At 36.0% G+C, this 72,089-nt stretch overlaps 4 protein-coding genes across 5 annotated transcripts; 2 read left to right on the top strand and 2 right to left on the bottom strand.

Moving 5' to 3' along the window:
* Nucleotides 1-895: 895 nt before the first annotated feature.
* On the bottom strand, nucleotides 896-8,073 carry LOC126798069 (MLO-like protein 12). 2 transcript variants are annotated; one of them, XM_050524901.1, is made up of 15 exons: nucleotides 7,957-8,073; nucleotides 7,800-7,857; nucleotides 4,908-5,116; nucleotides 4,587-4,703; nucleotides 3,801-3,861; nucleotides 3,631-3,719; nucleotides 3,056-3,130; nucleotides 2,720-2,808; nucleotides 2,563-2,612; nucleotides 2,427-2,467; nucleotides 2,147-2,320; nucleotides 1,987-2,022; nucleotides 1,754-1,882; nucleotides 1,480-1,658; nucleotides 896-1,377 (listed from the first exon to the last, which is right to left on the bottom strand). In XM_050524901.1, the coding sequence occupies exons 1-15, from the start codon at nucleotides 8,071-8,073 to the stop codon at nucleotides 1,098-1,100; spliced, it is 1,704 nt and encodes a 567-aa protein (XP_050380858.1). In that variant the 3' UTR covers nucleotides 896-1,097. The 2 variants fall into 2 exon arrangements, with proteins under 2 accessions (XP_050380858.1, XP_050380857.1); XM_050524900.1 differs by having other exon boundaries at nucleotides 896-1,658.
* A 22,459-nt stretch (nucleotides 8,074-30,532) lies between these two features.
* On the top strand, nucleotides 30,533-48,214 carry LOC126798061 (DNA-directed RNA polymerase I subunit 1). Its single transcript, XM_050524886.1, has 21 exons — nucleotides 30,533-30,623; nucleotides 30,738-30,913; nucleotides 31,275-31,434; nucleotides 31,572-31,856; nucleotides 32,756-32,995; nucleotides 33,137-33,307; nucleotides 35,632-35,791; nucleotides 39,131-39,318; nucleotides 39,842-40,096; nucleotides 41,185-41,273; nucleotides 41,386-41,533; nucleotides 41,643-41,861; nucleotides 42,333-42,701; nucleotides 42,789-42,933; nucleotides 43,111-43,322; nucleotides 43,625-43,827; nucleotides 44,745-44,943; nucleotides 45,039-45,241; nucleotides 46,080-46,217; nucleotides 46,404-47,190; nucleotides 47,440-48,214. Exons 1-21 carry the CDS (start codon nucleotides 30,600-30,602, stop codon nucleotides 48,028-48,030), a joined length of 4,962 nt encoding a protein of 1,653 aa, XP_050380843.1. The 5' UTR covers nucleotides 30,533-30,599; the 3' UTR covers nucleotides 48,031-48,214.
* Nucleotides 48,215-48,697: 483 nt separating this feature from the next.
* Nucleotides 48,698-52,334, bottom strand: LOC126798077 (target of rapamycin complex subunit LST8). Its single transcript, XM_050524910.1, has 11 exons — nucleotides 52,255-52,334; nucleotides 52,038-52,162; nucleotides 51,669-51,770; nucleotides 51,480-51,592; nucleotides 51,323-51,392; nucleotides 50,506-50,583; nucleotides 49,627-49,743; nucleotides 49,456-49,550; nucleotides 49,308-49,387; nucleotides 49,137-49,196; nucleotides 48,698-49,046 (listed from the first exon to the last, which is right to left on the bottom strand). Exons 2-11 carry the CDS (start codon nucleotides 52,146-52,148, stop codon nucleotides 48,919-48,921), a joined length of 954 nt encoding a protein of 317 aa, XP_050380867.1. The 5' UTR covers nucleotides 52,149-52,162; nucleotides 52,255-52,334; the 3' UTR covers nucleotides 48,698-48,918.
* Nucleotides 52,335-66,646: 14,312 nt separating this feature from the next.
* LOC126798074 (zinc finger protein WIP2) lies at nucleotides 66,647-69,057 on the top strand. Its single transcript, XM_050524907.1, has 2 exons — nucleotides 66,647-67,410; nucleotides 68,465-69,057. Exons 1-2 carry the CDS (start codon nucleotides 66,709-66,711, stop codon nucleotides 68,891-68,893), a joined length of 1,131 nt encoding a protein of 376 aa, XP_050380864.1. The 5' UTR covers nucleotides 66,647-66,708; the 3' UTR covers nucleotides 68,894-69,057.
* Nucleotides 69,058-72,089: the final 3,032 nt, after the last annotated feature.

Below are 72,089 nucleotides of genomic sequence, written 5' to 3'. Positions count from 1 at the left end.
AGTTCATAAGCCCTTATTTTTTTATGTAGAATGAAAATGAGATTTCCTAGCTACTTGTCATAATATAAATATAAATGAAAACTTCATAAAGATTGTGAATAACTCTCATTTAACATGACCTTCATGTCTTCATCACTGATGGCTATTGTACACGTCAGATTTTTTTAAATATAACTAGGTTAATAAGATTTATAAGACATATACAGATCTTATGCTTATCATCACACTGAATCATTTTGTGGAAGTCAACTTTACAAAGTGAATATATACTAAACCAATTTTTAATTTAATCGAACGTACATTTTTGAATCTATCTCTTGACATTGATCTCATGCATGACACATTTACTTGTTTAGAATGTTTGGACAAAATTAGCTCATATTAGTTGCAGATTATATTATCAGATTACTTCAGGAAAGTACATAAACGGTTATATGCGTGAGTAGGCCGGCCGGGTAATCAACATTTCACAACGTCGTTGGAATACCTTGTAGAAAGAATCGTTCCTCAAATTAAAGCGCCATAAAATCTTTAGTGGCGAAATTAAGATAAAAATTTCGTCTAGGCTAATTAAGCCACGGATCGGTGATTCGGTGATTCATTCTTTTTATCAGAATTGTTTCCAAGTATCTATTCTTTTTTTTTTACCTAGGAATTTTACAGTATACTGTTCATGTTTTTGTGTTCTTAAGGGAAATGATGAAAAAAAAAATGTTTGGGAAAGAATATAAGAACAAAAGTAAGAAATACTAATGCTCAGCCAACCCTACTGCTAAAGTCATATAGATGGATGAGTACGGACGACCTTTCTCTAGCCTTAAGTAAAGCCTTCAATAGAGACACAACATATGCACAGCCTAAAGGCTAAAGCCTCAGTCGACGAACTTCCCCTATACTTGCTTGTCCTCAAACCGTGATCCTCCACCGCATTTACTGATATGCAATTGCTAAATTCTTCTGTCTGTTGATTTATGTTGAATATGCAGAATCAATAGGGACTGGGAATTAATATAAACAGCTAACTATATATATATATTCTGTTCGATCTCTTTGTGTATTTTACATAATTTACAAGAAGTGAACTTCTTGTCCATGTATCACTGATCAAGGGTAACTTCTTCTTCAATTATTGACGTGATTTCTCCACTTCTCCTGCTCATGCTCTCTAGCTTTAATTTCCAACTACTCCCAAAAGAGATCTCACCGTCATAGAGTACTTTGTCCATGATATTGGGACTATTTTCCTCTCTGGTGATTTCTTGAGCTGGTAAACTTGTAGTATCCGGGTTCGGATTTAAACCGGATGGAGCTTGCTCTTCAACTATTTCAGAGGTAGAAGAAAAACTTCTAGCTATGGTAGGATGAGGAGTTTTGTAGCTACATTCATTGTAGGAAGTTGAACCAGATGGAATTTGATCTTCAATTATTTCGGAAGTAGAAGAAGAGCTTCTCACTATTGTAGGATTAGAAGTTTCGTACCTACATTCATTGTCTGTGATTGAGGCATCATCAGTTGAATAAAAATGTGCCGAGTTTGATGACTTCCTTGAAGTAGTGGATCCATTCTTCGATAGTTTACGTCTTGCATTCTTGTGCCAGTTTTTGAGGCCATCAACTACAAGCTCCGTAAACACTGCTTTCTTCATGCCAGACCCCATCTATACAAATATGAGAAATTAAGTAACAAAACACAACCAAAATGTATATTGCTGATATATATTGTCATTATGTAGGAAGAGGCAGAAGTCGCAACCTGGGTAACCAATGCGTAAAGAGGAAGGGTTGCATAACCACAAATGAACTGCACAACAATTCCCATGGTACTCTTTATGATAACATCTTTCGTTCTTCGATGAAAGCATGAATTTTGACCATATTCGATCTGTTCATAATTTCCAATTCATGAGTTTGATCAACACATTAACTTAGGGTAAATTAGAAGAAAAAAAAATGACTTTGCGAATAAACTAATTAGTTGATACCTACCCAACTCCAGGTCAAGAATGCCAGCTGAAATGAGTTCTGCAAACCATTTTAACTAAATTAGATTTCTGATAAATCGAAGAAAACATTATTTTTTCTAAAACATCCATATGGTACTAATGGTAGCATCTCACCGTTTCTATGTATATAATAATATATCTACCTGAATTAAGACAAATTGTAGCAGATGAAGAAGCCAATTAGGTTTACCGAACCAAAATAAATCATCATTCAGTTTTACCACAACGCTTCCTCGAATCACAGGATTCTCCTTACAACTCTCCGCGCACATTTTAGTTATCACAACTTGCAGCTTTGCCCCCACGAGTAAAACAATCTGTATATTAAAGAGATGACATGCATGCATTAGACGTAATTAATCAAAATTAAGGCCTACTAATTCAAAAAGAATGGAAAACATCGTGTTGGAAATGAGAATGTACCAGTAAGGGAATGAACGGTAGCCAATAATGGTTGTAGAATACTGCACACACAAAAAAAAAACAGTGGCACGTTACGCTCTCAAAATTACTGGAAATCATAGCAGTATAATATCAATAGAGCACGCAAGCGACATACCATACGCGTTGAAAAAAATGAAAAGAATTGAAAAAATCCAAATCCAAAACCTACAAAAAGTGGTATATAACATCATTAATTCTACTGTTAAAATTGTTAGCATCAATATATAAACATCGGCATGCAAAAATCATTTAAACATCAATATATTGCTTACTTAATTCCAACCACTTGCTCAAAATCATCATCAAAAGCTCTGGCAAGGAAGTTCAAGAAATTGAAACTGCTACCTTCTTTGATGTTGGCCTGGAGAACCATGCCAATTAACCGAATAAAAAAGAAAGATCACAACTTCGATCATATATATCACTCAACTCAAAGACCCACGTGCATGTAGTTTCCAATACGTACATTGTGATACATTAAGTAAATAATAGATTCTTGGAGCTAGCTTGTGCTTCTAATTAATTTGAAATATTTCAAATGATAAGTATAGGGGATGACGGACGGAACTTTGAACTAATGTATTGACACATTGATTTGTATTTCTTACCACAATGAACCCATTTCGCAGAGTCATGTAATCTACCTTCGAGATTGAGCCACTAAACTGCCGAGCAAAACAAACCTAACATAAATCATGAAGAGGGAAGAATTAGTAAAATCAAGGACAAAATATTGGTAACTCTTCACACTATTACAAACTCGAAAGTTTACTCCATTAAGTTTCAATTTTAACTGATCACTCCTTATGTTTTTCAAATTCGAGCAATATGATCATTTCGTCATCTCTCCATCCAATTTGGGTGTTAAGTTGTTGACTGAAAAACATAAATTGGATGGAACTTAACATCCAAATTTGATGAAGAGATGACGGAATGACCAGATTGCTAGAATTTGGAAAGTATAAGGAGTGATCAATTAAAATTGAAACTTGAAGAAGTAAACTGTCAAGTTTATGATAGTGTGAGGAGTGACCAATATTTTGTTCTAAAATCAATTAAACAATGTCATGTATGCATGTATATATAACAATTTCTAATATATCTTCAATATAGCAAATTAATTCTCCGAATCTCACTCATGGAGTAATGCTTGTGAGTTAGATATGTGCAAATTTTGACTCACAGGCCATAGCAGGAGAGGGTGTCTACTCCAGATCTTTAAATGCCGTTTTCCAAAAGGAGTTTGTTGGGCGTGCTGAAACCTCCTTGGATCTGTACACAATGTCGAAAAGAAAGGTTACTGGATTGATGCTCGATCGTGATCGTACTATAGGTGTACAAAGTGCAACCTACCATTAAGAATTTGATAATTCAATGTCCGAGTTTCTTCCTCCCATTCATTCCATTTTCTCATCTGCATGTATGTATCACGTACATGAAAAGTTGATCATGAGAAATATCATGAAATAGTAGTAATTTCTATTGTGCAAGCATGAAGCATAATACTTGAATGTGAATTTCTACAAAGTTGTTCACCCATTACGTAGGTGAAAGTGAAACTATTGTTCACTACCTAATGACTGCGAACGGTACTATAATTCTCGTCACAGGGGTGAATTTAATTAGATATACTGGGGCTACTATATATGACTCTCACCGTAATGGTATATGGCTAGTAAATTTAAGAATTAATTTCAGTTTATCCTCCTAAATTTTACATTCAAAATCAGTTCACTCCTTAAAATTTTATTTTAATCAGTTTATCCCCTACACTTTTAAATATATAACATAAAAGAATGATAAAATTCAGTTTTTCTTGGTTAAAATCTGATTAAAAACTATCAAAAAAAGGCTTTAAATTATATATGCAAAACCAAAACAAAATTCCTAATAATTTTACAACAACACTGAAGTTTTAAAATTAGGTCTCGTAGCATAATTATCGATATAATCCATATAAAAATCTGAATTTTGTCTTTCTTTGATGTCATTTGAAAGTATAGGAAGTGAACTAATTAAAATAAAAGTTTAAGAGTTGAACTGATTTTCGGTGTACAGTTTATGAGAATAAACTGAAATTAATTCTAAATGTAAACCAACTGTTGCATTCAGCATAAGGATTTTAAGTCGATCTGATACCTTTGCCATCCCAAGAAACATAGTTAAGATGCAATAGAGAACATGAAACACTGCCAAGATGGATATAAAGATGTTTAGCTGCAGTATTCCTTCCCTCGACACTAGAGAGACTAACCCCTGGATGCCATAGTGAAACGAATGGAAGAAAGAAAAGACAATGAATAAAATTTACATATTATTTAAGATAAATATGAATTATAAACATAGAACTAAAATATGTATTATTAATATTAGGTAGCATGCCATCGATCATATATCTTGCATCTCTACTAATGATTAATGCTAGCTAGCTGTTTTAGGCTTTGTATATAGTGTATTTACCTTTGCCTCACAGTAATCATTTGTGGTGGCTTCCTTAGAATAGTTGGTGTTTGAAGCTGGAAGTTGTGTAGCTGATGAGACATTCGGTGAGTCCAGGGAATATTTGCAGGGAAGAAAAGAGTTCGCCAAATCATGAGAGACACAGATATTCGATATTGGTACTTCCGACAGAGTCAGCAGCAGTGATATGAAACCCAGTTGCATCATTTCTGTTTGGATAAACATATCAAAGAAGAAACAAATTACCAATCGTATTCATGAGTCATGATACAAAAATTTGTCAATTGAACATATGAAAATCTATTCTCTGATTTTATTTAATTATAAGGGCCACACAAATGTCCCTGTCTGTACATATCGTTGTTCCAAACAACGGGGACAATGTCTTTTGAAAGCAATGGGGACAATATTTAGATAACTATATATATATACTAGTTATGAAGCAAGTCATAGACTTTTGCTCGGAGATTTTCTAACGACGATTATTTTGTTAAAGACTAGTTAAAAACTTTCAAATTTTTTATTAATTATATTTATTTTTTAATTATATTTTTTCATCTCAACCGTATAGATTTTAGGTTTATATAACTAGATTACTTATTCAAATTTTCAACAAATTTAGTGACCGTTAATGTATCAAACTAGATCAAATAAATAAACAAACTAAATCTATCAAAACCGTTGAATTTCATAATGAGTAAATCACATTTATATATGTCTTAACGAATATCAATTTGGATGAAAATTTACATGGATGATCTACTCATATATATCTAAATATTAAAAGGTCGAGATATGAATATGAAATCAAAAAGTGAGTGAATAAAAGAGATTCTCTACTAGTCCTCAACAATATGGTCATCATTAGAAAACCCCAGACTTTTGATATTATTAGCAGGAACTTTTGACATGTTAAGCAATAGCTTTATTAGTTGAAGTTATGTATACTCTGTAAGTCTTCCTGTTTTCATGTCTTTTTTACAACGGGACTATGAACACACATATGTATCTTTGAGGGATGAAGATTTTTAGTGTTTTGCCTTGTCATTGTAATCGGTGTTCGGTGGCTTCAATTGTATTTTTTCATTTTTAGGAGAAAAATGAAAAAAAATATACAAGGACTTGTGCATGTAGGACAGCCGTCTAAAACTGAATCTAAGAGCAGGGTGTTAAGATTGATCGAGGAAGAATTCAATGAAGCCAAATCTTCAGGCAAGAAAAGGTAATACACCAACATCAGGCAGAGCATCCACCAAGAAGTTGGCCTCTCGATAGATATGGAGAAGGAAATATCATTAAAATGTAACAAGGTGGAGAATGCCTCATTTTGGAAAATCCTTGGACAATATGGATGTATGCATCCAAACTCCACTTATTTCTATATATTTGATAGTGTAAATATAAAATTTTAACCGTTCAATAATTTTGTTAATCAATAAAGGTCACTTTTGTAAAAAAAATCAATGTAAACAAATATCGTTTGTTTAACCGATTTCATCAAACAAACATACAGCTGATTATGAAACTACTAACTTTCACAAGTACAGTTTATAGGCCTGTAAAATGGGCAGGGCAGGGCCGGCCCGGCCCGGCCCTAAGATATAAAAACCCACATACAACCTAACTCATGTCTTTTTCACCCTTAGGTGTAAAATGGGTAGGGCAGAGTTGGCTCTATCAAAATATGGCGCATAAAGTTTGGGCTTAAAAAGCATGCTCATGACCTGACCTACATTTTGGCCCGTGGTTTTTAGATAATAAAATATTTTTAACATTCATTTGAAAATTTTAATTGAGATATGAGTTGAACTCATGAACCTCTTCTTATAAGAATAACACATTTGCCAATTGGACATACATAATTTGCTGATTATATCAATCACTCATAAATTAATAATAAAATTTGACATTGAGAATCGGTCGGGCTACGGGCCGGCCCTATAATATGCCATATGGACAGAGCTTTGGGTCGGCTCAGGGCTTGAAAAGTATTGTCCATACCCTACCCAATCTAAAACGGGCCGAGTAAAGCCTGCCAATTAATTTGGGCCGAGCCGGCCCGCAGCCCAATTTTTTTAGCTAAGTTTGGGTATGTCCGTCAGCCCTAGGCTTAATTTACAGGCCTAACCGTTTATTTGTTTATTGTAATCGACGTAGCAAACGATTTTTGTTTTAATTCATATTTTACAAAATTGATATTTATTGATCGATTAAACTTTTGAACGGTTAACATTATGTAATCACACTCTTAAAAATATAAAAATAAGAAAGAGTATGAACATGTGCGTCCATATTGATATGGATAGAAGTATTTCCCCTCATTTTTATGGAAAATACTTGTGTCCATATCAGTATGAACACACACTTTCATACTCTTTCTTATTTTTATACTTTTAAGAGTGTGATTTCATAATGTTAACCGTTCAAAAATTTAATCGATCAATAAAGATCATCTCTGTAAAATATGAAATGAAAAAAAATTGTTTGCTAAGTTAATTACATAAAACAAATGAATGGTATTTGTAGTCTCATAATCAGTCGTCTGTTTATTTGATACAATCAGCTAAGAATACGATATTTAATTATATTGATTTTTTTATAAAAGTGATCTTTGTTGATTAACAACATTTTTAAAATGGTTAAAATTTTATTTTCACACTATCAAATGTAAAAAAAAAAAATTTTGGACGCACACGTCCATACTGGTATAGATACAAGTATTTTCTTATTTTTATTGTTCACAACACAATATGACCTAATCAAATTTATTCTATTTTTGTTAAGGATAAACGATTTGTAATTCTGTATCTCCCCACTTCCCAGCTAGTTTAGTACGTACTTAAAGTAATAAGTCATTGCCGGAATAAAGCATGGCGAAAGACTTGTTATTACCTGTTTTGAACTTCTTCAAACCCCTATTCAGGGATTTTCTTCTCTTTCCTTTAAGAAACTGTTGATGAAAAAACCAATGGCAGAGCATGTAAACAACCACCTTCATATACTAAATTTCAGATACATACACACAGAAATGCATGTATAACATACAAACCTTCGTTAGACGATGAATACCATCGTCGATTATGAAAGATAGCACGAAGATGAACAAAGCAAATACCGATACAGCCCATGTTGGTGTATCTTCAAGTCCTACCCTCCTGTCTGCCATCTCTCTCTCTCTCTCTCTCTCTCTCTCTCTCTCTGCAGTTTAGTATATGTGTATATCGATAAATATTTGCTTGTCGATGCATGTATTTATATTCAAGTTTGATTTTGGTACGTGGTACGGTACGGATGGGATCTGGCAACTTCATCTGATAACCAAGTTCCAACTAAGGATCAACAAGTACGCCAAGTACGGATGGGTCGTCCCATGTTTTATTGATTTGGTTGAACTTCTAAATATGTTCATGCATCACGATAGTTAACAACTAGGGTTTTCTTTCCTTGAGGTCAATGCTTGAAAATTACAATAATCCCTTACGCATGTGCATGGATTAATCTGCATCGTTAGTTCTATTTTAAAATTAAAGACGAAATTACAGTGTTGACAGTAATTATATAAATATAAACTGGAAATGGATGCATAGTGAATAAATCATCGAATATGACCTCACTGACGGTTTTTATATAAGCCAATGGATACGAATGCAGAAGTCAAACTTTCTGGGTACATAAGATGACAATTTGCTGTGTCCTTGTCTTCTAGGTTAGGTTAGATAAGACAGTACGGTATTCTTATGCTTATCAAACTCATTGATGATCATTTTGTGTTACAGAATCAACTTATAGCTGTCTAGCTGCATTCATTTTCAATTATGAAATTTCCCAAGACAAATAATATAAGAGAAATATTGTACGGTTCATAAGGTCGACATCACTATTGCGATGGAAACTTAACGTCGTTGCACGATCATTAGAGATTGAGATGTTATGAGAGATATCGAGATGATGATTTCGATCAAAAGAACATCAGAAAACTTCTTTTCAGATCCACAAAAGAGCAATTTTTGAACCCATTAATCGATCATTTGGAAGAACGCTTTGATTATCATTGAGATTAAGTTGAGCAATGACTTTGGCAACCTGTGATATGATTTAGGCACCCATCGAGCTACGCTGATGAATTTTGGGATTGACCTGCATGGATTCACCAACTTGAATTAAATGTGTCATGGGCCGCTTGTTGATGCTTTTCTTGAATGGAGCATACAGTTTGTCATTAATTTCCAGTATATCCTATTTCATTTGACATTCTTCAAAGGCTTGAATCAACCATGCACTTGCGTCTTTTATGTATGAGCAGCTAGCTTGGTGAAGTTATGACCCCCTCAAGGCCTGCCGGCCTGGGTAACGTACTGCTTGCATGTATAGCCACACCAATTAATGCCTAAATCTTGTGATAAATACACTCATTGTTAAAAGTACACAAAGTCCAATGTGTATATTGTTCTTTAGTTAGTTGTGCTTTTCTATATTTAATTCTGATTTTGTTGAATTGAAATTATATATCTTTTACAACTAAGGTGGTGTACTTAAAAGAAGTTATAATTTGATTAGGACTTATATGTGCCTAAGGAAAGAAGTCCTAATGTGGTTATAACATTGTTTTCCTTGGTTATCAGATTTTGATAATAATATTTATATTTATCTTATGATAAGTTATTTCATTAAAAAAGGAGAATCGATCTGATAAAGAATTTGTCAAAGATTGAAATTGATTGAAGTTGAAAATTCAAGTCGTGATGATTGATCTTAGTCATTAATCTCATGAGTTGTATTTTAAGGTAAATTGCATTCATGCATATCATACCTAATATTGCTAGGAGTTTTTAAAAGGATATTTTGTTTTGGAAAAGAATTTGTGTTATCTTAGGAATGTAACTAAAGATATTCTAGTTTGAATGAGTTTTCCAAAATATAACTGATTGATTGATATATATTTTTTCTTTATCACTGTGTTGTGCAATAAGTGAGGGGGAGAAGTTTCTTCTACTATAAATAGACATTTGAGAAATGATAAAATACTATTAACTCCTTACACTTTTACTGGTTCCACAGTTTAGTCCATCGACTTTCAATTTGAATCAATCACTCTTACTACTTTTAATTTTTGACCAATTAGTCCACTCCATTACATTTTGTCCAAAATTGTTGTTAACTTGGTGACGCGGAAATTTTTTTTCATATTTCTTTTCAGTTTTTTTTAACTTCCTCAAATGCCCATAAAGTACTAAAATATCATTATTTTTTTACCCTTAAAAAGAATAGTTGTTTAGATTTTAGAATTTTTATTTAAATTAAAAGTATTTTACATTACATGATATTGTATCTTCTTCATCTCTTTCATATCGTGTTCTTTCCCAGTCTCTGCATTTTTTTCTACTTGATCTGTAATAACCCTAGATTTTTAAAACAATATGTGAATTGATTTGAATTCTATTAAGTTTTGGAATTTCAAATAAAATGAAACTTATTGTTTACGATGCTTTGAAACGAAAAACGGAAACGTTTTCGGAACGTTTATTAAGAAAAACGTTACGTTTCCGAACGAAATTATCGACTTTTATTCCGTCACTCGGTTGCGAAAACTTTCTTCACGAAAGTTGTAGAGCTCGTCGATACGAGTTCGTGGATATGTGACGCGTTCGAATCGGACGACGTACGTAAAAGTTATTAACGACGGAAGTTAGTTTCCGATTTTGGGAGGGGGTATATTAAATCGTACGTTTACGTACAGAAATACGTATTAATATTTATACGTACAGAAATACGTATTAATATTTATACGTACAAAAATATGTATTACTATTTATACGTACAGAAATACGTATTAATATTTATACGTACCGAAATACGTATTAATATTTATACGTACAAAAATATGTATTATTATTTATACGTACAGAAATACGTATATAATATTTATACGTACAGAAATACGTATATAATATTTATACGTACAGAAATACGTATATAATATTTATACGTACAAAAATACGTATTAATTGAGTATTGTACAGTAACCGTGAATAGTGAACAGTAACTTCGTAAAAACCAAAATTGCTGAACAGTAACCGTTTATTACTGTTTTGGCATTTAAAGGTTTACGAAACGATTCTAAATTCTTTTCTTATTATTTTAAGGTGATCGTTAAATCGAGGAAATGAATTAGCATCGGGAATTGTGGAATTACGCTCAAGTCAATAAGGTGAGTAAAATCTCACTGAATTACGAATCTACCCTCGTGGTGATTCAACATTTTTGCAAGTGTGTTTATCAAATGAATTACAACATGTATATAATTTAGTGGACTACATATATACAGTATAATGGTAATAAGTACATATTATATATATAGTCCATTAAATTACGTACTGTTATTAATTCATTAAAAATAGTCATTTCGATGACGGAAGTGAGAAATGAGCATGTGTAGTGAAATATGACATGTATAAGATATAGTGGATTATATATATATTGTATAAATGGTAAATAAGTACGAATATATATAGTTTGCTATATAATATACTGTTATGATTTTATTGTGATTATATTGAGCATGTGATTTGAATTGTACAATATGATGTGGGATTATTGTACGTGATTTTTAACATTGAGATTGTTAAAATGTGAATTGTCTTCGGACCTGATTTTTGGTACAATATGATGTGAGATTATTGTACGTGTTTGGCAAGTCGAAACCTAGCCTTTGGCCGGGCGAAAGTTACGATACAGTTAGAGCTCTAGTCTGTCTGCCTTAGTACTGCATGCGAGGTAACGGGTGGTTATCTGCTCATGGGTACTCGGTGTATTTTGGATGTTGGGTAGCGGGTGGCTATCCAATATCAACGGTGTATTACGAGAGGGGTAACAGATGTGTACCAGCGTTCTTGGTACCCGTATTATAAATGCATTGGGTAACCAGAAGGGTTACTTAATTTCCTCATGAGCTTTTTATTTCATATTTCTTTGGGTCAACCAGATGGGCTGACCATTGGCTCATGGGGGCATTTATATTTGTTGTTTTGTGATCTTTCGTATATTTTGATATGCGAATTATATTTTGATTTTACTCATACGAGCTATAAGCTTACCGGGTTTGTGTTTACAATCCCGGTGCACCAATTCGATGGTGTAGGGGATAATTCTGCAGGTGCTGATTAGTGGGGGTTGAGTGACGACTACAGAGGCTTGAAGTCGTTCTTATCCTACTTGTGGTGAGGTTTTAGCGTGGGTTTGTGTGTGAGAAGTTGTGTAATTTCATTTGTGAGATTTGTGAGTGATTTGTGAGGATTATTACATTTCCATTTTATGTATGGATTATAAATTTGGGTTGTAATAATTGGTTGACTGAGTTGTATTGAGAACTCAGAATTGATCCGCTGTTACACTTTAATGATTTCGATTTATTTGAGATTATTTGGTGTTTAACGACTTTAGAATTTTGAGTTTTTAAGCTCGAAATTTTGGGGTCGTTACAGTTGGTATCAGAGCCTAAGTGCGTATTTGGCGATTACCAATACCATTCGGGAGCGATGATCCGACTGCAGGCGGGCTCCCATCACATGCTCCTCGGTATTGATATGTCGTCGGGTACGCGAGAGTGTTTTAGGAGCCATACCTCACGGTTTGGTCCTCTAAGGAGTATCGTGATGATACTTCGATGATTCACCAGATTTTGGAATGTCATGTTGATACCTATTGAATCTGTTTTAGTTGAATTCGAGATTTCACAAGTATTGACTAAGTGTTTCGTTGTTTGAAGGTGATGAACGCTGATAAGGGCCGAGGACGGGCGAGAGGCCGAGGTCGAGGTAGGACCACAGGCCGAGTCCGCAACGTGGAGAACCTTTATGAGGAGGCTGCTCCACAGGTAGAGCAGGTAGGCCGAGGTCGAGGTAGGGCCACAGGTCGAGTCCGCAACGTGGAGAACCTCTATGAGGAGGCTGCTCCGCAGGAGGAGCAGGATGAGCCAGCTCCTGCGGTTAGAAATGACGGTCGAGTGTTGAAGCTGATCAAGGATATTAGTGCACTGTCAGCTCCGACCTTTCATGGGGGACTAGATCATATGGTAGCTGACCATTGGATCGAGGGTATGGAGACTTATTTTGAGATGATAGAGTGCACAGAGATTGAGAAGAGAAAGATAGCTACATTCTTTCTCAAGGGTGATGCTCTAGATTGGTGGAAGAGCATGAGACAGACTGTGGATGTGTCTACATTCACATGGGGAGGTTTCACCACCATATTCCGAGAGAAGTATTTTCCAGCCTCAGTACAGGAGGACTTAGAGTTGGAGTTTCTGGCATTGGTACAGGGAGACATGACCATTAGAGAGTATGATGCTCGATTCTCACAACTGTATCGGTATGTCAGGCCTATGGGTACGATTGCTTTTGCTCAGAAGTATCTACGTGGGCTGAAACAAGAGTACAAGACCATGATATCAGTCCTTTGCCTGACTTCACGGGAGCAGATATTTGAGAGAGCTATGAGTTTGGAGCAAGCAGAGAAGACTCAAGCAGGTGATGTGGGGAACAGAGATGCAAAGGGGAAAGGCAAGGCAGTCTATACAGGCAGCGAGCACTCAGGGCCGAAGGATAGGTCATGGAAGAGGCCAAGACCCCACTATCAGGCCCCGACAAGGGCGCCACCCCTAGCTATCAGAACAGCACCAGTCAGACCATTAGCAGCAGTGAGGTGTTATAGCTGCAATGAGATGGGACATTACGCCTCAGCATGTCCGAAACCGAAGAGAACAGGCTGCCACCGGTGCGGGCAAGTGGGACACATAGCTCGAGATTGTACCCGACCACTTCCGGGTAGACAGGAACGGCCGCAGAGACAGCTACCAGCGGGCCAAGCTAGAGTGTTCGCAGTGGGTCAACGAGACACAGGGGTGGAAGGTACATTATCACTTTTTGACTACCTTGCTAGAGTGTTGTTTGATACGGGAGCATCGCATTCATTCATTGCTAGTTCAGTAGTGGAGATGCTAGGATTGATTCCTACACCTCTCGGGGACGCCTTATGTGTCACTTCACCCCTTGGAGTGTCACTTGAGTTAGAGACAATCTGCAAAGCTTGTCCTATATTGATTGGAAGTAGAGAGTTCTCTGCTTCGTTGATTGTGATTCCGGACCACACTTATGATGTGATCTTGGGGATTGATTGGTTGAGACCACAGCATGCTGTGATTGATTGTTTTGACATGGTAGTGTCCTTTCATAGACCCGGAGAGCCAGTGTTTCGTTATCGTTGCCTCAAGTCTGATAACGCCATGAGATCAGGAGTTTTGACACATGTGGAGTCAGTGGATCAGAAAGTATCTATCGCAGACATTGTGGTAGTATCTGAGTTTGGTGAAGTATTCCAAGAGATACCGGGGCTACCACCTCGAAGAGTGGTAGATTTCTGCATTGATGTAGTACCCGGTACAGCACCTGTGTCAAAGGCGCCATATAGAATGGGGCAGAATGAACTTAAGGAGCCGAAGGTGCAGATCGATTAGCTATTAGACCAAGGGTTCATTAGACCTAGTGTTTCACCTTGGGGAGCACCTGTTTTGTTCGTAAAGAAGAAATATGGTTCTCTGCGGTTATGTGTGGACTACAGAGAGCTGAACAAGGTGACCATCAAGAATAGGTATCCCTTACCTAGGATTGATGACTTGTTCGATCAACTCAAAGGTGCTACGGTGTTCTCTAAGATTGATTTGAGATCCGGTTATCATCAACTCAGAGTGAAGGAAGAAGATATATCGAAGACAGCCTTCAGGACCCGGTATGGACATTATGAGTTTGTCGTCATGCCATTTGGTCTAACGAATGCACCAGCTATCTTCATGAGTTTGATGAACCAAGTATTTAGTCCATACTTGGATGAGTTCGTAGTGGTGTTTGTGGATGACATTCTGATATACTCCAAGACACAAGAAGAACATGTGGTGCACCTGAGAACAGTGTTGCAGACCTTGAAGGAGGCGAGACTGTATGCCAAGCTAGAGAAGTGTGAGTTCTGGAAAGAAGAGGTCAAATTCCTTGGTCATGTTGTCTCAAAAGATGGAGTACTAGTGGACACGGCAAAGGTAGAGGCAGTGAAGAATTGGAGTCGTCCAAAGAACCCTACAGAGATACGTAGTTTCCTCGGGTTGGCAGGTTACTACAGGAGGTTTATCGAGGGGTTTTCTAGGATCGCATCTCCATTGACCAAGTTGACCAAGAAATATACTCCGTTCGTGTGGACGGATGCATGTGAGGAAGCATTCAGCAAACTAAAGACTAAACTGACCACAACTCCAGTGTTGACAATTCCTTCTAGTGGTGGTGGTTATGTCATTTACAGTGATGCTTCGCTCCAAGGGTTGGGTTGTGTGTTGATGCAGCATGGAGGAGTTATTGCTTATGGCTCGAGACAATTGAAGATTCATGAGAGGAATTATCCGACACACGACTTAGAGCTTGCGGCAGTTGTATTTGCCCTGAAGATTTGGAGACATTACTTGTATGGTGAGAAATTTCAACTCTTTTCAGATCATAAGAGTTTGAAGTACTTGTTCTCACAGAAGGAGCTGAATATGAGGCAGAGGAGATGGATGGAACTCCTCAAGGACTATGACTTCACATTAGAGTACCATCCGGGGAAGGCAAATGTGGTGGCTGATGCCTTGAGCAGAAAACCGAGAGGCGTGGTAGCTTCACTTATGGTCCAGGAATGGTTCATGCTAGAAGCTGCATCAGAGTTTGATTTGGTACCATCGGGAGGAGAACCGAGGGTCTTTCTTGGTAGTGTCACAGTGCAACCCACATTGATCACGAGGATCATACAGGGTCAGGCGCAGGATAGACTCTCGCGAGCTAAGTTGGCGGATCTTGTAGTTGATACGCTTGATGGGTGTCCTTCTGTGTGGCGAGTTGGACCCGATGGAGGGTTGAGGTTTGGGGCAAGATTGTGTGTCCCAGATTGTGGTGATCTCCGGGAAGAGGTTCTTCGTACGGCACATCGTTCACGCTACACCGTCCATCCAGGGAACACCAAGATGTACAAGGACCTATGCAGACAATTCTGGTGGAACGGTATGAAGAAAGATGTAGCAGAGTTTGTATCGAAGTGCCTTACATGTCAGCAAGTGAAAGCAGAACATCAACGACCAGCTGGCATGTTGAAACCACTGACTATTCCTCTTTGGAAGTGGGAGCAGATATCCATGGATTTTGTGACCGGATTGCCTAGATCGAAGAAGGGTCACGATGCCATATGGGTGATTGTCGATCGGTTGACGAAGTCGGCTCATTTTCTCCCAGTGTCGATGAAGTACTCAGTGGACGTGCTTGGGAAGCTATATGTGGATGAGGTAGTGAGACTTCATGGTGCTCCAATTTCTATTGTTTCTGATAGAGATGCGCATTTCACTTCGAAGTTCTGGGGTGGTTTGCAGAAGGCGATGGGCACCACCTTGGATATGAGTACAGCTTTTCACCCTCAGACGGATGGACAGACGGAGAGGGTGAATCAGGTGATGGAAGACATGTTGAGAGCATGTGTGTTGGATTTCAAGGGTAGCTGGGAAGATCATTTGAGATTGATTGAGTTTGCCTACAACAACAGCTACCACTCTAGCATCGGTATGGCACCTTATGAGGCACTTTATGGTAGACCCTGTTGATCTCCGATCTGTTGGGCCGAAGTTGGTGATGAGGCACTGATGGGTCCAGAGGTGGTTCAGGAAACCACGGAGAAGATCTCGATCATTCGAGATAGAATCCGGACCACTCAGAGTAGACAGAAGAGCTATGCAGACTTGAAGAGGAGACATGTGGAATTTGAGGTCGGTGATCATGTGTTCTTGAAAGTTTCACCTATGAGAGGTGTAGTGAGATTCGGCAAGAAAGGAAAGTTGGCACCGAGGTACGTTGGGCCCTTTGAGATACTTGAGAAGGTGGGCGAACTAGCTTATCGACTAGCCTTGCCTACTAGTATGTCGGGTGTTCACAATGTCTTCCACATTTCCATGTTGAGGAAGTATGTACCAGATGAGTCACATGTGATTGATCATAGCACCATTGAGGTGAAGGAAAATGCTACATTTGTGGTCGAACCGGTTCGTATTTTGGATAGGTCCACAAAGAAGCTTCGGAGGAGAGATGTTGAGCTAGTCAAGGTGCTGTGGAGTCACCATGATGAGGGTGACGCATCTTGGGAGCTAGAGTCAGACATGATGACCAGATATCCACAGTTATTTGTTGAGTGAGCTTGAATTTCGGGGCGAAATTCCTTTAAGGGGGATAGATTGTAATAACCCTAGATTTTTAAAACAATATGTGAATTGATTTGAATTCTATTAAGTTTTGGAATTTCAAATAAAATGAAACTTATTGTTTACGATGCTTTGAAACGAAAAACGGAAACGTTTTCGGAACGTTTATTAAGAAAAACGTTACGTTTCCGAACGAAATTATCGACTTTTATTCCGTCACTCGGTTGCGAAAACTTTCTTCACGAAAGTTGTAGAGCTCGTCGATACGAGTTCGTGGATATGTGACGCGTTCGAATCGGACGATGTACGTAAAAGTTATTAACGACGGAAGTTAGTTTCCGATTTTGGGAGGGGGTATATAAGGAATGATTTAGAGCTAGGGTTCCCATAATTGGAAACCCCCCTCTTCAGCCCGCCTCCCTCTTCCCTTTCTCTCTCTCTCTCTCTCTCTCTCTCTCTCTCTCTCTCTCTCTCTCTCTCTCTCTCTCTCTCTCTCTCTCTCTCTCCCCGACCTTCACTCTCTCTCCCCGATCTCCGGCCTCCAGCTCCCCGTGGCCTGCACCGCCCCGCCTATCGACGTCGCAAGGACCTAGGCAGTCACCCTCCAGCCTGCCAGCACTTGCTTCGCCCCCGTGAGGACCCCCGACGTCGCCACAGTCGCTGCAAGCCGCAGCGCCGATCCACCTCGCCACCACCGAGCTCGAGACGAGCTTCCCACCATCGATTGAGGTGAGATAGATGCTAGGAATGATTATGTGATTGTTGTGGTGATTTGTTGGTGTGTTTGGAGTGGGATCGGAGGAGGAAGAAGGGGAGGATCACCGCCGCCTAGAGTTTAGTGTGTGGAGTAGCCTAGGGGCGGCGTGAGCCCGTGAGAAGGGCGGAGGTAGAAGGAGGATGATTTTGGGCCGGCGGTGGTGTCACACGCGCCGTGGGTGGCTTCGGCGAGTGAGCCCCACGCCCCGCCTGCCGGCGGGTGGCGCGTGTGCCCCACGCGCCGCCACGTGCGGTGGTGTGACATTGTTATCCGATAGGGGTATTTTGGTAATTTACTGTGTATGGTAAATGTAAATGTAAATTTTATTTACGTATGGTAAATGTAATTAAGTTTTACCTACGGTAAATGTAATTATAAATTACTTTCAGTAAATGTAAAAAGTAATTTGTAAAAGGGTAATTTAGTAAATTTTATTTACTGAGTTTGTATTTACATTTAAATCGTACGTTTACGTACAAAAATACGTATTAATATTTATACGTACAGAAATACGTATTAATATTTATACGTACAAAAATATGTATTACTATTTATACATACAGAAATACGTATTAATATTTATATGTACCGAAATACGTATTAATATTTATACGTACAAAAATATGTATTACTATTTATACGTACAGAAATACGTATATAATATTTATACGTACAGAAATACGTATATAATATTTATACGTACAGAAATACGTATATAATATTTAGACGTACAGAAATACGTATTAATTGAGTATTGTACAGTAACCGTGAATAGTGAACAGTAACTTCGTAAAAACCAAAATTGCTGAACAGTAACCGTTTATTACTGTTTTGGCATTTAAAGGTTTACGAAACGATTCTAAATTCTTTTCTTATTCTTTTAAGGTGATCGTTAAATCGAGGAAATGAATTAGCATCGGGAATTGTGGAATTACGCTCAAGTCAATAAGGTGAGTAAAATCTCACTGAATTACGAATCTACCCTCGTGGTGATTCAACATTTTTGCAAGTGTGTTTATCAAATGAATTACAACATGTATATAATTTAGTGGACTACATATATACAGTATAATGGTAATAAGTACATATTATATATATAGTCCATTAAATTACGTACTGTTATTAATTCATTAAAAATAGTCATTTCGATGACGGAAGTGAGAAATGAGCATGTGTAGTGAAATATGACATGTATAAGATATAGTGGATTATATATATATTGTATAAATGGTAAATAAGTACGAATATATATAGTTTGCTATATAATATACTGTTATGATTTTATTGTGATTATATTGAGCATGTGATTTGAATTGTACAATATGATGTGGGATTATTGTACGTGATTTTTAACATTGAGATTGTTAAAATGTGAATTGTCTTCGGACCTGATTTTTGGTACAATATGATGTGAGATTATTGTACGTGTTTGGCAAGTCGAAACCTAGCCTTTGGCCGGGCGAAAGTTACGATACAGTTAGAGCTCTAGTCTGTCTGCCTTAGTACTGCATGCGAGGTAACGGGTGGTTATCTGCTCATGGGTACTCGGTGTATTTTGGATGTTGGGTAGCGGGTGGCTATCCAATATCAACGGTGTATTACGAGAGGGGTAACAGATGTGTACCAGCGTTCTTGGTACCCGTATTATAAATGCATTGGGTAACTAGAAGGGTTACTTAATTTCCTCATGAGCTTTTTATTTCATATTTCTTTGGGTCAACCAGATGGGCTGACCATTGGCTCATGGGGGCATTTATATTTGTTGTTTTGTGATCTTTCGTATATTTTGATATGCGAATTATATTTTGATTTTACTCATACGAGCTATAAGCTTACCGGGTTTGTGTTTACAATCCCGGTGCACCAATTCGATGGTGTAGGGGATAATTCTGCAAGTGCTGATTAGTGGGGGTTGAGTGACGACTACAGAGGCTTGAAGTCGTTCTTATCCTACTTGTGGTGAGGTTTTAGCGTGGGTTTGTGTGTGAGAAGTTGTGTAATTTCATTTGTGAGATTTGTGAGTGATTTGTGAGGATTATTACATTTCCATTTTATGTATGGATTATAAATTTGGGTTGTAATAATTGGTTGACTGAGTTGTATTGAGAACTCAGAATTGATCCGCTGTTACACTTTAATGATTTCGATTTATTTGAGATTATTTGGTGTTTAACGACTTTAGAATTTTGAGTTTTTAAGCTCGAAATTTTGGGGTCGTTACATGATCATCCTTCTTCCTCTCAGTCTCTTCCATATTCTTATATCAAGAATTGAACTTCAATAATCCTCCTCAATCTCTCTTGGTATTGCTATCTTCTTCTCGATCAACTTCTTCTCTCTCGTTGATTTTTTTTACAAGACCAAAAACAAATCAATTCGTTATTTTTGATAATTGAAACATTTAAAAGATAAAATATTTACATGCTTCTACCGAGTTTTTGATCATAAATATCCTAAACAAAACTAGATTCATCAGATCAGAAGTTCTTTGTCCTCATCAAGACAATCCTACAATACACCATAGCACTCTTCTTCAATGTTTTAAAAAGTGAAGGCGTACCCTGAAGCATTTTCTTGAGAGCCTTAAACCTTAAAACTTGAGGCGCATAAAGCGTAAGCCTTATGTTATAAACAATTAGTAGTTAAATGTGTAAATGTATAATTATAGACATACAAAAATAACAAATATACATAAGAACTTACTAATTTATTACATTTAGATATAATGAAATTCATAATTCAAACGTTTTAGATAATTTTCATCAAATTAAACACATTATATAAATAAATATAAAAAGATACCTAAAAAAGATTATTTTCTAAGGCGTAGTAAAATGCGTAAAAGGCGTGAAAACATAGCATAAGGCATAAAAGACGTAAGTTTTTAAAGCCTCGGTGCCCAGACTGAAAAACAAAGGTGTTATGTAAGTAGTTTTAAGCTTTGTAAGCCTCAGATGAGTCTTGAGACGAGTTTTTTTTTAAAGGAAAGAGGCGAGTTTTTTAAAACATTGCTCTTCTTACACTTACGCCTATTCCGAGTCCGACTCAACCATGGTACCCATCGCCTTCAATCCTCTCAGTCTCTTCTGGGAGATCTTCTTTCCTCTGACCTCGTACCATTCTAGAGTCAAATCACACAACCATGCACCTGGGCATACGAGATTGAGGGTGCGTTGGATGAACTTTGCTCTCTTTTTGGGTCTCTGAGGGAGCTTGGATCCCTTAATGGCATGGCCATGAAATCCTCTTCCTTCTCTTTGTTGGTCAAGGCAATCATGACGAGCCACCCTTTTTACTATCATGCACCGTCTCGGAAGACGCGGTGGACTTGTGGCTGCCGTGATGATTATCATTATGATTATGGTTGTGGTGGTTGTTAGTTGTAGCTTTCTTATCCCCAATTTACCCCCCATGTCAGGCAAAACAATTCCCCTAACAGCTCCTTCGTTGCTCTGATGGGCTCTCATAGCTGCACTTAAAGTCTCTAAGTTTCTGAAAACACGTTGAAATGGCGGTTGTTGCGGCAATTGAAAACTAAAGCGGTATTAATCAAGCTGTGAAAACACAATATAATCAACTGGAACTTAAACAAGAATAAAAAATATTACTACAACATTGACATAGATAGCCATAAGTTGAACTTTGATCTTCTGCTCTCTAATACGTTCACAAACCTCAATGGGATAGATAGTTGTATTGTTGTTGTAACGAGACGCATGAACCTAAGCTCATGCATATATAGTGATTCTATCAGTGTCTTGCCCATCAAAGAGTTCTGATTAAATCCTAGTTTATTTCCTTAATGAACATGAGTATCATATTAGAAATCTAATTGGATTCTTGGTGAAAATCTAGTTTATATGATTACAAGATATTGCTGAATATACATTCATAATTCCACTCCATTTGCTTAGATATTATTTGATCAATTACTTAATCTTCAAGTCATGTAATTTGTGTATAAGCTAAATATGTCTTTCAGCAATGACAGTCATTGACGGAGATTCAAATACCCTTGGTGGTGGAGGGCTAATTGGACGAGCCCTTGTTGGATCGGATAACCTGGTGGTCGCCCGAACAAGTAAAATTGAACGAAAAAAATTGAGTCATTATTCCAAGGGCATTTGAGGAAGCAAAATTTTAGCTTGAAAAAAAAAATTCTAAGTCAATAAGTTAACAACTGTTTTGGATAGAATGTGACAGAGTGGACTAATTGGTCGAAAATTGAAAGTATAAGGAGTGATTGGTTCAAATTTAAAGTCGAATGACTAAACTGTCAAACCCATCAAAATGTAAGGAGTGACCAATATTTTGTTCTTTGAGAAATTGTGAAGGTCAAAGATTTGGAACATATAGAATAGGCTGTGATACCTTTGAGTTTACGTTGTTCGCTTTGAGCATATCTCTCATGGTTTTGTTTCTGGGAGCTCACGATCGAGCAACTTCCTAGTAGGTCACATATCCTGGGATTGCTCTAGGCTCAACTTGCTTAACTTCAGAGTTTTCATCCCCCCCCCCCCCCCCGAAATCAATGAGCCCCCAAAATTCCTCTTGTTAGATGGAGATGGGCATGTAGATATAAGACACATCACCCCCTCTCCATTGGCCAATATGAGATATTACATGTAGTGTATATGATAATATAGCTTATCATAAGTTAATTAACTTGGTATGCTAGGAAATAGGTTGTGTTGTAGAACCTCTACTTGTGAAAACTATAATCTTTGTTGCATATCTCATAATTGATTATGTGCTTAGTTGAAAGAATTATTTCTCATTTGTATTGTTGCACTTGATATTCAATTATGTTTATGATCATGTGTGTTGATTTAAAACATTCATTCATCTCATGTGCATTTGTGTGACTCATTGAGATCAGTGACAAACCTTTGTGTTGAATAAAGGAACTTGAGTTTTCTCAAGCAGTGTTAAAGTGCTTGAGGATCAACTAAGTGAGAGTTGATGGCTAACAGTGTGAGTGTTAGTCAAATTGTAATAGCTATGTGAGAGCTATCGAGTTGTGTGAGAGCTCAATTTACAAAAGCTGTGTGAGAGCTTGAAGTAAAAGAGTTGTGTGAGAGCTTTAGAGAATTTTGAGCGTCTCCAGTCTCAAGATTAAGAAGAAGACGTGTTCAATACTTCATATATTAGATATAGATTAATTTCATATGTCAGATTCAGTACTAACCAAGTTGGCTTGCAATGCTTGTAAAGAGATTGTGCTAAAGAATCTCTATTTGTGTATTATGTATCTCTATTGATCATTAGTAGATTTGATGTCATGTGGACTACGTCAAAAGTCTCATAGTAGATTTTACCTTAAAGAAGGTTTCCACTGTAATTAACAAAATGTGTGGTGTGATTGTTTAGCACTATCCTAACCATATTGTTCCATTCCATACTTTTAATCGTCAATGAGCACAATATTATAGCAGGTGTGAAATCTACCTAAATTTTCCCCAAACCGGATATGCTAGCAAGATCCATGCGTTGATGCGCAAGTCCGTGCAACACAAATTAGCTAGGTTTCCCGAAAGAAATGCCAAAGAGAAAGCTAATTAAACCTTGCACTTGCAAGTAAGACTTGCCAACATTTACGACCGCATACCGCTTCAACATTAGACAGATCAATCTTCTTGCTCTTGACTAGCTAGCCAGAGCTTGCAGCATGCAGTATAGGACTATCACTCTCAATTTCAATCTCTCATTCTGTTGCTGTTGTCTGGCCATAAGCAGCCTTCCACGCATTAACTCAGCCTCTACATGTAAATCTGAGCGTGCATGCATAAGGAATATATCTGGCCAACGCTGCCTCACATCAGCCTTCCTCATCTCTACAGGCTATAACACACCCACTTAGGGGTGTTAATTGAAAACCGAAAACCGAAAAAAAACCGAACCATAACCGAACCATAACCGAAAAAAACCGAAGAAAAAAAAAACCGCACCAAACCGCAAAAAAACCGCACCAAACCGAAAGATTTGGTGTGGTTTTGGTTTGGGACGTTTGAAAACCGAAACCGAACCGAAAAACCGAATATATATATATTATAAAGAAATTATATTATTTATAGATATTTTTAATATACATAATTAAATATGTTATCGATCGAGACCCAAACTTTATCAAAATTCGGTGAATTTTTTACCATATCTGTATTTATATATGCTGATCACATCCGACGGTCGAAATTTCATAATTTGAATTTTAGATATTGGAACCACAACATGTCTACTAATGTGGTATAACTTGTTTAGTGGTCTTTTTGCAAATGTATGCAGTTGTGAAGCAACTATGTCTTATAAATAGAATTTTGCAAATTTGTCCGCATGATGTGTTACGTATAGTGAAATATGGTTATAGTAAAAAAATCACATATTTTCGATAACGTTTGTGTCTCGATCAAGGCGGTCAACCCTTTTTACGCTTATTATCCCCTATGGGTAGCCTTATCCCTGGAACGTAAAATTTTTGAAAATTTTATACGAGCTGCTACATCACATATATGTGAGAGTGTGTGCATGAAAAAATCCACCAAAACTAGTCAAGAAGGAGGGGGTAAGAACAAATTCACTTAATTAGATGAAATTAAGTTAATGTTGACCACATCGATCGAGACCCAAACTTTATCAAAATTCGGTGAACGTTTTACCATATATGTATTTATATATGCTGATCACATCCGACGGTCGAAATTTCATAATTTGAATTTTAGATATTGGAACCACAACATGTCTACTAATGTGGTATAACTTGTTTAGTGGTCTTATTGCAAATGTATGCAGTTGTGAAGCAACTATATCTTATAAATAGAATTTTGCAAATTTGTCCGCATGATGCGTTACGTATAGTGAAATATGGTTATGGTAAAAAAATCACATATTTTCGATAACGTTTGTGTCCCGATCGAGGGGGTCAACCTTTTTTACGCTTATTATCACCTATGGGTAGCCTTATCCATGGAACGTACAATTTTTGAAAATTTTACACGAGCTGCTACATCACATATATGTGAGAGTGTGTGCTTGAAAAAATCCACCAAAACTAGTCAAGAAGGAGGGGGTAAGAACAAATTCACTTAATTAGATGAAATTAAGTTAATGTTGACCACATCGATCGAGACCCAAACTTTATTAAAATTCGGTGAATTTTTTACCATATATGTATTTATATATGCTGATCACATCCGACGGTCGAAATTTCATAATTTGAATTTTAGATATTGGAACCACAACATGTCTACTAATGTGGTATAACTTGTTTAGTGGTCTTATTACAAATGTATGCAGTTGTGAAGCAACTATATTTTATAAATAGAATTTTGCAAATTTGTCCGCATGATGCGTTACGTATAGTGAAATATGGTTATGGTAAAAAAATCACATATTTTCGATAACGTTTGTGTCCCGATCGAGGCGGTCAACCCTTTTTACGCTTATTATCACCTATGGGTAGCCTTATCCCTGGAACGTAAAATTTTTGAAAATTTTACACAAGCTGCTACATCACATATATGTGAGAGTGTGTGCATGAAAAAATCCACCAAAACTAGTTAAGAAAGAGGGGGTAAGAACAAATTCACTTAATTAGATGAAATTAAGTTAATGTTGACCACATCGATCGAGACCCAAATATTATCAACATTAGATGAATTTTTTACCATATCCTTATTTAAATATGCTGATCACATCTGACGGTCAAAATTTAATATTTTGAATTTTAGATATTGGAACGACAACATGCCTACTAATGTGGTATAACTTGTTTAGTAGCTTTTTGCAATTGTATGCATTTGTGAAGCAACTATATCTTGTAAATAGAATTTTGTAAATCTGTCCGCATGTTCTTTTTATTTCGTTAAGAATCAAGTAGATAGACAAGTAAAGAAACTCCGATTTTCTTTACAAAATAACCGAAAGAAAAACCGATATAAACCAGAGAAAAACCAAACCGAACCAAACCGAACACAATTGGTTTTTGAAAAAAAAAGTGAAAAACCAAACCGAACCAAACCGAATAAATAGAACGGTTTGGTGTTCGGTATCACCTATAAACCGAACCATTCAAACCGATTAACACCCCTACACCCACTCCCCCACAACCTTTCTCCAAACAAAACGCCTCCATTATTGATGTTTCAATTCGCTCATTATTGATGGTCATGTTGTGTATTTGACTCCAACCATAATAGCCAAATAACCACTTCATCATCATATACACTAAACATGGTACTTGCATGTTTTATGTTTATTGATTAGCTCTCTGTTAGACTAATATTGGACTTATCATTACTTGAGCTATAAGAATTAAACTAGGATTCATCAATAGGAGATATTTGTTCTGTACTAAACCTTGTATCCAATTTGGTTAAGTACCAAGCCATTTTAGTTAAGAAAATCATCAATACATTAATATGTATTAGTATTGCATAAGGAAACTTAAACCTAAGAAGACTAAGAATACTAAGTAGATTCTTTATAGGAGATCTCTTGGTGTCTTGTGTTTTCTATATATAAGGTGTGTTGGTCCCTTCTTCTACTACGCAATATGCATATTTTTGGACATGCCCCATAGATGGTGTCAACGCGTAGTAACAAGGAGAAGATCAACGCTGCTACTATCAACGATTTGGAACAACAACTTGAAGTCATATCTCTCAACCACGACGAAGGTATTGACACTAAACCTTTAAGCTAGTTCATTAAGATGATAACATGTGGTCATGTTTATATTTGTGTAAATTATGATCTTGGAATTTCTTTTAGGACTACACTATGGTATCAAGAGCTACTTTTTCACACACATAAATCGTTTTGGGTTAATCATAAACTAGGGTTTTAATTGCAAAAACGTTTTCATAAAATAAACCTTGAAGAAAACAGGCCGGCTGGGCCATTTAGCTCTTTTAGCCCAAAACCTGCAGCCATACCCGACCCGCTTCAGACCCTTAAGTTAATTGATCATTGCAAAATGATCAGTTTAAAAAAAATTGGGGATTAGAGTTCTTCAGCTCGTCAAAAACCCAGAAGACATTTTCGTCTTCCTCTAGAATTAAAGCCTTGACTGCTGCAAATTAAATGGGCGACCTGTTTTTCTTGCCATTTTTGTTTTCGTGTTTTGGTTTTGTAGAAGATTAAGATTGTCAAGGTTAGCTTTTCCTAAAATTTAATTTTGTATGATGATGCATGTTTATAATTCTTGTTGTGCGATTGAATGAACCATAACAACACTCCCGACATGCGTTTAATTTAAGTTTAGATCTTGGACCGGATGAAACTTCAATTCAGCAAGTTTGATGCATGTTCTTGTTTGTGGGAAAAGTATGTTTAGAAAGTAAGGTTTCTGTTTGATATATGTGAATGGAATTGGGGTGTTTGATGAGTTGATCTCTTTGTATATGCTCACAGTAATCTAAAACCAAGATTTTCTCAATGAATTTGTAAAATTTTAGTTTCATAAACCTTACTGTTGATTTTGAAAATTTTGTTTTGGTTATAATGGACATGTTACACAAAATAATTCTCTATTGTTAAGTATAAAATTTGTAAAGATAAAATCAGCAACTTGTATTTCAAAATTTTCAACCATATGCATTTTGTCTTCCAAAGAAGTTTGAGCTATATGGTTATGAGATATGAAATAGCACTATGTATGGTTTTAGATTCATATGCAAGTACTAAGAACTTTTCTTCTGTCATAAAGATGTTGACTGCTTTTTTGACATTTTGGATTTACAGGCTTTAGCATAGTTCAGGAGCATCAAGTTCATGAGGATAGAGATTCTATCAGCTACTACACTTCTTGAATAGTCCTTAATCACCAGCTGCTTTATAAAACATCATGGCCTGATAATTAGTAGTTACCACTTACCACTTCCTAGTACGTGACTTGTATCGATCGGTTGCATGAAAATGATTGCTTTATTGATGACAAATATGTTACAAATGACTTTGGCATCCTGCCGAACTCCGGACTACAATTTATTCATTATCTGAATCACTGTCAAGATCTGCAAAGAAATTCACAACACGACTTTGATTAATCATACCTGCCGAAAACAGACTTTTTTCAATCCTGATTTGACTAAGATTATATGGGATTGGTTCTGGAATGTCGAATAAAACCCAAGGGTTAGTGTCGTTGGAGTTGGAGTTCGATTCTTGAATCCTTTCACCAGAAGAAGTACCAGTACCATTATTCTGAAAATGAGAAGAACCCATTGATGAGTGATTACTGACTTTTGTAGCCATTTTGGAGTTGGAGTTGGAGTTGGAGATGACCTCCATCACCTTTGGTGCAGATATCACTCCATCATATTTCTTCCTACTAGTACTGCTCCTTTTTGAAGCATCATTTGCTCTTCTTTCCTTGTCAAATCGATGACATGCCACATCTATTGGCTCTGTATACAAGCCCACCGAGTTAGGAATTGGCCCAAGAAGTAGTTCAAAATTCTCAGGCAAATCATCTGCATCTTCTACATCTATGAAGTAAATTCTTTCCAGTTCGGTGATGCCATCAAATGCTCTTTCCTGCCCTAAACCAAGGTTTTTCTTCGGGGTAGTAGTCCTTTGCTTTCGGATTACATTTTGGGGTAGATAATCGACTAGAAACTGTACGTCTTCTTTGTTATTCTTGTTGTCGTCGTTATTGTTGTTCTTGCCTCGACCTCGACCACGACCACGACCACCACGATTATTGAACATTATAAATCTACACAATATTGATATAAATGAATGTGGTAGTTTGATAACGATACTGAACCATGATTCTATTTTAGTTCATAATTATCCTTCTTATTCAATGAATCCTTCTACTTTTATGAAAAAAGGACAATATGCAATGAACTTGGTAACAATATAAAAAGATTTAAAAAAAAACTCAATGAAAGATTTGCCGTTTTATTCCATGTGAATATGCGTATGAAAAATAGTGTTCTTCTGCCCAATTTGATGAACCAAACGATGTAGTCTTAGATATATAATTAAGAGTACGTCCTTAGACTATATACTGTATATATGACAAAAAAAATTGTTACATATACATTGGGATTGCATTAAGTCTCTCGATCTTCCGTTAATTTTTTATTCTTTATCACCGAAATTTAAAACTATAAATAAGATGGTAAATAAGACAATGAATAAGTACATGAACACAAAAATTCCTCTCACACAGGCTTTATGGACGCTAATTATTTGAATTGCACATGTCAACTTGATCTACATGGAGAAACCCTACACTCTAATACAATAAATCATAAACCCAAAACTTTAAACCCGAAATTCTAGTTCAAAATCATCAACACCTATGAATGTCTTTTAACAAATATAAAAATATGTTAAATTATAATTTTAGTGTAATAAATTCATGTATCGAAATATAATAGATAAGGAAACCCACATGGGTCGCCGTTATGTAATTTCGTTAAATTATCAATGCGTTGGCATCACGTATTCAACAAATCAAGTAATTAAATACTAATAGATAAAAAAAAGGAGTCAATTGAAGTTCTTCCCAAACCTAAATTTGGTTTACAAGATTTTAAGGTCACACAACAGAAACGTTGACTACAAAATAGAAAAAGTTAAGACAAGATGAGAATGTACTTACCTTCACCGCAACCAGTAGACACCGCCAAGAAAAAGAAGTTCTAATATCTCCAAGAAGCTATCAAGAAACCTCGATTGTGGTTTTGCTCATCTTAGATTCTTAGAACTTTGCCATCAACTTTGTTTACGATTTTTCAATGCATCCTAATCCAGCAAGCATTCATTCTTGTTTATATTCAAAAACAAATCTGAGGAGGAACAATGAAATGGTAATTTTGCGTTGGGTGCAATAATTAGTCCCTTATTTGGGATACAATTATTTAATGTAATTATATTTTGGTCCATGTTGATTATATATCTATTAAAAAGGACAAACATTAAAGTGTATATAATCATACACCAAGAGGCTTAGGTGGAACAATGGATATTTTAAATTTAAATTTCTTTATATGTACTTGATAACAACTTAGCAATTTGCCAGGATAAGATTATCAGGTAATAAACACGAGAATCTCTTTTATTTTCCTAAAATTTATTGCACTTATATTGTAATTGAAATAAGAGAATAGTGAACAACATTGTGGTTTAATGGATGTGTTGGGTCCCACCACATATGCCTCTAGCTAAGGGTGGTAACCCAACGTCGTGTATTCGAATGGTTTAGTTTGTTGAGATTATTAAAATTATAAGCACATCAAAGGCGTGTATTGAAATGATTGTTATAATTGATGAGATTATAAACATGGTAAAGGGATCCAAGTAAATTAGTCTTTTGCAGGTAGCATATTATCGTTCTATACCGATTAAAGGGCGTGACGTGCAAAGTGTTTGGATTAAAGGGCATCGGGACCTCTCCTCTCTACTAGCTAGGCTCTTACCAACTCGACGGAATGTGATGGATGGATCAGTAATGTTCTTCTTTCCAATATATTATTATCATATTTGTAGGTATAGGCTTATTATGTGAAATGTAGGGGTAAATTTGGAAGATAAATTACTTTGTATGGTGAACTAGCGGCAACCCTTAACAAATCCTGCAATGCTTTCTTTTCCAACAGAAAACCAAACCCTCTCTTAAACCCCTCCGCCCCTTCTTCTTCTTACCTTTCAATCTCCCCCTCCCGCCGCCATGGCCTCAGCTCAAGCCTTAGAGGTACGTCTCTCTCTCTCTCTCTCTCTCTCTCTCTCTCTCTTCCCTTTCTCCGTTTCTGGGCTTGAGCTTACTCAGAGAGCTTCAATTGATTGGTGTTGGTTGATGATCGGACAGGTTGCTACGGAGTCGGTGACGTCAGTCACGTTCAGGTTCTATACCAACGAAGAGGCTCAGAGGCTGAGCGTTGTCAAGGTTACCAAAGGGGATTTGGTCGACGAATTGGGAACGCCGGTGCCCGGCGGCCTTTACGATCCGGCAATGGGCCCTCTCGACGACAGAGGCAACGAACGGTAATCTCACTGCTCAACTCTGGTTCACCCAATGTTTTGCGCTTTTTGAATTTTCGTTTGATTATTTTAGCTTATTGCTCCAAATGCACAGTTCAAATCCGCATTTTTGTAGTCGAAAATGAGTGGTGTGACTAGGTTCTGATGCATGCTTTGTTAATTTGATTGTATACTTTGGATTGAATGATATGTGCATAGTTGAATGTTGTTTTGGCTGAATTGATTAGCCATTTGGTTGTTGGATTCTGGCAGAATTGGGTTAGGAGAATTCATGATCCGACAGGCAATTGAGTTTATCGAATGTGCACTCTTACGAGTTGCTCCCCTTATTGTTGATGGAGTTTGTTCTGTATTGTTTGTGCAGGTGCAAAACATGTGGTGATAGTTCGTTTACCTGCCGGGGTCATTTTGGTCACATTGACATTGTTTTGCTTGTCTATAATCCCTTGTTGTTCAATGTTCTTTACAAACTTCTACAAAGAACCTGCCTAAATTGTTACTGTTTCCGAACAAGTAAAGAGCTGGTAAGTGAACTTTGGTGGGGAAGTATAACTAGTGCTTTGATAGGCTCACTGAGTTGTTTCAACAAGTTCATTCTTTGACTCTTCCTGTCGATGCCCTAATTTCTGTCTTCTTCTGTTTTTCGTTTTGGTGATTTAAGGTTGAAAAATATGTTTCCAAACTGGAACTCGTGATGAAAGGTGACGTTGTTGGAGCGAAAAGATTAGACTCTGACACACCTAATGAATACTCATATCTTGAGGAGGACGTCAAAGGAAATAATATTGAGAGAGAGGGGAATTCAAAGCAGGAAAGATGGACATCTCTTCAGTTCACAGAGGCGATGTCTATTTTGGAAGATTCTTTGGATACAAAACAAAAATGCAACAATTGCAAATTTAAAAATCCTAAAATCATTAAACCGACTTTTGGTTGGTTACAGATGGTATGATCTTTCATCCTTGCCATTCTAAAGAGTTCAAATGAGTCATGTTGCTGTCAGTATTTGCCTATTTGCTTATGTTGTGTGCATGTGGGTGTAGGGTGAAGGTGGGTGTGCCGGGGGGGGGGGGGGTGTTCAGTGCTTGATTATTCTTCTGATTCCAAATCAATTGTCACATACAGTTAGCAATCTTGTTGACATGATTTGGATGGTTGTTAAAGAGCTAGCAGCCACTTACAGTTGTAATGCTCTCATGGAACTATTTTCTCGGTTCATTAGTCTTTGCTCATTTGGGACAGATGGGAAGGGCTGAGGGTAGAGGTCAAAAATCTTCATGTGATAGAAATAGAAGAAGTACTCTAGCAACGTAAAGACAGAAAAAACAATATTCAAGCTTTTCACTGTTCTTTTTCTGACAGTTCTTAGATTACGTTGTTATTAATCCTATTACCTTTCTATGGTTCCTTTCCATGGTTTTAAGATAAAAGAAAGAAAGATAATAAATTCCAGTTTTTCGCGATTTTCTGAAAAAGACTGAAGTAATCTGAGTTATTATTCCTCTTAACATTCTATCTCTGTTTCTCCTTCCTACATTTTTTTCACATTTAGAGAACATTATTTATATTTTTTTCATACTTGGCACAACCGATATATGGTGATTTGCTCTTTGGTTCATGAGAGAAAAGCTAATCTTTTTTCATCCTATAACTTTTTAAATTTTTTTTATAGTTGCACTTTACTTGATAGGAAGATATCTATTGTTTATCTATATGTATTGTTTCTAATCTTTCAACACCACATACTAGTCTATATCCTATATTTTCGTTTGTATTACTGGGTTCAGGCTTGTCAATTACTGATTTCATTCTGAGTCATTCTTTTTAATTGGTTACTGTTTGTAGAATGGAGCCAACAATGCTAGAGAAAATGTTATCAGAGGTCTGGTAGGTTCCTTAAGTGTTCAAGAAGAAGGTGAATCTTGTGGTGACGATGTTGATGCAGGCAAATCTGATATGTCCTATGCATCCTCTCTTGTGACTCAAGATACTGCAACGAAGAAGAGTAAAGGACAAGAGGGCAAAGTGCTCAATGAGTTCTTTAAGCAGAAAAAGAAGTTCTCCGGAGATCTTTTACCAATTGAGGTATGCTCCTTGCAAATTTGGGCACATTATGGTAACAAGTGTTTGATTGTAATGTTGACTGTGGGCTATGCATGCGGGGAACTTCAAAACTTTGCCTATTTGCTATTTTGATGTGCTTTATAATGTTCTCTTTTCTTGCAGGTTAAAGATATAATGAGGCGTTTGTGGAAAAATGAGGCCGGACTCTGCTCTTTTCTCAGTGATATTCAGTGCCAAGGCTTTGAAAGAAAAGAAGGTTACTCTATGTTTTTCTTAGAGACTGTTCTTGTACCACCAATCAAATTTCGTCCTGCAGCCCATAGTGGTGATTCTGTAAGTAAATTTCTCTCTCTCTCTCTCTCTCTCTCTCTCTCTCTCTCTCCGTCTCTAGCTCTCTCTCATTGTATATATACATATACATACGTCCATGTACAAACATCTCTCATGTTTTGGGTTGTGGACCCTTGTGATTGTAAGGTCCTTTGGTAGTGGGGATAGTCTAGAGGGAGACAAACCAGACCCCTGTCTCTCTATCTTTCTATATATCTATCTGAACTTGTAGTCTCGTGGGTTAGTGTCTTCGATGGAATTACTAATCTCAAAGTTCAACACTCGTTTGTTCCTGGGAGTCACTTTTTTCTCAAGCTTGTTCGTAAGTGGGGATTTTGTTTCCAGAACCAAATATTTTCTTGTTTATTTGTATGGGATCTTGTAAGTTGAGGACACCATAATGATACATAAACTAGGATTATGGAACCATTCTGAGGCAATACCTTATCTCGTAGTTCATTGAATAATTGCATCTCTAACCTGTTGATTTGTGTCTCAAACCCATTTAGCAGTTGTATTCAAATATTATGGAACTATAATGTTGTAGTGAATCGGTCAACAAGTTAGTCAGAGAAAGAGAACAAGCACAGCAAACCAAGAGAAACAACCACAAAGAAAAGAACACAAGAACACAGATTTAAGGTGGTTCAGCAAATAGCTTTGCCTACATCCACCGGACAGAAACACACTTCCACTATGATAATAATGGGTACACAAGAAAGACTAAGAAGACAAAGACTCTTCTCTTCCTATCTTTCTCCTCTCTGCCCTCTCTCACCCTCTAACCGAGAATGGAACACACTATGCTCTTTGTCTCTGTGATGCCTAAACCTAGAGCATAACCCCTCCTTATATAGCCATAAGGACAACAAACATATTTCCTCACCAAATAGGAATCTTATTCCTAATAGTGGTAGGCTATAAAGCCTCCTCTTTCTACAAGTAAACCATCATCAATAAGGATTCTCTATCCTTACCGGAACACCATACTCTAAGAAACTATCTTAGGAAAAACACATGGGCTGGAAAACCCAACAAATGTATGAGAAGAACGGAATAATGGGAGATTATGGGAGGACTTCTGAGTTAAAGCAAAACTCTTGAAAATTCAATTGACCATGAGTTGGAAATTGCTGATTTATTTGAGATTTAAAACATCAGGTTGAGTTGGAATTAAGTTTAGAATTTATTGGAATGAATTTGAGTCGGATGAATCACGTTAACTGTTGAAGGATTGGGGGAGTTTGATACATTTTTTATTGTATTTAAACTATGGGTACTATTTTACGAGTCAGTCTCCTTTGATGTTATTCAGGCATTGCTGGATGAAATTGCTGGATGAAAAGAGCTAGAACTTTTGGCAATTTGGATCTCTTCTTATTTAGTTTACATTTTGCCTAGGTCCTCTGAGCCTCTGTAACCAAATCCCAAAAAAGGGCAACCCCATTTGAGTACTTTTATTTTCCTAGAATTCACAGTTCATATTCTTTTCGGAGATGTTACTTGTCTAAGGTCTGAATAAATGGAAACTGTTCCCCAGGTCAAAGTTAGAGCTTGAGTTGCAGCTTATGCAAAGAGCAAAATACCAGATTGATGTTTGTTCGCAAACTGGTGTATGACATGCATGGGGCCAGATAAATTTTATATAATTTTTTAGTTAATTGTTTAGTTATAGCCTCCGACTCAGAGATGCAGGGATGGTATAGGAGTTCCTGAAGGCGTGTTTTACACTTTTGAGTACCAGCCCATTAGGGGTTCTGGTTGGAGCAAGATAACCACCATTTGTGGAGTAGTGCAGGGTCTTGGTTGTGTTATTTTGTTCAGTTAAATGAAAAAAAATGTGGAGCTATTCTCAGATGTAGTTGTATTACTGATTTCTGTTTTGTTGCTCTTAAGGGTAATCATTCTTGGTCTTGCTTTTTTTTTTGTTAAGTAGGAATGCTTCTGTTACTTTGGGAGTTTTCAACACTTGAGTGTTGTGTTCTCTATGTTCTTGTTTGCCATATACATAGGTGAGTAGAGATAACTGTTAATCTGCTGCTTGTTTAATTGGTTTTTTTTTTGGGAGTTTTGAATGATATTTCTCTTATTAAGTTGCCACATGTTAAGCTCCTGGTGGGCTACTAGTAAGCTAATACTGCAAATAGTGATATGGCATTTTTACTTGATGTTGATCAAACTTATCTTGTGGGGGTTCCATCGTGTTTGACATGCTGTGAATTTTTTTATCTTTTGTTCAACCTAAAGAGGGTGTGAAATCATCTTTTGTCCCACCTTCTCTAATTCCATCCTGATAATAATGTCTTTTTATTCGATGTTTCTCATAGGTGATGGAGCACCCTCAAACAGTTTCGTTGAGTAAGGTAATCGAGAAAAATACATACTTGAAAGATGCTCTTGGTAATGACAACCTGTCACAGACAATTCTCCGTTGGAGACAACTTCAAGATTGTATAAATATAATGTTCGATAGCAAAACTGTTGCAGGTGAGTAAATATGTGTTTCTAATATTTTTCCTCGTATGGTTAATAGTCACCTTTATTTACCCTTTATATCAATTTCTGTTATAGATTTTTTTATCTCTAAGGTTAATTTTTAGAAGAATAAGCGGTGAGTGCACCCATCTAATTGAGGACTTCACAGCCATCTACTTGATGTAGCACTGGGAAATAGCTAGACTAAAAGAGAAAAAGGAGAGTAGAAGAAGTAGAATAAGGAGAGATCCGGAAATCTTTATGCATATATCTTCAGTCAAAGCATAAATGTAGATAAGAAAATAATAACAAATATCAACCTCTATGTTACCAAGATAAGAGCATTGAGAATAACTGGCTAGCTCGTGATAGTAACTGCTGACATGGCTCGCTACGGTTATATGCCAGGCATAAATTTCGTGCCATTGGAACCTTTAGTCAGTGTATTGGCTGACTCAATTACCTTTAGTAATCAACACCCTACCATGAATCCCAGTGAAAAACAAAAACTCTCTCCTAAAAGGGGAACATTGTATCTTCTGTTTGTGTGTGCAGGTCACATCACTAAGTCATTTAAACTCAGAAATTAAGTATATAGAAACACTTAGAGCTAGGAAAGATTACTCCAATCACCATGGGAGCCTAGATTTTGAAAGGGAAATCAGGAAAGCCTTAAAATACTCAATCTGGAAATACTTCAATGAAAACATGACACAAAAGTGAGTACAAGTCTGGGCTCAGAGCAAGGACTAAAATATTGGCGAGAACGGAAATATCGAGGGTCAAAAAAATGGCAATTTCGACGGAAATTTTGGGAAATATCGATCTTGAAAATAAATTGAGAAATTTGATGGAAATTTAAATAAAACCATGGAAATTTTGAATGAAATTTTGAGAGATGTTTCTTTGATCAATTATCTACTATATTTTATAATAAAAAAATCATGTATAACTATTAGTCTATAATGAGTTGTAGTACTTTGAGATGAAACAATCATCGATAATTCTTAAAAAATGACTTTAAAATTTAGCATCTAATTGACTTGAAAAGGAATATAGTAGATAATATACTGCTAAATTTCCCCCATAAGTTCATCATTAATCTATATGATAGTAGGTAAGTGGTAAAAAAGAATTCAAGAAGAACAAAGGAAAAGAGTAGTGGTGCAACAATCTTTTACCTATTTACAGTGTAGCAAAGTTAAGGAATTTTTTTTAAAATTAGCTAGCAATTGACTTGTAGTGAATAATTAAATTATTAAAGGAAGGAAAAAAAAAGTAGTATAATCAGTTGGGATTAGTAAATCATTTTTATAAACTAAGACTAGTAATTAAGGAAAATACATATATTATAACAATGCATAATATAACAATAAATGGGCTTGGTTGAGATGGCCAAGGCACTGCATGTGTAAGGGGTTGATCAGAGGTTCGAATCTCCTCTTCAACATGTTTAAATTTAGGTAAAATTGCTAAAATACACCATGAACTTGACTCAAATTGTCAATTTACACCCCGAACATTGTAAATGTGAAAATTTGCCTCCTCAACTTAGTAAACTGTCAATTTGCACTCTCACCGTTAAATTTAACATTTTTCATCCAATTTGTTGTCACATGTCATGCAAATAATGGATATTTTTGTTATTTAATATATATTTCATTTTAATAACAAAAAACACAAGGAATTTAATATTTGTACAATTATATTTGTTCACTCATTTACTTCATGATTTTTTTTTCTTAATATTTTTTCCCCGCTAGTATACTTAACATTCATCATCAGCTAATTAAGTAAGGACACAAGACAAAAAATCAAACCTCTGAAATGACAAAACCTTGGAAGTAAACTTGACGATTGCTAGAGACTATAGACATAATTAATTAGTTTTAGTTCTTCACTTATAGTAGTAATTATGTATCGTTATTTTGAAAAAAAAAATTATTAAGAAAGATAAATATCGTGACGTGAATGAATGAGCAAATATAATTGTACAAAACTTAAATTTCTTATACATTTTTATCATTAAAAAATGAAATAAATATTAAATGAAAAAAATGTTCATCATGTGAATGGCATGTGACCACAAATTAGATGAAAAATATTAAATTTAATGGTGAGGGTGCAAACCGGCAGTTTTTGCCAAGTTGAGGAGGCAAATTTTCGCATTTACAAGTTCGGGGTGTAAATTGACAATTTGATCCAAGTTCAGGGTGTATTTTGGCAATTTTTCCTTAAATTTAAGGTGGTGGCGACACGTGGCGATGTGAGGTTGGTCCATGCAAGATATCGGGAAATATTGCGATATTTTTGAAATTATTCGAAAATATCGGACGAAAGTGAGTTGGTATGTGAACGAAATATCGTTATGTGAGAAAAACGAAAATATCGCCGAAATTTTGACGATATTTTCGATTTTTCAGTCCTTGTCAGAGCATCTCCAACAAATTATGCATTTCACTCCAAGTTCTCCATCACATTCTCCAAAATAGAGAAAAAGATGAAAGAGGAGATGATACTGTACTTACAGCAATGGCAAAAATTTTGCACAATGAAAATATTATTTGCCGCACTTTCTCCAACAAGTCATATTTCAATTATAACTAATCAATACACGAATATGCCAAATAAAGAATCTGTTGAGCCAATTTACATACCAGTCCAGGGGGGGGGGGGGGTATGTCAGAATGTTCGAGCTTGTCGAGCATGCAACACTTAACCAATCTAAAATATCAGTACTTTAGAGGTTGGTTTTACTAAACTGAAGTGTCTATGTAAAATCTAAACTGTTTTTACACTCACCAGCTACTTTTAATATGTATATCTGTCTTATCCGTATTCAAAGTAGCTGGTGAGTGTAAAAACTGTTTGACCAAATAGATGTGGACAGGTCCATACAAGTGATACAACGTCCATTTTTTGATTCACACTTTAATTATTAACCAAACAAGAAGCTTAACTGAATTGGAGGCTAACGTTAACATTTAACAATCATTTCTAAACCATTCATGCATTCGTATGACACGGTTGTGTAGCTAAATGTTCGCCAACTTATTCATTTTTGCAGACAATATTAAAGGGTGGTCTTAAATTATGACTATAGTTTTGTAAGAGAAAAGATAAAAACTTATAAGCGGGTGTTCGAATTAATTCAGATACTAGAATTATCCATCTTGAGGGATTTTGTTAAACCTGACTTTATCTCCAAAGCTTTTGTTTCTGTTTTTATACACTTCTTTGTCGTTGGAAATACAAGTAATTGATTAATTATTTTTATTTTTATTGTAGTACTCGAGCTGTTCTTTTATTCTTTTAAAAGGTTCAGCTTTCATTTTGCGTAATTGATTCTAGGTCAAGGTAAAACAGATGCTTCTGGAATATGCCAGTTGCTGGAGAAGAAGGAAGGCGTGTTCCGCCAGAAAATGATGGGAAAGAGGGTCAATCATGCATGCCGATCTGTTATTTCCCCAGACCCCTATTTAGCTGTTAATGAGATTGGAGTTCCTCCAATCTTTGCAAAAACATTAACTTATCCTGAGGTATGGTTGACTATTTGGCCTGGTGGCTTGAGATTAGCATCAATGTTGGCAGTTATGTTATTCTTCTTCGCTAAAATATTATCGAAATTGTTAATCTTTCTCTTTTCCTTATTTGTTCCCTTCTGCTGACTGGTTTTAAATTCTTTAGTCTCCATTTCCCTCCCTTGTGCTTACTCATAATTTTTTCCATTTATGTTTGTACCACTAAACTTTATCCAATACCACACTTTCTATCTTCATCATCCAACAACATACTTTATGCTTAATCCCTTCCCAGACTTCATTTCCATTTCTGCAGCCATATCTTTGTGTCTGAAGGTGGTGTGTTTTCTATGTTTGTGTACCTAGTTTGTAATTGTCTTTGACAACAAAAATGCATGGTGAAAAGAAAAATAAGTATGTTGAATAGTCCGTCCTAATTATGCATATGAAGGGTGACCTGTGTGTGTGTTTATATATGTTTGGTAATCATATCTTCCCTTCTATATGCTTCTATTTTTTATGCTTGTATCTCATAATGCAGGGAGTTACTCCATGGAATGTTTTCAAGATGAGGAATGCTATTGTCAATGGTTCTGAAATACATCCTGGAGCTACACACTATATTGATAAAGCATCTAAGAAGTTGCCACAACAGAGGGAGGACCGCGTTAAATTGTCAAGAAAGCTACCTTCTTCAGAAGGGGCAGGGACGCAACACAGGAAGGGATCAGAGTATGAAAACAAAGTTGTACGTCGTCACATGGAAGATGGGGACGTTGTTCTTGTTAATCGCCAGGTGTGCCACGGTGATTTTGTGTTCATATGTAGAAAGTTTAAACCATTGTAGTAGATAATTGGTCCATGTCAAAGTTAGTGCTCTATTTCCCATACTATTGGATAATTGGTCATGTCTAACAGTCTAAGATAGTGCTTTATTTATTACCATACTATAGGATAATTGATCTAGTAAGTGTTCCTGTGGACATACGATTAAAAAAGGATGTCATGCATTTGTTTGGTTTATTTATTTGTATGTTTGATATTGAAGTTGCCAAAGAGTTGATCTGAAACATTGTAAAATAGTGTGGATGTTTGGTTAATTCTTAATGAGTTCGAAAGGGGGCTTATATATATATATATATATATATACACATATATATTCCCCTTCTAGAGCAGAGCCCCTGCTTTGAAATTTCAAGTGCGGACTTTCTTAATTGACTAACTTTTAGGTCACTTTTTCACATCTCCACCATTCAGTAGTTAGGAATGTATGTTTTTGACATCCATACAAAATTTCAGCCAATTTGGTTATCGTTGAGGTATGGAAACTCTATTAAATCAATGAACCAACTGAATCTGTTTAACTAGAACCGTTTTTGTAAATCACAACTGTGAAAGCTCAAATGGTTATCAAATTGAATAAAATTTTTCGACATGATCTATATATTATGTGTGTTTGACTTTGGGTCCCAATAAGTAAGTCCATATGGAAAAAATTAGATACATTTCAGCAGTGATTCAATACAGATCTATAATAGTATCACGGTGTCACTACTATGATGTGGTAAACTTGCTAAATTTTTACTTTGAATAGCTTATTGAAATTAATAGTTCTTCCTCTTCAAAAATTATTTTTGATTGATTTCTCTATCCTAGCTATACTAGGTGTTCAGTATGTGCTTCACTGATTAAATTAATTTTTGTTTAAATTTCACACTATTGCACTTCATGAACCGCTTACAGCAGCACATTGTGTATAGTGCTTCAGTGTTCTGCTTCAAATAATTTGTTACAATAATTTGTTTTTCTTTTCAGAGAATGATATAATGTGAATTTTGTATTGTTATGTACAAGTGTTAACTATCTGATGTTTTCATTTCACAGCCTACACTTCACAAACCCAGTATAATGGCTCATATAGTTCGTGTATTGCCAGGGGAGAAAACATTACGCATGCACTATGCAAATTGCAGGTCTATTTTCTCACTACATATAACTTCTAAAATATGTATAATTAATAATTGATTGAAATTTAGGTCTTGAAGTTACATAAATCTTTGATTTTATTAACACTTGTGATTTCAGCACTTACAATGCTGATTTTGATGGGGATGAAATGAACGTTCATTTGCCACAAGATGAAATTTCCCGAGCCGAAGCTTACAATTTAGTGAACGCAAATAATCAATACGTAAAGCCCACTAGTGGTGATCCAATTCGAGCCTTAATTCAGGTTATGACAGTTATTGGACTAGTCTATATGTCACGCTGAGGATATCTTGTGTCTTTAATTATATTCTGCAACTGCTGCTTCTAACTACATTGAGTTTGGAAAATTTCAGGACCATGTTATAAGTGCTGTCCTCCTTACAAAAAAAGATACCTTTCTCCACTCAGATGAATATAATCAGCTTCTTTATAGTTCTTCTGTTTCAGCATGTGGTTTGGACACTTTCTCTGGAAAACCAGGTCAAAAGGTTCTATCATCCAACTCTGAAGGTGCAATGCAAGCCCTTCTTCCGGCAATTTGGAAACCAGTGCGTCTGTGGACTGGAAAGCAGGTTAGACTTAGCTAGCTCAGAAAAGTCAGTGCACACTTAAAGTGTAACTGTTTTTTGCTTACTGAAAATCTGCATAACTTTCTGAATGTCTTGAACCATAGCTATTTCCGAAAATTAAAGTTTGTGCGTTTTATATACGAGTCCTGTTCACCTACTCAGTTGATTTTTTTCAGAGTTGTGTTCAACTGCACTTGCTTTTAAATCTTACAATGTTAAATGTATAGTAACTAAATTAATCCACCTGCCTTATAATTATCCGCCGTTAGACATAAATTGAAGCGCAGTTGATCACAAGTAAGAACAGAATCAATTAAGTGGACGAACATGACTGATTCTTGATATATCCTTTTCTTTTTCTTATTTGTTATTATTGTTTTCTTGCTTTGTTTTTACAGTTAAATTGTTGATGAATAGTAATGTGATGTTCTTATTTCACATATATATATAACACAAGTTATTTCATCCCTCTAGGTCATCAGTACCTTGCTAAATCATATTACAAGTGGATCTCCACCACTTACTGTTGAAAAGGAAGCAAAACTTCCATCTGGGTTTTTCAACTGTAAGACTCTTGAAGAAGAAGATAAATCTGATAAAGGTCGACGAACAAAAGAGAAGAAGTCTAGAAAAGAAGAAGCTGGTAATGATGATCTGAAGGAAAGAGAGGAGCCAGATGAGAGCAAATTGTTAATCTATAGAAACATCTTGGTGCGTGGCGTGATTGACAAAAATCAGTTTGGTGATTATGGTTTGGTCCATAATGTGCAAGAATTCTATGGTTCAGAAGCTGCAGGAAAATTGCTTTCTGTTTTTAGCCGTTTATATACTGTTTATTTACAGGTTAGTTGAGTTCGATATTGAAACCTTTATTCTCAAGTTTATTTATTTCAGACTTTTTTCAGTATGGTTTGTAAACTTGCAATTCAGATGCATGGGTTCACTTGTGGAGTTGATGATCTTTTGCTAATACAAAGCAAAGACGAGAAAATGAAGGAACAACTTGAAAGTTGTGAAGAGCTTGGTGAAAAAGTATTCCGTGAGTTTATTGGTGCCAGACAAAGTAAAAGGAAAGGTACTGGTCTATAAAGTTATTTTTCCTTTTAATTAAAAGTTGACTCCTCATTAATTAATATAGTTACAAAGAGTTTTAATCTTTTCAAAAAGCTGGCTACAATTTTAATGTTCTTGATTTGCTTTGGAAAGCTGTCGATACTTATAGACATGCATCACATCGTGGTTGAAATTGCAGATCCACTGATACTGCGATCGGATATCGAAGAATTTTTACGCAACAATGGAGAATCTGTATCGGAAATGTTGGACAGGAAAATGACGAGTGAACTTAATAAGAAAATCTCCAAATCTGATGTCTTTAAACAATTGTTTAAGAAAGGGTTATCAAAACCATCAGTTAAGAATTATATGTATCTTATGACAAGCTCTGGCGCTAAAGGTGGTGTGGTAAGTTTTTGGCGTTTGGAACCTTGTTCTTTTCCCAATCGTGTGCCATATGACATTATATATTTCCCCTCAAATATAGTTTCACATATATGAAAACAATAAACATAGATGCTTCTTACAATTTAGAAGAAGAAGCAAGGTGTATGATAGGTCATGTATTGGTCTGTTAACTTTTTTTTTGATTAACTCTTTTGAATTTGCATTAAAGCACAGGGGTATCTTACCCTTAGTTTTGTTATGTAAGCTATGTTTTATTTACCTCTTTAGATAGTATTTAACCAATGATTACTTCTATTTTATAGGCAAATCTCCAACAAATTGCTTCATACTTGGGTCAGCAAGAACTAGAAGGAAAACGAGTCCCTCAAATGGTTTCTGGAAAGACCTTACCATGCTTCCCTCCATGGGATTGGTCACCTCGAGCTGGAGGTTTTATTATTGATCGCTTTCTAACTGGTCTTCATCCTCAGGAATATTATTTTCACTGCATGGCTGGCCGTGAAGGGTAATTTTCTTTCTCAACCTTTTTCTGAATTGTGAGGCATAAGTAACCTATATTAATATTGATTGCCCACTTCATCTGTTTTGTTTGTGCCTTTCTAAGTTGTGTTTCTTTCGTGGCAAATTAAGTTGCATTTCTCATGAAAGATGCATCCTTTTGGCAATGTCAAAGTCTTAGATATATAAAAGGGAAGAAAGGTGACCAGCCCCTCGCCTCGGGTTTGTATGAAAAATACATCAAGTGGGCTTATGCCATTTGGCGTATCATGCTAATTGTTCTCACGTTTCTCTTCACTGTTTATAGCAGAAAGAGATTAAATAGTAACCGAGTGCACTGAGTTCCCCTGTTCTGCCGTTAACATTTTGTTTTAGGTTCAACAAGTTTATCTTAGTAGTTGATAGTTGAATTATGTGTGTGATTATGTCGATCAGTAGGTCGAGGAGTGGAGTAAGTTATCTCTGAAGTGACGGGTGCTTTTCTTATTATTAGAAGGGCTGAGTTTGTATTAGTTGGTATGGATAAGTTGCATAGAGCTCTGTATTTTCTGCTTTTCCCAACCTTGATGTCCCCTTTCAGGGAATTTCAGTTGATTCTTAGATCTGAATAGCGATCCTGATTAACTATTAAATTTGGTTTCATCATAGAATTACAATGCCTTGTATTTTACACGAGCTAGTATTTTCGTGCTTTTGAGCTGTGCCTCTTTTATAAATATTCAAACTATAGGATGATATTGTTTTGTTGAAAGACTTTTTGGTGCCTTTGTTGTTGGTCTTTTCTATTCAGCAATATCCAGAAGAACATAAGTTGATGACCTTTTTCTTTTCTTTATCTTTTCTCTAGCTGGTTAATACAGCTGTCAAAACACTGGTTATTGTTCGATTGATGTATCTTATTAACAACTATCTTGTTTTGCATAGGCTGGTTGATACAGCTGTCAAAACATCTCGTAGTGGCTACTTGCAAAGATGCCTTATTAAAAATCTCGAATGCCTTAAGGTTTCTTATGATTATACTGTCCGTGATGCGGATGGTTCAATTGTTCAATTCCGTTATGGGGAGGATGGTATTGATGTCCATTTGACAAGCTTTATCAAAAAATTTGAAAAATTGGCAAATGTAAGTACTTGTTCCTAATTTTCTGAATCGGAATCCGAAATTTCGCAGTCATTTTCAAGTTATTCATTTGTTTTGTGATGTTACATTTTTTTCAGAATAAAGAAATGTTTGACGAGAGAGTTGGTCATCAAATCGGTGAATACCCCTTTATTGAAGAGTTGCCTCCTGCCTATAAAAAAAGAGCAGGCCTCAACATAAAGTTAATGGAGCACAAATATCTCAGCAGTCTTGCACAACCAGGAGAACCAGTTGGTGTTCTTGCTGGTCAGTCTGTAGGAGAACCATCTACACAGATGACGTAAATTTTCTTTCTATTTTTGTTCCTTTGCTACACTATTTGAAGTTGCCCTTGAGAAGTCCTAATGTCTTTTGTTCTCCACACTGATGCATTCGTTGAACATAGGGTAGAAGCATGTTTCCTGTCTTTCTGTATTGCCCATACTTTAGTTTTGGTGGGTGCCATGTACGGAAGTAGTACAAGCTTGGCTAATTTAGAGGGTTTTTGAGTTGTTAGTAGTAAGAAATTATAAATTTCTATGGAATTGTTTGTTTAAAAAGTTTCGTGGGTAGTTCGGATGCAGTAAAATACAAGAATTTAACCTACAGGTTGGGTGGAAAAACTTTTCGATCAAGTGCAATCTGTCTCCTTTTATACAACTTAGTTCTGCAAATTTTAAGGGTTGCTCGGTTCTACTCTTTTTTACTTGCTGGTGGTGGTGTGCTTGTTGTATATTTAGCTTTTGGTGTTCTGTCTTTTTGGATGTGGATTGTTCTACCACTGGATGTACTCGCATTAATACGATGCAAGTAAAAGTGACGGTATCTGTATATGATATATGATAGGTTTTGAAAATGAGTATTATTGATTTGGTATATTCTGCACAGTGCACACGAGAGCTAGATATCCTTTTTAATTATGAAAGCCAGATTTTCTGTATATGATTCATGATTATTTATGGATGTGGGTATCATTGATTTTGGTATATTCTGCACATTGGGCGCTAGATATCGGTTTCAAGTATGTGTATTGGTTTACTATACTGCAATATCAAAATTGGCCAATTTCTCTATTTAGGTGATAATTGTATTTGTATTCAGTATCTGTGGGCTTAGGATCACTGCTACCATTTTTTCAGTCTAAATACCTTCCATAATGCTGGGCGAAGTGAAATGAATGTGACTCTTGGAATTCCACGGCTCCAAGAGATCTTGATGACTGCTTCAAGTGATATCAAGACTCCAGTTATGACGTGTCCATTGATAAAGGAGAAAGCGTGAGTATTTGTTGTGAACTATATCCAGTTTTCTTTTTACACGTCATGGAAAGTTTATGGGAGTTTTATACTCAACTTTTGGATATTGCTGAAGTATCCCCAATCCATTTTTTTTTATCCATTGAGGAATGTTCTGTACTGTTCTCTATCTTAATCTGATATTTGCAATCTTTTTGCTATATGCAGGGAGGATGCTAAAAGTATAGCTGATAGGTTAAAGAGGATCACTGTGGCCGACATAATTGAGAGCATGAAAGTAAATATTACACCATTTACACATCAAGATCATAAGGCCTGCCGTATTTATAAGCTTGAGATGATACTCTATATACCACAACATCTTTCGAAATTTTCAGAAGACTGGGAGGAACTCCTAGAGGTTAAGTTTGTCAGGGCCTTGGAGGATGCCATACAAAATCATTTGGTTTTGCTATCCAAAATTAGTGGTATAAAAGATATAAAGGCTGATTCACTGCCAAAGGCATCAAATGAGACGGATGAAGACGTTTCTTGTAACATATCCCAGCATGAGGCAGGAGATGATGATGATGGCGATGTAGATGACAGTGGTGAAGGAGCTGAAGACTTTGGGTTGGATGCACATAAACAAAAGCGGCAGGGTACAGATGAGATGGAGTATGAAGATGACTGTGAGGAAGAAGTGACTGAAGCTCATTATCCCGATGGAGAAAGCGAAATTGATAAGGGGGATAGTGACGTTGAAGTCGATAACGATGGTGTGTCGGGGATCTCTGATGCTAATGATGAAATGGATGAAAGGCCATTAACGGGAGACACATCTAAGCCACACTCAAAAGGAAAAAAGACCGAATCAAGGGATAAAATAAAAAAAAAGGCAAGAGCGAAACTAGTAAGAAAGGAGTATGACAGGGCAACTTTTGTGTCAGCCAAGGGATTTCACTTTGAGATCCATTTTAAATTTACCAATGAACCTCATATTCTTCTGGATCAGGTATGTCCCCTTTCTCATAAAAACTTCCCCTCCATTTTCTAGCAAAAGCTTGCACAGATTAACACCTGCACCCTGGTCCACTAAATTGCATTTCCCAGCATGGAAATATATTGACATCGTAGAAGCCAATGACAAAACCAAAAATTACTTACAATTGTTGTCAATTCATGTGTAGTTATGCCACTGAGGCACTGACTTTCTTTGTAACTTCTCTATTGATATATATCTATATATGTATATTATCTGTAGATTGCTCGGAAGACATCCCGAAATGTTTGTGTCAAAAGCTCTGGCAAGATATTGGATTGCAAAGATATTGATATTTATGGTAATGAAGATCAAGTTTACTGCTCCTGGGAGGATCCCAAAAATCCCACAGAAGAAGAAAAGAAGATGCGAGCCTTGCAGACAGCAGGCGTGGATTTTCCTACACTATGGAAACTGCATGATTATCTTGATGTTAACTATATATATTCCAACAACATTCATGCTATGCTGACCACCTATGGAGTAGAAGCCGCCAGAGAAACTATCATCAAAGAAATAAGTAATGTCTTCAAGGTTTATGGGATATCTGTCAATATCCGACACCTTTCGCTAATAGCTGACTACATGACTTATAGTGGTGGTTACCGTCCAATGAACAGATTTGGGGGTATAGCAGAGTCTATATCGCCCATCAATAAAATGTCATTTGAGACGGCTTCCAAGTTCATTCGTGAAGCAGCATACCATGGGGAGACGGATGACTTGGAAACACCATCTGCTAGGATATGTCTTGGGCTGCCAGTAAAAGTGGGCACTGGCTCGTTTGATGTGATGCAGAAGATTGAGATTTAGATGTGGTTAGTATGCGATGGATGAAAATTGAGAGGTATTTTGATGTATGAAAAAGATGAGCCAACGCTCTCAGTTTGTATTTGTTATTTATGTTTTCTAACGGGCCAATACCTTTGTTAGCTGATGTAATCTTTTTGAGCATCTCGAAGAAAAGAAAGTGTTTTTACGGGGAATGAAAATGTTTCATTAATTAGACAGCATTAGTATCAAAGCTCAAAGCATCTCCAGATGGAGAAGCCACGTCTAAGAAAATAGAGTGACATTGTGGAACATAAATTGAGCTACTAAATCAGCTGATATCCTGGAACAAAAGCTCCGGCCGCGCAAACTAACACTGTCAACTAATACTAGGCTGGCGACAGAATAGGCAACATAGTTGGGCGAAAAACTTGAAGCAATTTTCTAGCATCTCTATTCTTTTTTTTTTGGTCTGTAGCATCTCTATTCTCTAATGGTGTTTGTGAGCCTCCAAGGCGGAGTACAAACACCATTCACAACATTTTTGACGAGTTTGGAATCACCTTCCACTTCAACATAGTTAAAACCTTTAAAAACATGGAAACGCCTCCAAGGTGCAAGATCATCATGTCGAGTTGCTGCACATCTTAGTACTCATGAGAATAATCTCGGTTGTTTAAAATTAATGGTACCAAGGACTGCAGGTTCGAATTAGAATTAGAAAATAAATTCAACATTAGGAGAATAGATTGAAGAAATTCGCACATTATTTGATTTCTGCCTACCAAATCAGTCAATACACAATAAAGTGATAATTCTGAAGGAAGATTCTTTATTTTTGAACAATGAGATATGAAATTTTTTTCATTCGAAACAATAGTTTTTTTTTTCTAATACACGATTCATAAATGCATTAGGTGGCATCCAGGTTCATGATGGACCAGGTTCAGCTCCATCATGTAGCGCACAACAAATGGTTGCTTTGTGATGCCCCTGATACACCCTTATATCTTCTCCAGTGGACAAGTTCCAAAGCCTTGCTGTTGTATCAGAGGAAGCTGCAATGACAAGTATTGTATTATCATTATCATTATCATAACAGAATTGAGATGCACACTTATCGCACACATCAGGAAAAAAAAAGTTACCTGTAATAAGGTAGGCACCATCGACGGAGAAAACACAGTCCCAAACCCACCGTTGATGCCCTAGGAAGTAAGGAAATAATTTATTATATAGCTTAAAAAAATTAAGCAATCATCAGGTTTGTAGAGTAAAGTAAATGTTAGAACTTTGGGAGAGTTTTGTAAGACAGATACCTTCTAGAGTTTTTTCTAATGTGAAGCCATCAACGTTCCATATCTTGACAGTGTTGTCAGAAGAAGCAGTGGCTAGATATCTGAAAGTATAAATCATCAAAAAAATTATCCCAATGACATGTATTGGCTGTTACTTTAGAAATCAAACCTGTGGGGTTCACAGAACTCAGGTGAAAGTAGACATTTGAGGATGTATCCCTTGTGTGCTTGAAGCTTATGAAGTGGCTCAAAATTTGTCATAGTCTGGAAGAAAATGTGCTCGGCATCAAAATAATCAAGGCAATATTGATTAATAAAGTGAACGAGCTGTAGATATTACCTGTGTCCCTCGCAATAGGCGCCAAACATAGCATGTCCCATGATTATTTGCTGCAACAACCAAGCTCCCATCCCACATAACTGTTAATGACCTTACAGCAGTATCCACTTCTGGAACCTAGGATCATGTGAAAGATACTTTCATGTTGAACCTACTCATATAGGGGTGAAAGAGTGTGCAGTTGTGCACTGCTTTCACAAGTAAAATGACTGGATTCTGGGATTCGTTCTCACAAGTAAAAAGACGGGATTCTGGGATTTGTTCATGTCATTTGATAATTGAGTCTATACAACTTAAGATATTCCTTCAACCTATACCCTATAAAATAAGTAAATAACTTGTTTTGGCGGGACCTTCACATGTCAAACTTTTATCACCAAAGACCAACCTCACTTGCATACAAATATCATCAGGTTTTCTAATCAGAAAACTTGTCATCAGGTTTCAATGAAAGTATAGAAGGGTAGTGATATGCTTAGCACCGCAGCTTCCCATTTTTATCCAAAGTAACTACTGTACTATAAGCAATCACTTTCCTACTTACCATCCATATCTACAGAATACTGGGCACCACTTTGTTCTTATATATCAATTTCTTTTATGGTTAAACACACACACACACACACACACACAAACCAGTATGTAAAATAATGCAACACATGTACAAGATAGTACAATTTTCTCTTTTCCCTAAACCTACCAAAACTATAGGTGATCACATGAATGCAGGCATCTGCCGAACAAAATCTTTTAGAAAAGTATAGCATTCAAAATTGTGATGAAGATAAAAACAAAATATCAACATTTTCAATAAATCATCATAGGATGTATATATTCACTTATACAGGAAATACAATAGTTCTATATGGTGAATCATACCAATTCACAACTGCAAGAATTCGCTGTCAGATCCCAAACACGGATATTGCCATTTTGGTCCCCAGATATTAGTTCAGTCTGCAAAACCACTCATATAAATATATTATCTTCAAAATATGGACAAACAATCAAAATTACACGATAAGCAAGCTATGAAATAAAGTGTCCATTAAAGTTACTTGGTCACTGAAAATGAATGTTTCAAATATATTCAGTTATACATTTAGAGCAACATGTTAAAATGGGTCTGAGGAAGCATAATGACAACACTCACCCCCCCAAACCCCCAAAAAAAAAAAATTTAAAGAGCACAATGGTAACAGAGATCGCCGCTGTCCCAGAAGCAACAACTTGAGACATTAGTTAATTCTTAAACCTACCTCAAGATAGGTCAAAGTGCAGTTGGTGAATATAGACAGTCTCATAATTCTTAATCTAAAGTATACGCTAGCAGCATATTTTGAAAAAAGTAAATAAATATTCACTTCAATCCTATAGAAATAATTGATGCAAATAAATATTCACTTAAATAAATATTTTTGTTTAACTGGCCAATGTTTACAAACTTCCATTTGGTACAATCCAAGTAAGCTAAATAAAATCCGACTAATCCCACAATGTCTTGGAGATCTTTTTGAAAGAAAGAAACACAATAATCTATGTGACAGAAATAAAAAAATAAAAACTTTTATGCACAAACAATAGCCACGCTACTTCAATTCCTACTTATTTATCTTGACATCAGCATAAATGTAAAGACCACGACACAATTATATATTTATGTCTAACACATGACAAGGCAGATACAATGCTTAACCTGATTTGGGTGCAGCACAACAGTGTTAACAGCTGCACGGCTTTCATATTCCCTTTGGCAACCTGGAGCTCTGTGATTACAACAACACATTAGATGCCAACTACGGGGAAAACAACTTGATAGTAGAAACTTAGGTAACAGAACTTCCAAATATTACCTCAAATCCCAAATTTTTACTGTTCCGTCCTCAGAACCTGAATACATCCAGTTCCCATCACATTGAAACCCCACTGCCATCACGTTATTTGTATGTGAATCATAGCTCATCACCTGGAATACAATTATACGAAAATTAAACACTCATAAAGTGAAGGATGGACAACAAAACTGAATGATAGAGACAAACCGGCTGAGGGCTGTTTGAATTAACATCAAACAATCGAATATGAGGATTGCCCGCTGCAGCTAGGAACCGCTTATCCGGGGTTATCTCGAGCCTATTTACTTGCTACACATTACAAACATCCCAATCAGATCCATCATTAATTCACTCAACATCAAATACATCCATCAGAAATGCTCTAAACTCTCCAGACAAAAACATGAACAAACAATCATCAAAAGTACACGAAACTCGAAAACCAACAATTCCAAACTGTTATATTTGACTTACAACTCTCTTGATCACAACATTCTATGATAAAACATTGTATTTAACAGGTTCACATATACAACATAAGTAGAAACAAATTAGTATATAAAGTGAGGGACTAACTGAATCAGGGTATTGGATGGTTCGGTAGCAGCGGCCACTTTTGGCCTCCCAGAAGCGAATGGTGTGATCATAGCTCGCCGTCGCAAGTATCACCGACGGTTGTTGGCTCATCGTAGCTTCTCTTTCTGATAGCGATCAAAACTCAACTAATCAAACAGACAACGACATAACTGAAACATGAATCCGAGAAAAACCAAGTGGGGTTGAGATTGAATACCCTGTTCATAAAATCAAAGAGTTGAATTTGGGATTGTATGGATGGGAGATTGGTACTTGAATCAGGGTTTTGGAGGGGGGGGGGGGGGGGGGGGGGGTTTGGTTTGGAGAGAGCTCCAAACTGCGCTGGAATTTTGTGGGCCTCGCTTTATAGTTTTCTGTTTTCACAAGCTTTTTTTAAAGTTGGTCTTTTTTTTTTCTTTTAGATTTTAAATTGGGAGAATTACCCAAACAATACCTCAATTTTATACCTCACTATTCACTAGTATGAACCACTTTTCATACCCAACATCAATAACGACGTTAACTCTATGTGACATATTTTTAGGTATTTTAGGCATCTTCTATTTTGAAACATCAGCTAGCTAATTTGAAAATTTAGGAAGCAAATTGCTTAATCTTGAAACTTTCAAGTGGATGTAATTGTAGCAAGTAGGCTAACATTAGCTAGGATTGTAAATTTGACAATTTAAACAAGTTCACAGTAATCACTTATGCTCAAACTAAATACAAATTAATATATTAAAAACCTCAAAGAAAAGCCTTGTGTCATATACGATAGCTTCTTCCACGCTAGACCGAAACCATAACCCAAGTCTCTTCTTTACGAATTTCTTCACATAATGTTTATGCAGTGAAAAGTAAGTCATGATGTGTAATTAAATTTAGGGTGTGACAATTTCACCATACTAATTAATAAAAGTAATTAACTTGTTTTAATTTTGTTCATATCTTAAGTTTTCATCGTTACTTTAGTCCTACGGTTGTGCTGGCCTCTCGCTAGAACTTTCCCTCTTAAATTATGTTGTTGCACATTCTTCTATTCACCGAAAATAAAAACTTCCGGTGCATACCACACAAAATATCGTAAAATTTTCAGGTTTAATCATCCTATTGCATGACATCTAAGGTATTTGGTTCTTGCTTATACTGACTTCCCACTTGACTTTCCTTGCCTCACGTTTCTCACACATTGACATGGTGCAAGGTGGTACCATACCATGCGCGCGCGTTTTAGCCTATGTTATTAGGCCCTTAGCAAGGGTGTAACACTCATATGCATGGAATGGGCTCCAGATGGAGGCTCATGCGTCCCAATTACTTGTCTATGTTGAATTCATACGTGCTCATTTTGATGAAATTGACCAATGTAGGAAAGGTTCATTCGGTTATGAATTCAATTATGATCTAAAATAAACATAAACGGTGAAAGTGTGAAACGAACAAGAAAACATGGAGTATGATCAAATTCTTGTCGAGTCACAATTTAAGTCATAAACTTATGATCTCTTGCCTATCATTCATAGATAAGAACAACTCGGATCGACTTAACTCTAATTGAGTAGTTTATGTTTTGATGTAGACAGAGATTTATTGTAAAATGGAGAATGTCTCAAAATCTCAATTTGTATTCTCCAAGAGTACGTTCATATATTTGTCCAGTAGTATCATGTCTCTTACAAGCTTTCCCGCGCCGTGACATTAACTCCATTTGCTAAGTTAAGAAATTAAAATAACGAAGTCCTAAACTAGCTAGAGTGAATTAATATGTACTCATCAAAGTCCTTTTTTATTCAGACAAAAAAAAGAGTCCATCTTTATGGTTATAGGGATTTGCAATATTAGGACAGAGATGTTTTGGAAATGACAGAAACAAAAGCAAGACATGGACATGGAAACTCAAAGTGGACAACCTACAATCAAAGTTTCTTAGTAATTACCATGCAAATACCAACACATCCTCACTCGTGCTGTCTCGGAAAAATGAAACTATATAAAGAAGCTAGATAGGGTTTCGATCATGAAATATTAAAGCACAGTATGGGATCATCTCTGGTCAACATCACACCACCTCTAGGGTTCCCTTCCCATCCCTCCTTCATTACTCATCAATCTCCTTCTTGTTTTTTTTTTTACAAGCTGCAGGATCTGAAATTCGCCTGATAATGTTATTCTAACCTAGCTAGCTAATCGTACACATACATCGATTAATATTAGAATCGAGTTGCACATTATATATAGATGCACATGGAGATGGACCACACATATATACATAGTGTTTCCCACCCCACTCCGATCGATCATGTTTTCTTCATGCAATTTATGTGTTATATACTGAAATTGTGCTTAAATGTTGGACTGGAACCAAAGAGCTGCTTGCCTCTTTCTCAACTCCGAAGAGATCGAACTGAAAAAGATGATATATATTTGATAGAAGCTGGTACCAATGAGGGTTTGAATTTGGTGGTCCTATAATTAAGTACACGGTTTTGTGTTTCTAGTGTGTTTTGTTACTAATTATTAATTTGTTAATTTAGTTACTCTTATATCACGCTAAGTCGAGTGATTTGTAGTTGTTATTCGTAACTAGCCATTGAGATTAAACATGATTTGTCTTTCATTGACCGACAGGAGAATTTGAGGTGTTGAGGAATTCATATGAGATACTGTTAAATCATTCCTCCATTTTACGTTTTCTTTTAATTTAGTACTTGCATGAAATTTTTGCAATTAAACGAGTTATAATAATTAGAATCAGGTCTGAGCATGTCTTAGCTTCATGATGGATGTCAGACACACATAATAGCATGAACACTTTGTCACAGTGTACTTGCATATGCACTCCTTCATTCGATTTCCAACTAGTTATTGATGAATTTAAACTAACTTCGGGCAGCTTAATTATATGTTTAAGTTCATCCTTAATTAGGATTATACTTTACTTGCACTCGTCATTTTTATCCAGCCGCACAATCCCAATATATAGTTATATACCACATAACGGAGACTGAGATTGATAAAGCATTTGGACTAGTGCTGAATTCTCACTAAAAATGGGAAGAAACGTTACTGCAATCACCTAATTTCCAGTCATAGATAAAACAAGAGCCTACCACATAAAAACTTTTTTTTTTGTTAAACAACATAAAAACATATATATGAAGCTCTTTCTATTTCACTATCCTTGTAATAAACTAATAATGAGTGAAGTGGGTAAATAGTACGTGTTGGTTCAACATCATTTCTGATCGAAAGTTTTTTAAAAACAGTCCACCGATTATGGATGACTAAGAATATTGGTGTATGATATATTAAAAGTACAAGATTGGTACATCATCTATCCAAATCGGCCTAGTTTGTGTACATGGCGTTAAGATCGCCGTCAGTCACCGTGGTCTTAATCAAATTTGCAGGGGTATTATGGTCACCTCATCATCTTCCTCCATTTAACTAATCACATGAATCCCAGCTCCATTCCAGTTCCAATATGGTTCAATTCTAGAGTATGGATTTGTTCTTTAAATTGAATTCAAGCAAGTAAAACTATCGGTCTCTCAATTCATTAGTTTAATACCAACTGTTTACAGTGTATCAAATGATCTAAGCAGGGTAAGTTTGGCAATTAGTGGCTTTATGGTTTATATATTGCCGTATAATATAACAGAGTTCTGACATCCATTAACAATTGCAGGTTCCTCTTTGTGTAAATCAGGTGATACTTGCGTTATTCAATAAACCTGTATTTAATTATGTTAAACAGCGACAAGTGTGGCCCGTGGACCAACTGTACCGATATTGTCCCAACTTAGCAACCTCACAGGTGTTGGGTTTTAATCACAAAAGGTCTCGGTACAATTGGTTATTATTCACCCACTTATAAACTTTATTTTCTTTGTCACATCTTAGATGTGGGATCTTTCCTCTCCAACACGCCCCCTCATGTGCAACCTAATTTTTAAGTCTGCACGTGACAGATTAACATCCCACATACTGTGACGAAATAAACCAAGGTCCAGTAACCAACGACACTTAGTGACCATCCAATCGGAAACTCTCCGATGACATGATAAAGTGGCACCCAACTCGGGCCCACGGCAAATTGGAGGCGCGACTGGAGAGGGACTCGCTCTGATACCATGTTAAACAGCGAAAAGTGTGGCCCGTGGACCAACTGTACCGATATTGTCCCAACTTAGCCACCTCACAGGTGTTGGGTTTTAATCACAAAAGGCCTCGGTACAATTGGTTATTATCCACCCACTTATAAACTTTATTTTCTTTGTCACTTCTTAGATGTTGAATCTCTCCTCTCCAACAAATTAATTACACGCATACTTGCTGGAAATGAAAACCATGCAATAGCTACACCCCATCCCCCACAATGAATCATAAATTTAAGGAAGACAGAGAAGTAATGAATCATCTAACAATGACTGAGTTAGATAAACATAATTTGGGCAGCGAGGGTTCAAGTAAGACCACTTCTTTGTCTCAAACTTCGAGTTTCCAGCTGATACAACATACACTGATATGTGAAGAAGAGGAATAGTCAGAAGATGGATAAGTTTCTGATGCAGCTGAGGCATCCGGTTATAAGAGAATTCCTGAGGTTTGTTTGTAATGGTGATACAACAAATAGATTCATCTGTGCTTTACGCCTCAAGTGCTGCATCATATTTATTAGTTCTGGTGTCTATACAGAGCTAAACCATGTCTTCTTCTCCACCGCGAACCCATATCTGAAGCACCGCTCATTTCCCGCCATGCAAATGTGCCTCCCAGCCCGCTCCCCCAGTTGGGAGGAAGATGATTAGGTGACCATTATACCCCTGCAATTTTGACCAAGTTCATGTTGGTTGACGGAGATCTTAACACTATGTACATAAACTAGGCCGATTTGGATAGATGATGTACCAATCTTGTAATTTTAATATATCATACACCAATATTCAGAGTCATCCATAGTTTGTAGACCACTTTTAAAATTTTGCCTTTTTGATCCGCAAGAAGTTAAGTCAGAAACTCGGAAAATATTTATGTCTTGATGTACTTGTGTGCGATTATTTTAGGCTTTTCTGCTTGGCAATCATCATTTCACCTTCAATTTCATTCTGATCGATCATATACAGCATTTGGAATACTACTGTGGAAAAACAGTATCTCATATACAGTTTTGTAGGGTCGTTTTGGCCATTATCGATCTGAGAAAGCTAAGCCACTCGATCTATTCCTCAGTTAGCACGAGCTACCGAGTAGCTAGAGTACGTACGTAGTATTAGCATAATTAATTAAAATTTATAATTTTATATCATCGGGTTTCTGTTTTATAACTTTCAGGAAATAATGTGCATGCAGTCGGGTATATTATATCTTTGTAAATCGAAACTAACCTTGTTTGATCATGGAACAGAACAAAATTCACCGAGGATTTCGACGAGATAAATCTTTTTCAATTTTATTGGCTGATTTGGCTCATATAGAATAGATGTTCTTATTGCCCCTCAGTTTCAAGTTTGTTTTGGCCAACTTTACTAGTGAATGTACGTGGTATATTTTGTGCTTTTACTCCGGTAAATAATTAGATTTTGATCGATGATGTCACATACCAAATTTACCGGTGGCTGAGTCGCTCTATAGATGATCAATTAGTCGGAGCAGTGGTGTTTCAAGGGACCATGGTGTCATTGGTGTGTTTTCTTGTACAGAAACTAAATAGCCAAATTGTTCAAGAATGTGCCGAATCAATAATCAATTGGATTGTTACAGGAGTGAGGCCCTCCTCACTGTTTATGAAGGGGACTTGACCGTACCTATGTCTGCATGTATATATGCCGTTTGAAAAGTTTTGCAGAAAACGATTAATCATTAAAATGCATGTATACCCATATCTCTATACACGCACTGTATAAATACATGGATGGTAAGGAGCGAGGGAAGTTGCGAAACCCACATACATGGGTATCTTATGGTTATGGTACTACAGATCGACAAGTTATAGCAGATTCTCTGTGTCCCTCTGCTTGGTCGATCGATCGATACTATTACCAGAAACCTTTCTTCCCCAAATATTTACCTCCTCAAATCTGAGACGATCGACGACCTAGGGTTTCATTCCAGTCATGGTCTATCTTTTGGGCGAGTAAAACAAAATACAGCTGCGTGTGGATCCCAGGCAAATCTAATGGTGTAAACTACACAGTTTAAGTGTTTTTTTAATTTGACTGGTGTTAATTAAATTTAATACAGTAGTTCAGTAGATGGTGACCTGCAGATATATAATACTGTGGAAGAGGCTGGTTTAGGGTATAGAGGGCATCATGTAGATATGGGGTACGTACAATTATGCAGTTTGCGACAGTATCAATATCGCATGCAGTTGGCTCAACTCAACCGACCAGCTGTGCTCGCGCATCAATGGAAATGTTGGACTTCTCTCTAAATTAACTAAACATGATGTTTTGGATTCATGTAGGTTTTGAAATGAATATAAGATCAACAAGACACACATTCTGTGAAACTCGATCTAGGTCGTCTAGTTGGGATGGGTGCCTTGAAGTGAGATTTCTGACCATAAATAACTTTACGTTCATACCCTTTTCTTATTCTCGAATGTAGTAGTGAAACAGATGAATTCAATTTGGAACCTCAACAACGAAATATGGTTGTGATTCTACAGTATGTACATACGATCCAGTAAATGAACACAATGAGGATTCAATTACTCAAATTAAGAATATCACATGAAATATTACCCACTGAAAATTAAAGTTACCTAACTTTCGATACTATCACAATGCTAAATAAACTATAGAAATCGACTTGGTTTACATACATGCCGTTAACTCCTTGTTTACGGAGTATGTCATTATCATCTAAGTGAAGGGTAAACACATATTTTGACAGGCATAAATGCCGATTTGCACCCTAAACTTGGTTGAAATTGTCAATTTGCACCCCGAAATTACATTTGAGTCAATTTACCTCCTAAACTTGGTAAAAATTGCTGATTTGCACCCCATCCGTTAAATTTCACTGTTTCTATCCAATTTTGCGTCACATGTCATGCATTTAAGGGGTAGTATTGTCATTATATATATTTTTTTTCTTAAAAAAAAAATAAAAATATTCTTTAAAATGAGGATTATTTTGTTAATCAAATTATTTATTTACATCTTTTTTTCTACCTACTTAACCCTACTTTGAATTATATATTCAATATACCCACCCATTCAAATATAGTGTGTTGTGTATAAATATATTTTTATATGTACACATTGTTGGAGGATGAACAAAACGAGAATAATAACGACGTAATAGAACAGAACGTAACCGTTTATTTATTGATAATGAGACCAATATATAAGCATTACATAACCACAATCTCGTAGGATTCAGAGTCCTAATCTATTACAGAGATGCGAATCTATCTAACAGAAAATCTAATAAGACTAAGACACACACAATGGTAGAATAGTAATTCTCTCGGAACACACATTTATTTTTAATTTTCAATGTATTTATTTATTTATATTTTTCTAATATCTTTTAACATACCATATCACATAAAATAATAAATATATAAATCAATAACATGTTTCGAAAAAACAAACATTGTAGCAAGTGTTCCTCTTAAATAATTTTATTAATTTATTTCATTATTCAATATGAATAAATATATAATGACAATACTACCCCTTAAATGCATGACATGTGACGCAAAATTGGATAGAAACAGTTAAATTTAACGAATGGGGTGCAAATCGGTAATTTTTACCAAGTTTAGGAGGTAAATTGACTCAAATACAAGTTTGTGGTGTAAATCGGCAATTTTTACCAAGTTTAGGAGGTAAATTGACTCAAATGCAAGTTCGGGGTATAAATTGACAATTTCGACCAAATTTGAGGTGCAAATTGGTATTTATGCCTATTTTGGCATTCCTAACTCAGTATTCTCCTCCTCCACTGTTTATTTTTGCTGCTCTGACCAAGCAACCTCTCAGGCAGAGATCGAACCCCCAGCCATATTCTCCGACACCCAACTGTGATCCTCTTCGAAACTTTAGCCTCACCCACACCAACAGCGTGATCATTCACGTCTTCTCCATCTTCGTGCATCACCGCCAAGGTCGCCGACACTAAGCCCCCTTGCCTCATATTCTGTTTCTTGTTCAAGATCTAACAGAACCCCACCCTATGTCTTTGATTCTGCTTCATGATCCACCTATGCAATCTCTGATCTCTCTCTTCATTTGATATTATTGTGTTCTTTTGCTTTACAGATTGGGGATGTGGAGCAAGAGAGGAAGAGATAACACTCATCCCGAGTGGCTTTGAAATCTACATGAAGGATGTTGTCTATTGGATCATTGGATGATTGGGTCAGCTACTGATTGGAAGGTATGACGACTATGGAGGTGTAATCAGCCATATGGATGATGAGTCTATGCACTCTAATTGTTTCATCTCTAACCTTTGCAATTGCATTTTGTAAATTTAAAAGCTTCAGGGATCACTACGATATTTCAAACCATAATTCTAAAATTATGATGAAGTAGTATATGAATTCTAGTGGTGGTAGTACATGTCTGTAGTTCATTCCCTCTTGTTAATTGTTATTCTTCCATCCTTTCTTCTTCTTCAACTGAAAACTGATGGACAGGGGGATTGCAGCCAATATATACTCTCGCTGAGAATGTCACATACAATTTCGAATTGGTGTCTCCTAAATCTCTCCTAATCAACCAAAATAGAGAGACTGGGTCTGGGACTCTACTTTTATTTGGCAATCCTTATTGAATAGAGGAAGAGACGAGTATGCCCCTACAAATATGATGGAAAACATAGAAACTAACGGAAAAGTTAATAGATGTAGATATATTAGGTTTAGTTTTCAACTTTATTTACTATTGTGATAGTTTCAAAAATTAAGTAACCTTAATTCTCAATGGTCAATATTTCTTTAAAATTTTCCGTTACTCAAATCAATGAAATGATCGAGATGTTTGTATGTGAGGTGTGTGATAGACAATGACAAAGATGACTCTTATAATGATATTGTACGGTAGAGATCGAGGGTGAAATATTATAATGACTTAACGTACTTGGAATTTGAATGAAACTTCAAAACCATAACTATTTCATTATATATCGGTACAAATACACATATTCAACATGAGCACTACAAATTAGAACAATTTAGTTGTCGAAGTATGCCTACATTAGCTATAGATAGATAAGGGCGGGTAATTTTCAGGGTAATTTTCATGTCAAACCTGCAGTTTAGATTTCACTTCTCTCCTAGGAATCCTAGCTAGTTTCCTTCGGCTTTTGGACTATAATATATATATATAAATAGTGTTGGACACTCTGTAACTTCATCGGTGATTTCTCTTATTGCTTTTGCTTTAGTCGGTTTGAATTGTTAGAGCAAGATATGTTTTTGCTTTCAAAGAAATAGTCTGCATATTCAGATGAGAAATTTTAAATACATATCCCTAAATACTTAATACACACCTATTATTTAATATACCACTCATTTTATTTATCATTCTAATTTTGTACTAGATACACAACCCAAAGTGCCTAAAATACTTATAATTTCATATGATTTTTTATATATAAATGTTTCATATAATTAATATGTACAAAGATATATTGAAATTTTATACAGGTCAATATATATTGATTATCAAGAAATTCTTACATATTATTGTTCTTCGAATCCTTAAACATGAAAAACGATAAATATATTCTTCTTTGTGTTTGATAATTATATTTACCTATTCTTCATATTCATCATCGATTTTTTTTACGAAGAGTAAATTTGTAATTTAATAAAATGAGAAGATTTTTTTTGAGTAAAAATATGAGAAAATCATAATGTCTTAACATAAATTACGTTGGTTTGACATTCTAACTTAGGAAATTATGATATTTTTAAGAAAGAAATAAATGGATGAATTGATAATCAAAATTTTCCACTTAATTTTTCATTAAATACATGTAATCTCTTTCCTTGCAAAAACTTACTTAATTTCTTACATTATTAGTTTCTCAAAATTTATTTTCTTAGTTAGAGGTATGTTTTGGTCATTTCTCATTCATATGAAATTTGATTTGAAACCTAGAAAAATATGTATGTGTATTAAGTAATTAGGGGTGTGTATTTAAAACTTCTCTATTCAGAGATATACTAATATCGCAGCTTTTAAAACACTATTTGCCAGTTAGTGTCTGATTTAGTACTTTTTTGTAAAGAGACGTATTTCTGAAATTATTTCAAGTATTTGTATTCAAAGGTTTAGATTTAATGTGTCATCTCCGTTATATTCAACAGTTTCATTTAGTAAGTCTTGCAAAGTAGCCACCACTACCAGAAAAAAGTCTAAAGCGACGAATTGTTTTCATCGGCTAAGAGCCCACTTTCCTCGTATGATCACCAAAACGACATACATTTCGTTGTTTGTGCGCCGTGGCTTAAGTACCAAAACGACGAACGTTAAGCCTTTGTCATTTAGCTTCTAACTTATCAGACGAACTGTAATTAGTCATTATCTTCTATGACGACGAACATTTATCACTCTTATAAATAAACATAAACCCTCTATTTCAAAAACAATATAAATAAACATTGTATTCTCTCTTTCATCAAAGGATCAAATTGTGCATTTCAATTTAATTTGAATTATAAAGATATGTGGTACGTATGTACTAAATTTTGAAGTAAATAGAACTGAGAGCTGAAGCAGTTCATACCCACTAAAATATAAAAGTCAAATTAGAAAAGGAACACGGTTCTGATCTCAGATTCGTCTGAAGAAATTTACTCAGAACCACATACAGTCATAATTCTAGGTGTTATGCCATGTATGTCACATATATGGCTATATATATGTACACATCGTTCAATTTTTTGTCAAATCATGTAATTGTTTCTGAATTTAACATTCCTTAAAAATTGCTAAATTAGTTTAGAATTCCTCGACCGAAGTAGGAAATATTTGCTCAAAATTTCATCATAATTATTGTTCCAAATCTAATGGTTCTAAGTTTTTCTTCAAAAAAAAATTTATGTAATTTAATTCATGTAAGTTTTAAGTAATATATACTCTTCATATCCAGAGCGAAGGTTCGCTATAAAATTACATGGTGAAGTTCTTTATTTGACTCAATTTTTTTATTACATTTTCACATCTCCACCATATGTATCTTAGAACATAATATATAAATCAGTCGTGCAAAAATTCGTTCAATTTGATGATTGTTTAACCTTCCGTAATCGTGATTTACACGAATTATTCATGTTAAACAGTTTTGGTTCGTTCAATGATTTAATAATGTTTCAATACATTAACGACCATCAAATTGGATGAAACTTTACGGGAGTGAGATATACATTATGTTCTAAAATCTATACGGTGGAGGATATGGAAATGTGATCGAAAATCGAGTCAAACAATGTACTTCACTTTATAATTTCAAAGTAAATATAATCAGCCTTAATCCAAAGCAAAGCTTTGCTTTGGAATTATAAAAAAAAAAGTTCAAATTTTAGCTCATTTTTTCTGCCAAATATTTCCATCATAAGCCATTCAATATTTAGGTATATATAGTAAAAATCATATGTACAAAGTTTTATCCAATTTAGCAATAATTCGAGTTTTATAAATTGATATTTACACGAACAATTCACATTGACCAATTTTGATTGTGGCATAGAAGTGGTTTGGGGACCAAATTAAAGGAGTTTTTACTTCTAGATATGTGCAACAACTACCATGAGCTCTATCACATCAAGCTAGTTTTTGGGTGTTTGAGGGAGCATATTGACAGTCTGGTGCGATTTTGCTTGCCCTTTATGAAGTTTTGTCTTGCAGGAAGTCCTGGCTGGTTTAATGAAGATATATATGCGACTTATCGACATTTGGATGGCGACAACGGAGTAGGGATATCATGGCCGGCAGAGGAAGCTGGCAGTGTAGTGGTGGAACACACAAGAAGTGGCAAGTGAGCCCAAAAAGCCCGAACTCGGCACATACACGACCTGTTTGAAATCGGCTCGGCACGGCCTGATCATGTTATTTTAATGGGCAAGAGTGCAAGACTGTGTCTAGATATTTTAGACCATGGGCTCAGCCCGAGCTCGTTATAGGCTGGCCATGATAAATTCATGGGCCAGCCCGTTAAACACATATTTTATTATATATATATTTATTTATTTATTTAAATAATTATAATAATCAGAATTGAATATTAGACCTTTTAAATATAAACCTCTTGATTATTTCATTATTTTAACTACATTATTTCATAAATATCATCAAAGTAATGATAAAAAATCATAGTTTTGACATATAATATTTTAGAAAACAATTATCAAATGTGTTGTAATATTTTATTTATTTTACTATTTTAAATATTTATATAAAATAAATATTCTAATTACACAATTTTTTTTATGTTAATTGTGTTTTATTATATTAATGGGCCGGACCGGCCCACTTCGTTTCCCGGCCCGACATGGGATTGGGCCATGAGCCGGGCCGGGCTCAATATTTAAGCAAATAGACTGGCCCGAGCTCGACACGAAAAATAAATGGGTCAGCCCAAACACGACACGAGCACGGTTTTAGTCCGCTTAAAATGGGCCGGACCGGTCCGTTTGCTACCTCTAGAATAAACTATGTCTTTTATGTTGTTAAGGCTTGGGCTATGTGCTGGTTGACTCGAGGCTAGTCTGCCTGTAATGTTGATCTTGTCCCAAGATGAATTTAGGTTCGGTCCTGGTAGCATGTTGGGCTTGTCCTAACTTATTTTTTAGTTTTTTTTCTTTAAAATTCATATAACTATAGCATGTTAGGTTATATTATACTTTGCCATTGAGCTGGAGTATTTGAATATGAGTGGCCTATCCTATGCATCACTATGTGTATACACCATGACATCTTGTCTTATTTTGAAAGAGGTGATATCTGATAGAACATGTAATAACCTAGGTAGCACAGACACGTCCCTCAGCTACCGTATCGTGTGTCCAATATGGACACGGACACGTCCGAATACGCTCATACACGAGTATCAGAAATGGACACAGCCCAGACACGCGAGTATCTACATCGGACACGCCCCAACTCGGCCCAGACATGCGAGTATTCGCATCGGACACGCGGACACGCACTAACTCATGATAAAAATAAAAGTGTTTATGGTGAGATTCAAACTTGGTCATCCAAGGCACCCAACAACTCCTCAACCATTTCAACAGATTCAGTTTTTGTTATATTTATGCACACTTTAATATATATAAGAAGAGAAACTCGTGATAAAAATAAGAATGCTTGTGGTAGGATTCGAACCTTGGTTATCTAAGGTACTTATGAAGTCCTTAGTCATTTTAACAAGTTATGTTTTCATCATTTTAATGCACACTTTGACATATATATACATCTAAATACTTCAAATTTATAAATTAATTTTAAAATAAATAAATATATATTAAAATAATATTTAATTAATGTGTTCACCACGTGTCCGTGTCCAAAAACATTCGATATGCCGTGTCTACGTATCGGATACGATTCGATACGGACCATCGTGTATGTATCCGTGCTATTTAGGTAATAACCATCCTGGCATGCACGTGCGTTCAACGAATATATTCATCTTTAAAAAAAAATTCATTGTTTTTTAAGCGGAAAAAAATATCTTTATACTAATATGAGTTGTCTAAAAAAGTCAAAAAGTATATTCACTCACTAGACATCCATTTCATTTTTTTTGTATTTCATTATTCATTCCGAACTCTACATGTTGTTAAACTTGTATTCTTTGCTCAACTGTAAATAAGATTTCACAACATATCGGTTTAGACAAATTTATTCAAATAAGTAATCATTAGAACAACCAATTGTAATCAATAAAATACATCAACTCCAGTTAATTATTACTATAAGAGTCTAACAATGAAAACTCATTTTCAAGTAAATAATATTAGGAAAAATGAAAGATTTTAATTGGTAGAAGAGAGAGAGGGAGGTATGTATATGATGTTGAGAATTGGAGGTTGGGAGGTAGAAGATAGTGGTGTCTTTGATGTCTTCACGTTAAACCTAAACCTTGGTTATTTTAATTATTATTGAATGATTATTACAAAAATAAAATAATTAAACATTTTTATTTTTATCGAATTTAATATCTAAAATTGTCTTTTTATAAGATGATACATATGTAATCTAATAATTAAGAAAATAGTAGAGGTCATATAAGCAATTGTCGAGGTCCCAATGGCAAAAGGAATAATGTTATGGGTGTTCCAAAATTATTACTCGACGAGATTATACCAAATAGAATTACGGTACAAATTAGACATGTATTCATAATTCATTTACTTATATGGCATGAAATTTTGGAATTAAGGTTACAAATTTTAGGACTGATTGAGCGTATGGTCTAAAACAGGGAAGTAGACGGGCACAAAAAGCACTCGGTAGGTCCGTAGGTGATTCTATTATTTCTCTCTTTTCCCCTTGCCTTTACTACTCACTCTGTTCCGTCCACTCCCTTCAGCCATCTTGTACTCTCTCTCTCTCTCTCTCTCTCTCTCTCTCTCTCTATAAAAGCAACCTCACCCAACAAAACTATTCCCCTCCTCTTTCACAGTACCAAGCTTTTAACCATGGCTGAGTACCCCTACTCATCAAATTTCTTCACAGGTCTCTTCAAATTCAACCCTCTCCTTCATCATCACCACCGTGAACACCCTCTAATTTCAAACCCTCCTCCGCCTCCGCAAGCACAACCACAACCTCTACCTCCCTATGCTCACAACTTCTTCAATATCGACTACAATCAGAACCAGAACCAGTACTCTTCGTTTTACTCCACCCAAACTACTCATCATCAACCCCCTTCTCCACCTCTCAGAGAAGCCCTCCCACTCCTTAACCGCTTAAGCCCAACAAAGTATCATGAAGACCACGAACAAGCGCGTCATCACCAGCACGAGTACTACTCCTGTAGTACTGATCAAATGGATGTGGATGACAAGATCAACAAACCACACAACCAAGAAGACCAAGAGGAAGAGGATGAGGCTAGTGTGACTGTTGCACTTCACATAGGACTCCCAAGCCCTAGTGCAGCTGAAATGGCATCTGTGCTTTCTGCAGCTTCTTCTTCCTCAGAGATCAGCACAAGTCATGACAAAGATCTTGTAAATGGAGATCATGGTGATGATTCTACTGGGTACCCCATGAACAGATCTTCTCTGAACAAGGGTCAGTATTGGATCCCAACTCCTTCACAGATTCTCATTGGTCCTACTCAATTCTCTTGCCCTGTCTGCTACAAGACCTTCAACAGATACAATAACATGCAGGTAAACTAATCAATTATATATCTTTAATCTGTAATTTGGAGCAATAACGATTAGAAACCCAATAGCGGATGAAACCATGGTCTCAATACCCATATCCCCTTATCTTCTTCTTCTATACGAGGTTCCTGTTTACTCATTGTTTTATTTGTTTCTGATTTTCTTGTCTGAATATCATCCTGTGCTGGATTAGAGTCCTGGCCTCTGAATATCCTTGTTCATCTTTAATCTTATTTATTTTTTAGTTCACATAATTCCTGAAAAGTATTTTATCAACGTCGTCATCGTCATCGTCATTTTTTGCTTTTGTTTTTGCATGGTTTATGGGAATTGGGTTCGAGTAAATCTTTTCTGATTCAGTTCAACTGTGGGTAGTGATTGAACAACACAGGCAATGTTCCTTATGCCTTTAGTACTTCGAAGTCTGTGCTGCTCCGATCCTAAATACATACTGGCAGGAGCTAAAAATCTTACAGTCTTTCACAGGAGAGGAGAGACCGGTCATGGCATTATTCAATTCCAGTATCAAATAAGGTCGTTCAATTCGGTCTGCATTCAAAACAGTTCTTGGTCATGAAAACCCCATACATAGTATATCTCAAGTACTCCGTCCTCTCAATCAACAAAGTCTTGCAAACGTTCTCTTCATCTAGTGTTTTCTAAATCTTATTCGATCTGTCTTCCTTTTTCTGGCAGATCTTTTCAATTCAAAGACTTGAAATCCTGACATAAGCAGCTCATATCCAAATGAAGGTGTAATTTAACTAATCTTTTTGAGTAATTCGGCTTGTATGGGTTCGCTTGAAAATGTGTAATTTTTCTAGCTTAAAAACATTTTCACAATTCCTCTAGAGAAAAGGAAAACATGTCGTTGTTCTCAAAGGTAGTTTTACGATTGAATGACAATATGTTGGAACTTCTACTAATATAGCTTGATATATATCCAATGTTGGGTCATATCACAGTTAGCACATATATATTAGGTTGTCTAACAGTGGTAGATACTTGTAGATGCATATATAAATATTAGGTTGTCTAATAGTGTCGATACTTGTAGATGCATATGTGGGGGCATGGATCTCAATACAGAAAAGGGCCCGAGTCTCTAAGAGGAACTCAACCAACAGGCATGCTTAGGCTTCCTTGCTATTGTTGCACACCAGGTTGCAGGAATAACATCGATCACCCAAGAGCGAAGCCACTGAAAGACTTTAGAACCCTCCAAACACATTACAAGAGGAAGCATGGAATCAAGCCTTTCATGTGCAGAAAATGTGGCAAGGCATTTGCAGTGAGAGGAGATTGGAGAACCCACGAGAAGAATTGTGGGAAGCTTTGGTATTGCATTTGTGGCTCTGATTTTAAGCACAAGAGGTCTCTCAAAGATCATATTAAGGCCTTTGGGAATGGACATGCAGCTTATGGAATTGATGGGTTTGAAGAAGATGATGAGCCTGCATCTGAAGTTGAGCAAGATAACGATTAATAATCAAGGCAGCAATAATGTTAATTATTAGTACTAAGAGGATATAATCATCTAGACATTGACATAGCTAGCCATGGGTTTCTGAGTAAAAACTAGGTAAGCATCATTTACTCGGAGAGTCGCTACTTTCTTCTTTATTTATCTATTTGTTATCTTCCCTGTTTTCTGTCAATCTTTCCAAAAAGTAGTTCTTCTCTCGGTTTTAAGAACCAAAAACATGCATTACATGCATGCAAGTTAATTTGTTATTTTTATGATGCCATCGCCCTACTAATTTTTCTTAATTATGTGATATTCTTGCTTTATTTGTTTCGTTGTTTAATTTAACCTTGATTAGAATTCATGATAACAAAAAAATCAGAAGAACTCGGTCTGACTTGTGGAGGGTAACGTACTATATTTATCAATTTTTCTCCAAAGAACAAAACAAAACATATATGTTCGTAATTGCACACAGGTAGCAGTGAAATATACTGAATAAATCAACTTATGCAAATAGCTAGTAAATTTAAGCATATATATAGGATGCATGTTATATATACACTGATATGCTCTTTAAAATTGACATGTTTCGATAAAATTTAAGTAGTTATTATGTCGTTCGGATATTTAATGTGGTGATGCATCATGCATGTGAATGATGTGATTAATTAGTTTGAAGTTTCATTCGTTTGTTTTCATCTCATTTTATCACTTCAAAATGAGGTAAAGAACAATTTATTCTGATATATTTCTGAAAAGGTAGAGTGGAACTCATCCTTCAGTACGTAATTTAATTAATATCGAAGATCGATCGATCAATTCTTATGTAACATTAATCACATAGTTAAGTAATCAACAAGTCAGATAGCCATGTCACATACTGCACAGTCACAGTGTATTTGAGATCCATGATGCATCATAAGTCTTGTTATGTGTTTGAGAGTGGGAGAGAGAAATAAGAAATGATATGGTCAATGAGAAGAGACGAATCTTTGAAATAAGACGACCTCCTATTCTCCAACGTTTAGAGATAATAACATGCGCACGGATACTGGAGTTTGAGTTAGGATTTTGTCTTTAATAATTCAATTTTACCTTATATGATTCCTCGAATAGTACTTGTTCTGTTGTTCATCAATTAACACAGGGATGTAAATTAAATTATCACACACATAACTCGTTAGATTATGGATATCTGTATATTTCTAAAACGTTTGAAAGTAAAACTTGAATTGAAAATGTGATCGAAACTAAGATATTTATAGATCATATAAGGCTACCTACATTTCAGGACGTATAAATTCTGATTTATCGTTTAAATCCTTTAGGGATAACGAGATGGAGTTCATATATGTCTGAATCGTGGCAATGGAAAGGGAAAAAGTTAAGACAAGGTTGGGTATATTTTATTCCAGATCGATGTAGATGTTGTTGAGATAGGCTTTTCATCATCATCAGCTGCAAATAACATTATGAATAAGCTTTTTTGTTGGGGCTAGGCTATCTGCATATATACGATGCCCCGGCTTTATTAATTTTGCTTTGCTTTAATCTGTTAGTGGAATTGTTTGTTGATGATGGAACATATACCCTTTAAGATTCACTATTGCTTGGGAAATTCAAAGCAAATGATTAGCTTAGCTTTTAGCGAGGCAGAGCGAGACAGATACTACGGTTCAAAATAATGAAATATGTATACATCATAATTAAAGAGAAATACATAATAGAGAGAGAGAGAGAGAGAACAAAAGAAAATGATATATGAAAAATTGAAAATGATACATGATAGCCGTATATATAGCTAGTTTTACAGGAAATATTGAGGGATATATGGATCTTGTTGGCAGCTTTGTAAAGAAAGAGAGATCGAGGGTGGCATGGGTAAAAGGTCGGGGATAGGGCAGAGAACGCAACATTTTCAGTCGGGTGGAGCCCGGGTTGTTGTAAATAGCAAACAGATACTGAATTACTGATACTTCTTCATACTGTAGGTGTACAGTGATACAAAACCTTGTTTTCTGGTGGATTAACTGTAGCTTGAAACGACCTCTCAATAACCTATACATGACTTTGACCACATCTCTCTCTCTCTCTCTTCCTCAAGGGATTCTTTAAAATTTTGCCTGCAACACTTTGATAGCTGCAGCTGCAACTGGCATGGCTGGCCTGGTGAATACTGAATACTAAATACCTCCATGCATGAACCCAGAACAGTAAAATTCATAAATAGTACAGTCCATCCATGAGACCATGACACACACACACATACATGCATACATACATATATATATATATACATACATGTGACTGAATGATTTATCACTTTGTCTTAATCAACCACTTGCACATAAGTGTCTACGATGATCGATGCTATAACTATGCGTGTGGGACTGCGGTATTTGCTAATAATGCAAATTATTACTTACTACTACCAGATAATTGATCGACGATCAAACTATGCGTTCAAACTTCAAACAGACACGCCTGCATTTGAACCAGAAGTCTCTATGTTGAGAGAAACTGGTTCAATCAGCAGCATATTGATTGTTGATCGATCACATTCAAGTTCCTACCGACTTGTTGGTTTAAAACAAAACCCTACCTCCTCCTCTCATTTATTAGTTTCCAACCCTTTTGCTTGGTTCTGGGCCATCTCTCTCTCTCTCTCTCTCTCTTTCTCTCTCTGCATGAGTCGAAGTATTCAACATGGGAGTCAGGATTACGAGTACTATAGCCTTTGTTTCTTCCTTCCAAGTTCGAAGTCATCGATCGATCATCCATAGTATGCCAGAATACCACCACTGTGAGGGAGTACTATGCAAAAGTGAATATCACTAGAAAGCAAAATGCAAGTAGAGTACTGAAGTACTACTGATCGATCTTCGATGGAGCCGTACAATATAATACCCTCTTGTTTTTCTTTTTACCCATCCTCTCACACTCGATCGATCACTCCCCTTCTCTTTCTCTTGATCTCTCTTGTCAAAATCCCAAGACGTACTCGATCGATCATTTTCTTTTTGCTCTTCTTCTCTATTCCCAAAATTGTGATTTTACTTGTAATCTTGTCTCCAGGATACTGTTACGTACCAAGGCCTCAAGAAGGAGACCAAGCAATATCCTTACACGAGAATATATGTGTATATTCTTTTCTTTATTTCTATCGATCTATGTTTTATTTCATAGCCTTTGTATTCACATTTCAATACAGAAG

Source organism: Argentina anserina, chromosome 6, assembly GCF_933775445.1.
Source record: "Argentina anserina chromosome 6, drPotAnse1.1, whole genome shotgun sequence".
Lineage (NCBI taxonomy): Eukaryota > Viridiplantae > Streptophyta > Magnoliopsida > Rosales > Rosaceae > Argentina > Argentina anserina.
This window is presented reverse-complemented; position numbering and strand designations above follow the sequence as displayed.

Coding starts and splice junctions, on each gene's coding strand:
- LOC126798069 (XM_050524900.1), bottom strand. CDS start 8,073: ATGGCAGACAGGAGGGTAGGACTTGAAGATACACCAACATGGGCTGTA. Junction 2,809..3,055: donor TGCGAAATGGGTTCATTGTG/GTAAGAAATACA, acceptor ATGGTTCTCCAG/GCCAACATCAAAGAAGGTAG. Junction 1,883..1,986: donor CATTCTTGACCTGGAGTTGG/GTAGGTATCAAC, acceptor AATTATGAACAG/ATCGAATATGGTCAAAATTC.
- LOC126798061 (XM_050524886.1), top strand. CDS start 30,600: ATGGCCTCAGCTCAAGCCTTAGAG. Junction 30,624..30,737: donor CCTCAGCTCAAGCCTTAGAG/GTACGTCTCTCT, acceptor ATGATCGGACAG/GTTGCTACGGAGTCGGTGAC. Junction 41,274..41,385: donor ATGCACTATGCAAATTGCAG/GTCTATTTTCTC, acceptor TTGTGATTTCAG/CACTTACAATGCTGATTTTG.
- LOC126798077 (XM_050524910.1), bottom strand. CDS start 52,148: ATGAGCCAACAACCGTCGGTGATACTTGCGACGGCGAGCTATGATCAC. Junction 51,393..51,479: donor GTAAAAATTTGGGATTTGAG/GTAATATTTGGA, acceptor TTGTAATCACAG/AGCTCCAGGTTGCCAAAGGG. Junction 50,584..51,322: donor TTGTGCTGCACCCAAATCAG/GTTAAGCATTGT, acceptor GTGGTTTTGCAG/ACTGAACTAATATCTGGGGA.
- LOC126798074 (XM_050524907.1), top strand. CDS start 66,709: ATGGCTGAGTACCCCTACTCATCAAATTTCTTCACAGGTCTCTTCAAA. Junction 67,411..68,464: donor ACAGATACAATAACATGCAG/GTAAACTAATCA, acceptor CGATACTTGTAG/ATGCATATGTGGGGGCATGG.